The following is a 72089-nucleotide window of genomic DNA, read 5'->3' on the forward strand; positions in this document are numbered from 1 at the left end:
TACTTTCAATATGTTGGATACTAAACCTTTGTTGGTAAACATTTCTCTCTTGATTGCAGTTTATCTTTTTACAATCTTTTAACAATATTTCTTAATTTTAGTGTGCTCTAATTCATGATTCTTTTTCTTTTTGGTATGTGTTTCTATGTTTCAATATCTGTCTTGACCTCAATAAAAGAAAATCTTTCATTTTTTTCTAAATGTTTTGATTTTTTGACTTTCAATTTTATGTCCCTACTTAATTCAGAATAGTTTTTTTGGGTATGTGTGTGTGTACTGTGAGGAAAAGAGTCTTCTTTTCAAAGTGATTATATATTGTCCTCAATTTGTTAACAAGTAATGCATTCCTTTTCACTGATATACAAGTATATCTATCATATACTTTTCCATTATGTATGAGTAAATTTTGGAGCTTGGCTTTTTTGCTTCTTGCTTTTGTTTTATGGTATGTTTTTAGTGCAGTTTTTTTGTCAATCCCTGTAAAAAAATGATGACATGGATATATAATAAAAGGCAATTTTGTTAACCATATTCTTTAGAAATATTTTTATGTGGCTCTTTCCCCTTTCACAGAAATTTTATTATCAGTTAATCAGGTTGCATGAAAACTCTACTTGGAATTTTTTGTAACTACATTGGATTTATATTAATATTGGGGCAAAATTGATATAATTACATCTTAGTTCTCCCTATCTAAGAACATTGTATATTTTTCTGTTGGAGAATGAGTCATGTCCCAACTCCTAGTCCTGTGAGTGTCAATTCATTTGTAAGAGGAACTTTGAAAAAGTTAATAGTTAAAGTGTATCCAAAGCGAATGAAGGTGGGCCTTATCCAATAAGGTTGAAGTCCTTATAAGTAAAGGAAATTGGACACAGAAAGAGAAACCACAGGAAGCAGTCAGAAGCTGGAAAGAAAAGAAGACAGAGCCATGTGCATTTCTATCATTCAAAAAGGGCAATGAATCCTAAGGGTTGCTGACCAGCCAGAAGTTACCAACTCTGGAAAGAACAAAGCTTTCTAACCTCTGAAAGCACGAGCCAGTAAATTTCTGCTTTTTAAGCCAAACCATTGCATGGTGTTTGTTTTAGCAACTGGAAAATTAAAACTTTCTTCATCTGTTTATTTTTTTATTAATGAATTTTAAGGTGCTTTAGAAAGACTTATGATGGCTAAAAGGAGGGTTCAGATAAAACTTCATAAAATAATACAAGTGGGATGGAAGGATTTCTATATGATAAAAGAGAAATGTAAGAATTGTCATTATAGATCATGCTTTTGTTAGGCAGAGGAGCTCCCAATTTTCAGTTTGTGGTCTACAATTAAAATATTACATAAGAATCCTATGTAGAACTGTGCCTTTGTTTCCTAGCTGCTTTGACAAATACCATACAAGGGATGGATTAACTAAAGGAATGTATTGGCTCTTCAGAGGCAAGAAGGCTTGCTTTCTTCAGATCTGGTTGGCCAGCAATGTTTGGGGTTCCTTGGGTTTTCCATTGTGTGACAGTGTACATAGCAGTATCATCTGTTACCTCTGGGTTCTGTTGCCTTACAGATTTTGGTTCTTCCTTGTGACTAACATTTTATCTTTGATTCACTCTCCTTGTAAAAGATTACAGAAATCCAGATTAAAGCCCAGTCTGACAGTGGGCATCTTTGTCTTGTTCCAGATCTTAGAAGAAAAGCTTTTGGGACTTCACAATTGAGTATGATTTTAGCTGTATGTTATTAATATATACCTTTTATTATTTTGAGGAAGTTTCCTTCGATTCCTATCTTTTCAAGTGTTTTTATCAGGAAAGAGTTCTGTGTTTTGTCAAAGACTTTTTCTGCATCTATAGAGATGAACTTGTGGTTTTTTTTTTCTTTCACTCTGTTAATGTGCTATATTACATTGATTTTCTTATGTTGAACGATGCTTGTATACCAGGTATGAAGCCCACTTGGTCATGATGTGTAATTCATTTGATGTATTGTTGAATATGATTATAAAGTATTTTGTTGAAGATTTTAGCATCAAGATTCATTAGAGACATTGGTCTATAGTTTTTCTTTCTCATGGCATGTTGCTTGACTTTGGTATTAGGGTATGTTAATACATAGAATGACTAGGGAATGTTCCATCCCCTTTTATTTTTCAGAAGACTTTAAACAGTGTTAGTTTTTTCCAGGATGTTTGGTAGAATTCACCTGTGAAGCCATCTGGTTCTGGGCTCTTCTTGGTTGGAAGGTTTTTGAAGACTAATTCAATTTCATTACTTATGATTGGTCTGTTGAGTTCACCAATTTCTTCTTTTGTCAATGTTGGCTGCTCGTTTGTCGCTCGTTGTTAGTGCTGGAATACAATTTTTCAAAGTATCATCTTATGATAATCTTTATTTCTGTGGGTTCAGTGGTGATATCCCCTTCTTCATTTCTTATTTTATGTATGTGCATCTTCCCTCTTTTTTTCTTTGTTAGTCTAGCTAAGGGTTTGTCAATTTTATTAATCTTCTCAAAGAATGAGCTTTTGATTTTATTTTTCTAGTGCTTTCTTATTTACAATTTTTTAAATTCTTTTTTTATTGAAGTATATCATTAACACATGAACACACATAAACAATAAGTGTATAGTAAAGATTGTGAACTTACAAAATAAACATACATAACATCACACAGGGACATACATCACCTCTCCACCAACTATTTGCATTGGTGTGAAACATTGGTTACAAACTATGCAAGAGTATCATCAAAATATTACTACCAACTATATTCCTTATCTTACATTTGGTGTATTTGTCCTTCAACCTATACTATTTTTTAATGTATTTTTGTTACAGATATTGTGCACTTGCAAAACAATCATACAGATGTGTAGATTTCCCATACAACTCCACACACTGGTGGAACATTTGTTACAGATTATGAGATAATATCATCAGACTATTACCACCAATCATGGTCCATGGCATACATTTGGCACACTTTTTCCATACACCACCATTATCAACACAGCGTAGATTTGCATTAATGCAAGAATGTTGTATTGCTGTTAACCACAGTCTATTGGTCACACCAGTTGTAGTTTTCCCATGTTCTCCATATTACCATCACCCTGCAATAGTGATGTACATCTGCTCTAGCTCCCAGAAGGACTCTCTTGCATTTGTACCCTTAACCACAATTCTCAACAGCCTCTGGGTTCTTATTTACAATTTTATTTAGCTCTGCTCTAGTCTTTGTTATTCTCTTCTTTCTTCTACCTTTGGGTTTAATTGGTTGTTCTTTTTCTAAGTCCTCAGGGTGTGCAGTTAGGTCTTTTTAATATATGCATTTATGGCTATGAATTCCCCTCCTGTTACAGCTTTTGCTTCATCCCATAGGTTTTGACACATTGTATTGCATTTTCATTTATTTCAAGGTTGATCATATTTTCTTTTGAAATGGCCTCCTTGACCCAGTATTTGTCTAATAGTGTGTTGTTTGACTTCCATCTTTGTGCCTAATCTGCTTCTCTGCCCCTTATAGATTTCAAGCTTTATTCCATTGTAGTCAAATAAACTACTTTGTATAATTTCAATATTTCTGAATTCATTGAGAGTTGTTCTGTGGCCTAGTATGTTATCTAGTTTGCAGAATGATCCATGTGCACTTAAGAAGAATGTATATCCTGCTGTATTTGGGTACTGTATATATTTATTAGTTCTAATCCCCTAATGTATTATTAAAGTCTTTGTTTCTTTATTGATTCTCTGTTGAGATGTTCTATCTAGTGGTGATAAAGGTATATTAAATGGCAGTTCCTCAGGAAGCTAACTATAGAACTGCTATATGATTCAGCATTCCCACTACTATGTATATATCCAAAGAATTGAAAGCAGAGACATGAACATATATATGCACACCAATGTTCATAACATCATTATTCACTATTGCCAAAAGCTGGAAACAACCTAAATGTCCATGAACAGATGAATGGATAAACACACTCTGGTATCTTACCACGTTATATTACTCAACCATAAGAAGGAATGTAGTGCTAATATCAACACATGGGATAACATGGATGAACCTTGAAGACCTTATGTCAAGTGATGCGAGCCTCGCACTGAAGGACAAATATTACCTGGCTTCAAAGATATGAATTAAACAAATTGAGTAGACTCACAGAATTCAAGTCAGGAAGATAAGTTTACTAGAGACAGAAAGGGAGAAAGAGGTTGTGAGCCAAAGCCCATATGGGCAAAATCTATGATAAGGATGAAGGGTTTTTTCGTGTCATGGAAGGACATGACAGTGATGCATTGTTACTATTGGGTTGGCCATGCTAGTCTGTCAGGGTGGAGGGTGCAGTGGTCGGTTGCACTGTCCATGGAATTGGGGAGAGGTTCGAGACAGAGAATAAATTTACTCTGGGGATTTGTGGGTATGTGATTGAAACTACAATTTTGGGAAGGTTCTTTGGGCAAATACTGCAGGGGAGGGTTACTGGTTTAAGGTTTTGGATGTGGGGGCCTGTGGGACAGGCCAACCTGAGGCAGGCTTCTAGGGAGTATGCGAGTGTTCATTCTGTTTTAGTGTGATATATCAGTGTGTGGAGACCAAAACAATGAACAGGAATGTGTTGGACTACCATCCTGGAGTATTTGTTATGCTCCCAAAGAAAAGAGAGATTCTACAAGTGCAAGCAAGATAGTCTCATTCATCTTCCCCATGGGCTCTAAGTCCGCTCTCAGTTAGAGGTGGAGTTGGAATCACCAGCCCAAAATCCTCTGGATTGGGGAATGAATGAGGGACTAGAGTAGACTTAGTGATACTCAACTATAGATTTACTGTTATTCTAGCAATGGAAGAACTTTTATCATTGATGTGGAGCCAGTGGTCACCAGAGGTTTGAAGGACAGAGAGGAAATGTAGGTGTAATATGGGGCATTTTCAGGACATTGGAATTGCCGTGAATGACATTTCAATGACAGATACAGGCCAGTATATAGTTTGTCATAACATACAAAATTGTGCAGAAGAGAGTTTAAACTGTAATGTAAACTATAATCCACACTTAATGGAAATGCTCCAATACATATTCATCAATTATAAAAATTCAGCATAGGAATGAAGGATGCTATTAATGTGGGAAAGTGTTTATGCTATGCCCTGTTTAGGTCAAATTAGATGCATATAGTGAACACTTCTTGAATTTTGGTGAAATTTGGTGAACACACACATACACATGCACATATATAATCAAGAGTTGTCAAGTGTATTTAAAAGACATTTATTTCATAATTAGTTACCCAGTGAATTACGTTAAATGAATGATGTTGATAGCAATAAAAACTAGAAAAAACTTTTAGACTTAGGGAAAAATAAAAAAACTTTCTTAATGCAGTGAATGAGGTGACTGAATGTGATGAAGAAAAGTGACTTTTATCATCACATTTAAAAATACCTACCCATTAGAAAATTCTAGTTGCTCAGAATAAATGTGAATGAGTTGAGGTAATGTGAAAAAAATCAATGACTGAATAATATTTAGGAGAGCAGTTTGATAATGTGGAAAGATAGAGAGTGAGTGCCATATAGAACACAACTACTATAAATTGATCCATGATACTCCATCAAGGTACATAGAGAAGAAAGGCCAAAAATCAGTTTAGGAGAAGAAAATTTCTTCTAGCTATTCTCTTACTGGAATGTGGTCAGTCAGCAGATCTTTGATAAATAAGGGATATTTACATAAAGGTAAATAAGATACAAGTGGAACTTTCAGCCAGAACCTCCATCGTGCAGTAATTCGCCAAAATGACAAACACAAGGAGAAAGAGGAGAGGAACCCACTGTATGTTTCTAGGACTTTTACAAAACATGGAGTTTTCCTTTGGCCACATATATGTGAATCTTCAAGATTATAGACATAAAGGGAATGGGCACTGTTCAAAAATGAATACACCACAAATACTTCCATGGCAAAACTGGAAGTCTACAGTGTTACCCAGAATGCTTTTGGTAAAGTGGAAAATAAACAGGTTAAGGGGAAGATTCTTGCCAAGGGAATTAATGGATGTATGGAGCATATTAAGCACTCTAAGAGCCAATATAGCTTCCTAAAACGTGTGAAGGAAAATTATCAGAAAAAGAAGGAAACCAACTGAAGTGCCAGCCTACTCCATCCAGAGAAGCACACTTTGTGAGAACCAACAGAAAAGAGCCTTGGCCACTGGAAACTGTTCCCTATGAATTCATGGCATTAGAAGCATAAAAATAAATAAATAAATAAGTAAATAAACTTGCAGATTGTAAAAATGTTAGGTCTTTGATTTCCTCTTGAGTAGAAGTGTTGTGCCCCCTCCCTAAAGCAAACTATGTCTTAACATTGAGTAATAAATATCGTTACTACTAAAAAAAAAAATACAAATGGAAGAAATTCTCTTACTTAGTGATTTTAGAAAGACTTCTCTCAATCCCTGTTGAGGCTATGGGTAAATTTAAACCATCAAATGTTTATAGAGGAGTTTATAGACAGTTTAAAGAGGAAAAACTTTGTTATATGAAGACACTACTTTAGCACAATACCAGTGGTCTCTACTTCTGAAGTTAACAGAGTTGAAACAAAATCTGTGGAGGGAATTTAAGAGGAGAAAAATGCAAGAAACAATTAGTGACATTTAAAATAGAAAAGTGCAAATTATGTTCTTAATCAGTACTTTTAATAAATATTCATTAACTAATTGTTAAAATTTGCAAGGTTTAATATTTTCCTGAAAAATGTATTTCATTTATTCGGGAAAATTCTATTTCAGTTGCAATATTTTCTTAACTAGATTACTAAGTATTTATTGTTCTGAAAATATTTATTATTAAATTTAAAGACATACTAATTTTATTCTTTAGGAAGGATATCATTTGCTTTGTATTTATTATGTTTAATACAGTAAATATTTATGAAAAAATTCTTGTCCATCAGTAACCTTTTTATAATGCTTTAAAAAAAAGTCTGGATAATGTAGGACATACTCATTAAATGGCTACCTTAGATCTAATATCAATATATCTAATATTAACTAACTGCTTGCTATTTCATAATAGTTTTGAAAAGGAAATACTTTATATCATGTTTTTATATTAAATTATCTAAATTTAATTTTAAATGACCTTTTAGCTCTGTAATGCCTCAGTCAATAAATATTTATTGAGTGTGGGCTTAGGGAAGGCATACACTAATTTCTGGGGCTCTAATGGCAAACAAGGAGATATAGTCCATACTGCATTAATGAAAATTTAATCAATAAACCTACCTTTCTGTAACTTCTTGTTGAGAATGCTAATAAAATTAATGAACTTATATAAAAATAGGTTATATCTAAATAGATTGTGCTGACGTCAATTAACACTCTCTGATCCATATTTAAGGATCTTGTAGGCTATGTCACTTTCTGTTAAGGAGCACCATTTAAAAACATTGGATATTCCATCATATGTCCACAAATAAGTAATGATGAATTGTCACAGCAGACTCAGGTCATCTTTTCCAGCACTACATTTTAACAATTCAAAAGATACCACAAGTCTCTGGAATAGAAAAAACTTTTCCTGAATGAGATGGAGTAATATCCTATACCACTCCCAAAAATTATCTCTACTCTTCCACATTTAACTGCTTTGGTTTTGGAATAGCAAATTAAATGTTGCATAATGGACACAGAAACATTGATCAACAAAGATAGCCATGTAAGCTTTCTTTTTTGTTTTTTTTAAGGTGGATTGAAAGCATTTTGAAAAACTAGAACTTACATTTATTTGCATTTATTTGTTGACATTTACACATGCTAATAGAATACATGTTAAGTTTCATGGCTCCATGGTCTTTTATTAATTCTAGATTAGGCATATTGTTCTATAAATTTTTGTGCTGTGTTTTTATTTCTTTAATTATTTAGAAAGAAAAAAATATGTTTACATGCTTAAACCCATTCTCTAGCCAATCATGCACAAATTCTATGAATTTCAGATAAATAAACAGACACATTCTTATAAAAGTATGTTATAGATAAAAATTTTGCTATTTACCAGGCAGTAAATCTACAGGAATGTCTGGGGAGGTAATCAATATATTGTGAAGGGTGACTTGGTTATACAAGTGAGGAAGTAATGGATACAAGCTTATCCATTCATTTGAATAGCTTGCAAAAATACTGCTAGAAATAATAGAAACATTTAAAGATAATCTTGTTCCTTAAAGAAACTGAGAAATTTGATATGTAATTAACAGAGTAGATATTTATAATCTTGTAAAAGGCACTAATTTTGCCATATAATTCATGAGTGGTCATAATATTCTGAGTTAAAAATATTATGTATAAAGTATTATAGCCTTTTTCCTGGGATAAAAATATCTGTCAACCTTAGGGTTACTTTTGAGGTTGACAGCGATTCTACTCTAGGCAAGTTATATCTCTTTCAGGGAACTGAATGCAAGGGGAATCAAAAGAAACTCAAAACACATAGATCAAGCTCGTAGGCACCATTATAAAATGTTCATAAATAAGTGGAAAAGTTATGGTCATTTTATTAACAGTATGATATACATAATCTTCTTTATTCATAGTTTTATTCAATATATTTTTCTCTCTTTTTCTGTAGGTCAGGCTTAAAAAATCATATTCCACTAGATTCCAGAAAGGAATGCTGAGTAAGAAAGGAAAAAACTAGGTGGTATGGTAGGCAATTTCATAAAGGCAATCACAATTAATTCTTCTGCCTTCTGAGAATTTTGTAAAGTCACAGTTATTTGAAGCAGAAAAGGAACTGAAAAATTCACCAAACCTGTACAGGGTTCCAAAACGTATTCATCAAATGCAATGAATGTGCCACACTGATGAAAGAAGTTGTTGATGTGGGAGGAGTAGGGGTGGGGTGGGGAGTGGGGATATTGGAGCCTATTATATTTTTTAATGTAACATTTTGTGTGATCTATGTATCTTAAAAAAAAAAAGACAACAAAAAAAATCCACCAAACCATTTCAAAGGTGATCTGAGATCTTCTGACTACTGCACTAATTCCACCCAGTGTATGTGATTTGAGAAGAGGAGCAATGAGTATCTCTCTCCCTATTGTTCTGCCATTCAGAATGGACTTATGTCTGCATAAAAACTCAGCAGAGAATTGAAATTCACATAGTTTTATTCTTTTCTAAGCTATGCACTTGTATTTCCCACAGAATTAAGTCTTCATGTTAATGAACAGTATTACACAGAATTTGGGAGCTTTATGGGTAATTAGTGCAATGCTATAGTCATTTTAATTCAAATAATATTGAAGTACACAAAGTAACTCTTTATCCTTAACTTAAAACTGATATTTAATATGTAAAAATAACAAACAATAAGAATAAATGTGTAAATGATATATCACTAATTGTTCAAAATTTCAGTATTTTGGCAAAGGCTTTTCCTCTGAATGCTAAGCTACATAATGTATGTGATGACATAACTGAAGCAAGCCAACAATAACAAAGGAAACTGATTTAGTAATTTTAATGTAGAATCATATCAATCTGTGTCAATTCCTTTTTCAATGAGTAATAATGTGGAGAGAAAAATCTTGCACTCTGAGTTATAACAGATGTGTTCTTTTACCTACATACAACCTTAGTGATAAGTAAAATGGACATGGCATATTCTGATGGGTTGTTAAACATACTACCTGAGGAATCCGACTGTTTTTTTCAGTTAAGAATAGTCTTATGTAAGAAATGCTGGAAGAACAAAAAAGGAACAACAAACTAATTACAAAGCAATTAGAAAAAAGGAAATAACAAAGATTAGAGCAGAGTGAAGTGAAATTAAGAATTAAAAAATGCTAGAAAATTTTTACAAAAGAAAAGATGGTTCTTTGAGAAGATTAATAATATTGACAAACTCTTAGCTAGGCTAATAAAGATAAAAAGAGAGAAGATTCAAATACATAAAATAAAAAATGAGGGAGGGAATATTACCACTAATAATACCACAGAAATAAAGACCATCATAAGACAATACTTTGAAAAGATTTTATTTTAACAAGATGGATAACTTAAATGAAATGGACAAATTTCTAGAAACATACAAGCAGCCTACATTGATGAAAGAGCAAATTGATTCTCAACACACCAATCACAAGTAACAAGATTGAATTAGTCACCAAAAACATCCCAACTAAGAAAAGGCCAGGACCAGATGGCTTCACAGGTGAATTCTACTAATCATTCTGGGATGACCTAACACCATTTCAGCTTAAACTCTTCCAAAAAATAGAAGTTGAGGGAACATTTTCTAACTCATTCTATGATACCAACATCACCCTAATACCAAAGCCAAATAAAGATGCCACAAGAAATGAAAACTACAGACCAATTTCTCTAATGAACCTGGATGTCAAAATCCCATACAAAATACTTACTAATTGTATTCCACAACATATCAAATATTATACACCATGATCAAGTGGCTTTCATTCCTGGTATGCAAGGATAGTTCAACATAAGAAAATCAATCAATGTAATATACCTCATTAATAGCTTGAAAGAAAAAATCATGATTGTCTCTATTGGTGCACAAAAGAGCACTGGACAAAATACAATGTCCTTTCCTGAATAAGAAAAAAAACTTCAAAATATAGGAACAGAAGGAAAGGTCCTAAATGAGATAAAGGGTATATATGAAAAACCCACAGCAAGCATCATATTCGTCTATGAAATGTTAAAGGCTTTCCCTCAAAAATCTGGAATAAGACAAGGATGCCCATTGTCACCAATCTTATGCCCACTTAAACTGGACTTTGAACATTTTTTCTGACTCTGTCATCATATTGTAATCTCTTTACATCTTTGATTATTCAACAATATCCTGCATCTAGGAAATGGATTGGTGCAATTTAATATGCATTAAAAGTAAGTAATTAAATGATAAAAATGTTGATAAATCTTCATCCTCCTACTTACTTGGATTTAGGCATTCCCCAAATACTAAGTGTGATTCTTTTATCCTCACTTTTTTTTTTCCCTTTGAATAGCACTTATAAACATGAGTTCAATTATCAAAATGATTCATTAGTACAATCCTGACATTTCCCCCAAAATTCTAATCATGAATTCCAACTGACTGCTGGACATGACTTTCTGGAGGAAATGTCTGGAAACTCAAGTCAAAGATTAAGAGACTTTTAGAACAGAAATCATAACTTCATTATTTACTAATTCTAAAATGTTGTGTGGCTAGATACCCCCAAACTGAAGAGTAAATAACCAAATTGATTCTATCTTCCTATAAAGCTACTTTTGTCCTTGTCATCTTTTACCTTAATTACCACCATCTTCCCAGAAATCAGTCTAGGAACATCAAAATCATCATCTATCTACTCATTCTCATCACATGAAATCATGTTTCTCATGCTACCAGGGTTTGTGATATCCAAGTCATAAAACCTACTCCTATCAGTCCGTGTTTGCTGCTCTTTCATTATTAATATTATTTAAGTCCAAACTCTGATTACTGCATTATTACCAAGCGTAGTCCAGTCAAAACATTGAAATACAAACTATTGTATAATAATTTATTTCTGTTTCCTTTATGTGATAAAAATATATACTTTGTTTTAAATTGTAGACATATAGATTATTTCATTTATGAATTTTATATGGATATTAATGAAAACTTCATAAACTATTTGCTATAAAAGGGGAATAATGAATCTGATGTAGTAACAGGCCATTCTTTTTAGAGTCAGAAGTAATCTAAGTAATTAAGTCATAAGTATTTTTTCTGTCATTAACCTACATTGCATCTATAGCCACAAGATGATAAGTTACTCCTTAACTGTCATTATCTGAACACATTTCATTTTTCCATAAGCCTTTTCTATCCAAAGTATTTTTAAAATACCTTGCTCATATTGCCCTATAAGCTATCATACTGTATTTTCCTGCAGTTCTTTGACATGATCTTATTTGTGTCATAGAACTTTATATATTTTACAATTTTACAATTTATTTTATTTCTGTTACTTCATGTATACATATACTTGGTTGAAGCATAATTTTCAGAAAAGGAAAATCGTGACTTTTAGGCAATATAAAATTGTCACATGTCAGAGATGTTATTTAATTCATTTTATGATTGGCTAAATTAGTATTTTATTTTATTTTTATTTTTTTAAAGATTTATTTATTTCTCTTCCCTTCTCCCCCACCCTGGTCTCTGTTCTCTGTGTCTATTTGCTGTGTCGTCTTTGTCCGCTTCTGTTGTTGTCAGTGGCATGGGAATCTGTGTTTCTTTTTGTTGCATCATCTTGTTGTGTCAGTTCTCTGTGTATGCGGCGCCATTCCTGGGCAGGCTGCACTTTCTGTTGCACTGGGTGGCTCTCCTTATGGAGTACACTCCTTGCGTGTGGGGCTCCCCTCCATGGGGACACCTCTGCGTGGCAGGGCACTCCCTGCGCGCATCAGCACCATGTGTGAGCCAGCTCCACATGGGTCAAGGAGGCCCGAGGTTTGAACCGTGGACCTCCCATGTGGTAGATGGACGCCCTAACCACTGGGCCAAGTCCGCCACCCTAAATAATTATTTTAAAAGATAGGATTTCTGGTTAGGTATAAATGATTCCTATCTAACAGGACCATGAAATTTAGGGATTATTAGTTCCGCTGAGCAAAGTTTATTTGCACCTCTTTCTGCATAAAAAAATATACAAGTCATCATGTGTTATTAATCGGTGTAGGAATTTTGATCTGTTGGAAACAGTGAGTTAAGTATTTCCCCCAGATAAATCTTGGATGGATGTCATTCCCATATGATATTGAAGGGATGTGTTGCTTATTGTTTTCCATGATTTCTAAATTTCAAGTAATTTTTCTGATACCTTTTAACTCTAAATTTTTAAGAGTCTTCTCCAACACCCTGGTTCCTGAAAGTGGCTTTCCTTTTCCTAGAAGATGTGCATTGCATTTTAGTTACCTTTAAACACATTAATTTAATACACAGAATATTATATTGATGTATTGCTGGGAACTTATGTTACTGGTTTCTTGTATAAACAATCTTCTCTCCTGGAACTCACATCTTTTATTCTATTAAGTAAATGAATTGAAAATGTAAGTAACGATAAAAGTATAACATTCAAGTTGACTTCATAATTCTCTGATGCAGTAAATGTCATAAAATAGTATAACTTTATAGACTAGTTGAAAAGCATTTTTTTCTAAATTGGTAGTATTTGGCTATTTTCCAAAGATTATGGAGAAATTTAGGGTTTTCAAAGATAATTCCTGATATTCTGTAGTCATTTTGAAGGCATATATTGAATATCTTCATAAGAGATTAATGTAGCATTTTCATATATCTTGGTTTAACATAATTCTGGTCCAATATACTTCTGGATTACACAAAATGTATCTTGATTATTATTGTTTGTAGTAGCATCATTATAATTTGGTTCCGGTTGCCTACCGAAATTAGATCAAGGTAATGCAAGAAAGAATTGAATTTTCATCTCATATAGCCCTTCAAGGGAATCCCATGAACTGTCTAAGTATTTTGCCAAATTAAGTAAACAATGAAGTCACACCAAATTGCAAAACAAACTTCCTTCCTTATATTTTTATTTTTAAATTATTTATTTTTATTTTTAAAGTCATTTTGGCTACATAAATATGACATCAAAAATATAGAGTATTCCCATATACCCTACCTACTCCCCCTCCCATAAGTTCCCACATTAACAACATCCTTTATTAGTGCAGTACATTTGTTACAATTGATGAAGACATATTGAAGCACTGCTGCTAACCACGAACTCTAGTTTATATTATAGTTTACACTTTGCACCACACAATTTTATAGGTTTGACAAAATGTATAATGGTCTATATCCATCATTGTAATATCATGCAGGACAATTCCAATGTTCAAAAACTGCCCTCATGTTACTCTTATTCTTCCCTTTCCCTTCCTTCAGAACCTCTGGAGGCCCCTGCCTTTAGATCAATGAAAGAAGTTCTTCCATTGCTAGAATAATTATAAGTCTACTTTAGTCTGCAGTTGCATTCCCCCCTTATGTTAGTTCATTCCTCAATCTTGAGGATTTGAGGGTGGTGATGCCCATTCCACCTCTGAGAGGGAGCTTACATCTCATGGGGCAGTCAATTGGAACTGTCTTGCTTGCAGCTGTAGATACTCCCTGTTTCTTGGGATGGGTGTTATTCATCAACATCCTTTTGTTAGTTGCCCTGAGTGATTCCAGGGAACAGGAGAGTAGGTGTTGCAGCTCTGTTGAGATTTAGGGCTCAAATGGCATATGAACAGACTGAAGATTTAAGTATCCAGGATATGTATTTAATGAATATAATGAAGAGTCATGTGCATGTATATTATAAATGAGTTTAATTCTGTTATATTGGAGACCATATATTCCAAAGGAATTCAGGGTGCTGAATTCCTGAGATGTCTGCCCTGTTAATAGTGTTTAGATGTCTCTACTGCCCTCAGGAGCCCCACTGTTTAAAGCACTGTTTACTGTGGCATTCAGTGAGATCTTTCTGAGGTGGGAATAAGCCCAACCTCTGGAATGACCTCCCAACTCACTTTGAAATCTTTTAGCCATAAAAAGTCATTCATAATGAATATTTCCCCCATTTGGTCAAGATCTTTTTCCAAATGAAAAAGGGGCTTGGTAATAATCCTTTAGTGCTAGCAAGTCTCATCCCCAGGAGTCATGTCCCATCCTCAGTGGAAGATAGTAAATATACATGCTGAATTTGGCTTAGAGAGAGGCCACATTTGAGCAACAAGGAGGCTTTCAGGAGGTAACTCTTAGGCACTACATAATACTAGGCTAGGTTTCAATTTCACTAGAAAAGTTTCATAAGTACATGCATCAATATCAAGGGCCTAGTGTAATGGTCTGTTCTCCATCACTAGGCACTGCCCATGTAATCAGGGTGTTCTGTTAGAGAATATAGCAGGACTCTCCAGAATGGGAATTCAATATTCTTTCAATTATTGTGTGGGTCTCCACCTACTGAGACAATATTCCCTGACCATTTGAACATATTCATATGCCATAGAGTCGTGCCCCAGTTGCATGCATCCCCATACATCCTCTCATCACTGACGTCCCACGCCAGTGATTCTTCCCTACCACAGTTGTGACCCTTCTGAGAGCCCAAATCTTCTGAAAAACAAAGCCTATATATATATATATATATATAAATAACAAATACAAAAATAAAAGTACATATTAAAAAAATAAAGTAAAATTTAAAAAATTATTTTCAATGTTTCATCACTGTAAGATCTTTTATGTACAGTGACAATTTCTTCTATATGTTGCCCCAACATAAGTCTTTTTTTTTTTTTTCACTTTTTCTTCAAAGAAGCTTAGGCTACAGGGAAGTCACTTAGAAAATATAGAGGATTCCCATATACCCAACCCATTCACCATCTCCCACTCTCCCCTATTAATAACACTTTACATGTATATGGTTACTTTGTTACAACTGAGGTACAAATATTGAAGCACTACTATTATCCATGATCAATAGTTTATATTATGATTTGCATTTTGCACGGTACATTTTTATGGGTTTTGACAAAATTTAAAATCGGCTGTATCCGTCATTGCAAGATCATGCAGACAAATCCCAATGCCCTAAAAAATGCCATCTGTTCCATCTATTCTATTCTTCCCTCCCCCTTCCCTCAGAACTTATGGCAACCACTAATTTTCCATTTTTTGAGAATAAGGTTCATAGTTACATGCAATAATATTGAGGGCTTGACATAATATTGGCCTAAGTTCTTGAGAGATTCTTGCCCCTCTAATTGAGACATAGTAGGACTCCCCAGGATGGGAGTTGACTATTTTCTTATTTATTGTTCCCACCATTGTCGTTATTACCACAGGCTTACAAATCCCGAGTTCACCTGTTTCATCCTCCAGTCCCCCACCCTCAGTTCCATGGATGGTTCAACCCAACCCCCACCCTACTTCCCCTCATATTTTTGTACCCTCAAACCCAATCACATCCCTGTATCACTCACACTCCCATCTACTGCCCAACCACCCTCTTCCACTTTATCATAGATTTTGCCCATATTGGGCTCACCACCCTCTACTTCCTTTCTGTCCCCTAATAATCTATCTTCCAGACTCTAGCTCTGTGAGTCTGCTCAAATTGCTTAAGTCATATCAGTAAGGTCATGCAATATTTGTCCTTCACTGACTGGACTTCACCCAACCGAAGGTCTTCAAGATTTATTCATATCATACCGTGTGTTAATAATATTCTTTCTTACAGCTGAGTAATATTCCATTGCATGTAAATACCACAATTTATTTATCCTTTCATCTGTTTATGGACACTTGGATTGCTTACAACTTTTGGCAATAGTGAATAATGTTATGAACATCAGTGTGCATGTATCTGTTTCCGTCCCTGCTTTCAATTCTTCTGTATATATACCAGCAGCGGGATTGATGGAGCATATGGCAGTTCTATATTTAGCTTCCTGAAGAACTGCCAGCTTCTTCTCCACAATGGTTGCACCATTCTACATTCCCACCAGCAGTTTATAAATGTTGTCTTTCCTCCACATCCTCTCCAACCCTTGCGGTTCTCTGTCTTTCTAATAACTGTCAGTCTAATAGGTATAAGATATCGTCATTGTAGATTTTTGTTTGTTTTTGTTTTTGAGGACACATGTGTTGTTTAATTGTTCCCCTGTGCCCACAGCCAGGGCTCTCAGCCCCAGGGCAGCCCTCAATGGCAACTGCCCAGGTAAGTAGAGGCCTCGCAGGTGGGCAGAGAACAGGCCCCATCAGAAGGAACCTGAGCTCCTTCCCCAGGGCAGCAAATGGCCAAAGTGCACTTTACCAGGGAAAGCACATGCAAAAACAGTTCTCCTGAGGAAGAAACGTTACAAAAGGGTTAAGTAGTGTCGCTAAAATAAAGTGCTGTATTCACACTTAGCATCAAGTAAAAATACTGCATTTTAAAAAGCCTCAGAAAAAAAAAATAGTGGTGGGGGTAAACTTTACCAAGCTCTCACGTGGTGTGGCCTGAAGTGCTCGGGGCCATATTGTAGCAGAAGAATGGGGGCGCCTCCTCTGGGCCCATCCACCCAGCCAGGATTGGCGGAGAGATTCCAATGGGGCCACCAACCCTACGCGCCCCACCATCCGCTCTGCCTGGGACACCCACAGGAACGGCCAGGGGCTAGGATACCTGATCTTTTCTGGGTCTTCCTGCCACTACGGGGCGTGACCAACCCCACAGGAGTATAAGGCCGTCCACCTGGGGCCTCTGGCCTGGAGCCCGTCAGCTCTCCAGGGTCCCGCCGCCCTCCGTGTCCCTGCAGACCTGCTCCGGGTAGGGCCGCGCCCGCCGGGCTCCCAGGACTAGAGCTGCAGCAGAACCTTGGTGGGCTGCTTGTCCAGCCGCTCCCGCGGACGCCGTGGCTCAGCGGCCAGCCCAGCAGGCCCTGGCTCGTGGGGGTGAGCCCCAGCGGGAGCTCAGCGGGCCCGGCCCTGGAGCCAGAGCAGACCCACGTCGGCGGCGGCCTGGAACTCCAGCACCGCCTCCAGCGCCGTCAGGCCCTTGACCAGCAGGCGGGGCCGCAGCTCAGCGGGACGGCCATCAGCTGGCGCCGCTGCAGGGCCTGGAAGAAGGGCGGCTGGCGGGGGATGCAGTCGAGCAGGCCCAGCTCGCGCATCAGCTGGACGCCCTCCTCCCCGGTGGCCCTGGGCAGGAAGAGCAGCTCCGAGGCCTCAGTGCAGGCAGCTCTGACAGCGCAGCGCCGGGCGGCCGGCAGCCAGGCCAGCAGGTTCCAAGCTCCTGCAGCCGCCCCGCGAAGGCCCTGCAGTGGTGGTTGAAGTGGCGTCGTGGCTAAGCCAGGTCTAAGCGCGCAGGTTCCAGGTGCTCGGGGTTCGCCGGCAGCGCCGCGAGATGGCCGGCAGCTCAGGGTAGGTGTAGCAGCGGTCCCCGCGGGCCATCGGGGCGGGCACCGGCAAGCGTTAGGCCCGGGCCTCGCAGGCTCCAGGCGGGGTGGAGATGGACAGCGGGGCAGCCCCAGTCCTGGAGACGTCACCGAGGTGGGAGTGGCTGGGCAGCTGCTGGGCTTTTCTCCCCAGGCCAAGTTCCCGCCCAGTCTTCACTGTGGATGTGATTTACATTTCCCTAATAGATTGTGATGCTGAGCATTTTTTCTTGTGCTTTTTATACGTTTGTATTTCTTCATAAAAAAAAAAAACTTTTAATGACTGTCTTTATGGATTAAAAATAGAATTGTTTATGACTATCCTAGACGTAAGCTCACAGAAATGACTTTCTGCTGTCTTAGAAAATATATCCAGGTTCAACTTTCCCTCAGTATATTCTCATTTAGACATATTGGATTTAAAATTAAAATTAAGCTTGAGGAGATTTATTCCTTGACAACGGTTATAAAACAACATACCATTCACCTCATGGCCAACTCTCAGATTCTAGCACTTGAATTATCTCAAGACCTTATGTAAATCAGGTAATCACTTATATTTTTAGATGTCTTCATATACAGAATAGTTAATTTTAAAAATAAGGAACTTTCATGAACTGACCTGTAAGTTTTGTGGACTAAGTCTTCCGCTTATATTTTTTAATAAGATAATCAAATTCAAAGATAATCCTTAAAAATCCGAAATTTTCAAAATCCCATAAAATTGACTCTTAAAATCAAGAAGGCAGTCTGAATATAAAGGTAGCAAATATGTTTATAATGCAGGTGCATTTTCCATTGAACTGGAAGGAAAGAAAAGACATGTGTGTCTTTGCAATAGATAATACCCATTTTACTCGCAGGTCCATTCATGTTGCAATTTTCCTTCCTCTTAAAATGTGTGTACAGTAACATCATCATGCTTTAACAACATCATGAGTCAAGGTGTTCTAAGCTAAATCTGGTAAAATGAAAAAGGGGGATTTAGTGATTTCAACAAGTTATTTGAGGTAAGAAATATTTGGGTTCAAATTTCAAACGTAACTCTAATAAGAAGTATGTTCTAATAATATAACTATTAAGTTATATGATCTTGAGAAAAGTAAATTACCTAGGTCTCATTTTGGTGATCTAAAAAATAAATTTAATAATATTTAGCTCATTAATACATACATTAAAAACATTATTTCCCTTAATATATTAACATTGCTAGTTTAGTAAATGGAATACACCAGTTGTTCTATTGTTCAATTGATGTTTTTATGTTTATTGTAGTACAGAACAGATTGTATTAAGCAATTACATTATCTTGATTTTGAAGGAAGGATATTCTAGAAGAGGAACTTGAGCTTCAAAAGGTTTTTTCTTTTAGCTTTTCTTTAATGTTACACCAGAAACCATGACTAATTTTGAGATAAAGTCAGGAATAGTCTCGTAAAATGAGAGCAGTCTTATGAAATAATCCAGTTACCATTCCTATTACCACCCCTCAACTTGCATTGCGTTGAAGCAAAAGTTAGAGATAATACCTAAGGAAGTTTTTTGTTTTGTTTTCTGCTATTACTGTCTTGCCCTTTATTGGCTGATATGTACCAAGGAATGAGGTTGCTTAATGGATATAACACAATGGATATTTTCAGGTTTGTGTGTGTGGTGCCGGATAAGCAGTCTTGAAACCAACCTCCACCCTTCCCCCCTTTTTTTTAGCTTAACAACAATAATTTATTCGCTTATGGTTTCAGGGGCTAGAATTCTTCCTTCCTTTCAGGGTTGGTATTTTCTAACTGCCTGACAATCTTTGGGGTTCCTTGACTTTTCCGCCACATAGTAATGTCTTCTCTTTTCTGAATTCCGTTGACTTCCTTCTTCTGGCTGCTCCCTATGGATTCTCTCTCCATCTCACTTACACTCTACTTACAAAGGACTCAGGCAATCCAAATGAAAATCCAACCTGATTCTGTTTGGCTACACCTTAACTGAAGTAACTTCTTGAAAAATCTTATTTATGAGTCCACACCCACCAGAATGCAGACAAGTCCTAGAACACATCCAAACTTGGGTCCACAATTCAATCTGCCACACTGGATGTCACGAATTTATAATGGCTTAAAAACTAAATACATTTTAGAGTGGCCTTTTCTAATATTGGTTCAAATGATGAAGACAGTTTCCACAGTTTAGCGTGTAATAACATGTTTTTAAAGTAGGATTTTCTTGAATGTTGTCAAGTAAATACATCAATAGAGAAAATGGAATTGTTAACTCCATGAGTTTACACAATTCATTGAGTTCATAATGGTACAATCATACAGTATTTGTCCTTTTGTATCTGGCTTGCTTCACTCAGTATAATGTCCTCCAAGACATACATGTTGTCCTATGCATCACTTCATTTCTTATTGCTGCATAATTTTCCATCATGTGAATATACCACAATTTGTTTATCCACTCATCTGTTGATGGACACCTGGGTTGCTTCCAACTTTTGGCAATTGTGAATAATTCTGCTGTGAACATGTGGAGATATCTGTTTCACTGCTCTCAGTTCTTCTGGGTATATACCTAGTAACAATATTACTGGGTCACATGGCAGCTCTATATTCAACTTCCTAAGGGACTGCCAAACAATCTTCTACGGTGGTTGTACCATTCTACATTCCCACCAACATTGAATAAGCATTCCTATCTCTCCACATTCTTCTCCAAAATTCAGTTTTCATTGTACTTTCAATTTGCATTTCCATAATTGCCTTTGATGTTGAACATTCTCTCATGTGTTTCTTCGTTATTTGTATTTCTTCTTTGGACATGGTACTGGCCAGAAGACAGTGGGCATTCTTGTCTTGTTCCTGATCTCAGCAGGAAAGATTTCAGGCTTTCACCATTGAGTGTAATGCTAGTTGTAGTTTTTTCATATATGTACTTTACCAAAATGGGAAAGCTTCTTTCTATTCCTTCTTTTGGAGTGTTTTGTCAAGAAAGGGTGCTATATTTTGTCAAAGGCCTTTTTTCATCAATTGAGAGGACCATGTAATTTTTCTTTTTCAATTTATCAATATGGTTTATTACACTAATTGATTTTCTTGTATTGAACCACCCTTACATATCTGGGATAAAACCCCCTTGATCATGGTTTATAATTCTTTTAATGTGTGTTTGGATTCTGTTTGCAAGTATTTTTTTTTAAGATTTTTGCATTATACTTATTAGAGATATTGGTCCATAATTTTCTTTTTTGTAATATCTTTATCTGGTTTTGGCATTAGGGTGATTTTAGCTTCATAGAATGAGTTTGGTAGCATTCTTTCATGGTCAATTTTTTGGAAGAACTTTGAGTAAGACTGATATTAGGTCATCTTTGAATGGTTGACAGAATTCACCTGTGAAGCCATCTGGTCTCCAGCTTTTCATTTTTTGGAGGTTTTTGATGACTATTTCAATCTCTTCACTTGCGATTAGTCTTCTGTTTCTTCTAGAGTCACTGTAGGTGGTCTGTGTGTTTCTAGAAATTTGTCCATCTCCTCTACATTGTCTGTTTTTTTAGCATACAGTTGTTGATTGTATCTTCTTAGGATCTCTCTTATTTCTGGGGGATCAGTGGTAATGACTTCCCTCTCATTTCTGTTTCATTTATTTGCATCTTCTCTCTTTTTTTCTTTGTCAGTCTAGCTAAGGGTCATCAATTTTCTTGATCTCAAAGAACCAGCTTTTGGTTTTGTTGATTTTCTCTATTGCTTTTTTGTTCACAATTTCATTTATTTCTGCTGTGATCTTTACTATCTTTTTTTCAGCTCAGTTAAGGATTATGTTTCTGTTCTTTTTCTTGTTCCTCCAGGTGCACAGTTCAATCTTCAATTTTTGCTCTCTCTTCTTTTTAATGTAAGCATTGAGGGCTATAAATTTCCTTCTCAGCATCACCCTTGCAGTGTTCCGTAGTTTTTGATATTTTGTGTTCTCATTTTTATTCATTGCAAGATATGTGCAATTTCTTCTTTGACCTAATTTTTTTAAGAGTGTATTATTTAATCTCCATGTATTTATGAATTTCCCTTTTCCATCTATTATTGATGTCCAGCTTCATTCTGTTATAATCAAAGAAAGTACTGTGTACAATTTCAATCTTATTAAAATTTATTGAGGCTTGTCTTGTGACCCAACATATGCCCTATCTTGGAGAAGGCCCCAGTCCTTGAAAAGAAAGTATATCCTGTTGTTTTGCAGTGCAGTGTGCTCTATAGAATTTGTTAGATCAAGTTCATTTATCATATTATTCAAGTTCTCTGTTTCTTTATTTGTTCTCTGTTCAGATGTTCTAGCCAATACTAAGAGTGTTCTGTTGAAGTCTCCAAATATTATAGCAGAAACATTTATTTCTCCCTTCAGTTTTGCCAGTGTACACCTCATGTGTCTTGGGTCACTCAGATTAAGTGCATAAATAATTTGTATACTTTATTTTTCTTGCTGAATTGCCCCTTTTTTAATATGTAATGACCTTCTTCATCTCTTATAACAATTTTGCTTTTGAAATTTTGTCTGATGATAGTGTCACTACTCCAGCTATTTTCTGGTTACTATTTGCATAGAACACAAATTTTCACCTTTAACCTGGTTGTGTCCTTAGGTTGGAGGTGAGTCTCTTGTAGACAACATATAGATGGCTCATAATTTTTTATCCATTCAATCAGTCTGTGTCTTTTGATTGGGGAGTGCAATCCATTAACATTCAATGATTTACTGTAAAAGCATTACTTACTTCATCCATTTTGTCCTTTAGCTCTCTGTTATCATATTGTTCTGTTTCCTGTCTTTGTACCCTTTAGTTTACCCTTCCTCATAATCTTCATTTCTATACTCTTATTCAAATCTCTTGTTCTTAATTTTTCCTTGCAGGCTGCAGCACTTCCTTTAGTATCTCTTGTAATTCTGGTCATTTGGTAACATATTCTATCAGTTTTTGTTTGTCTGTGAAGACTGTGAACTCACCCTTACTTTTGAAGGGCAGTGTTGCTAGATACATAATCTCAGCTGGCAGTTTTTTTTCTTTCATTATCTTAAATACATCATACCTCTTTCTTCTCACCTCCATGGTATCTGATGATAGGTTGCTGTATATATGTGGTGCTTTGCTTTTCCTCTTGCTCCTTTCAGAATTCTCTGTTTACCTCTGATATTTGTCATTCTGGATACTCAGTATCTCAGGTAGGTCTATTCAGGTTTATTTTGTTTGGGGTGTGTTGTCCTTCTTAGATACTGATATTTATGCCTTTTTTAAGGGTTGGGAAGTTTTCATTCATTATTTCATCAAATATTCTTTCTGCCCCTTCTGGGACACTGATAACATGAATGTTTGTGTTTGCACTGTCATTCAATTCCCTGATACTGTCTTACATGTTTGTATGTTTGTCATTCTCTTCTGTGTCTGTTCTTTTTTTTTTTTTTTCCAGTTCTGATGTTCTGTCTTTGTAATCACTAATTCTGTCTTTGAGCAATTCAGACTTTCTCTTACATGCCTTTAAAGTATTTTTAATCTCTTTCATCATGTCTTTCATTCTTATAAGCTCTGTTACTTTTCTTTGCAAGCTCTCAAATTGTTCTTTATGCTCACCCAGTGTCTTTCTAATATCCTTTATTTCTTCAGTCATATTTTCTTTAAATTCTTTGATGTGATTTATGAGAGTTTTGTAATTATCACTGATTGTCTTAATCCCTGTGTTTTTTAGGATATTTGGTTAGTTCTTTTTGTCTGGGCCATCTCTTCCTGTTTCCTAGTATGGCTTATAATTTTTTGCTGATGTCTTGGCAATTGGTGAATTTACTTGATGGCCAATTTATCTCTTTTCCCTTTTTTTTTTCATATTCTTCTTTGATATTTGGTTCAACCTATTCTAAGTCTTTAAAATTACCAGTCTTAAGTTATCGAAATTGGGCCAGGTGCTCACTTGTGGGATACAGATTTTCTCCCAGAGATAAGGATATGGAGAACTGAGAACAGTTTTTGTCCACACAATTTCCAGACCAGTCAGCAGATGGCACTCGTCAGTGCACCTTCCACTTCCCTGTGTTCCTGTGTTGAATCTTCAGAGTGGAGATTCAAAGCAGGCTCTTTTGACTGAATTCACTGAAGAAAAACCCCTGACTCCCATTCCCTTTTCCCTTGAATCAGCTGACAGGGAGGAAGATAACTTTGCCCCACTAAGTCATCTTCAGTGAGCCAGGAGTTCTACCCCAGCTTAATATCTTGGGGGTGAGGGCAGAGAGTCCTTCCCTGCTGCCGTGGGGGCCTGGTAACTCATATATGTCATTTCAGATTCTTCATCTCTCTGATCTTCACCCTCCTAGGAGTTGTGTAACACTGCCCTAGTCTGCTGACCCCAAAGTAAGTCCCTCATACAACTTTTAGCTCTTTCTCCATTGTTTTAATGAGAGCATTGAGCTCTGCATATTAGTCCATAACCATCTTCCCACAAATAGTATTCTTTTTAAATAAGTTTTTAGGAGAATAAAAGGTGTTAAGGCCAAATGAGCTAAATAATGAAGGGAGAAATGCATATTATTTATATCATAAAGAATACACTGGGAAGAAAAATGATAAAAAGGCAAATGTCTCCCTGGATGGGTATGAAACTGAGTCCTTGGGCCTCATGACAGGGAAACATGACCAGGAGAGACTATATGAAAAAGAGAAATAGCACCATGGAGTGACTGCCCACTGTCTGGGTAAGCTCCTAATTCACCAGCCGCATGAAATCATGTAGGAGCCAATTTAAGTATGATATTGCCTGTGCCTCAGAACATTGCCTTGTCTTCTCATTGCCATCTCATGTGAGCCTCCAAATGACAACCATTTATTCATGCCCTAAGACATTGCTCAGCTTAGTTTGCACCATTCTCCATGCACATTTTCAGTAATCAGCCCACTCATAAACCTAACCCCTCCATTACAAATAAAGAGAGTATGGCATCCTTGATTCTAGGCAGTATGGGAAAGGTGGAAAAGAAAGAATCAGGAGAATCAACAATTGTGTGTCACTGAATTGAACACCAACCTGAATTTTTCTCATTCAGGAAAGTAGAAGTCTACACTTTGTGCATAAATCTTACCTTCTGAAATGTAAACTTAGTTTATCAAAAATCTTACCTCTGAAATGTAAACTTAGTACATCAAAAATTAAGGAAATGTTTGAACAAACACAGAGGAATTAGGAATTAATTTGCTTTCTTTGTTTTCCTAACATAATCTATTCTAGAAATTTAGTCTAGTGATTTTTGTGTGGTAAAACATTAATTTTTAAATATCCTTGTCATTTTTCTATGAAAATAATATGCCCATGTGAAACCCAGATCACCCTAATCATATGGTTATACAATAGAACAAAGTAAGTTGCAGCCACATCTCTCACTGGTATGAACAACTGATAATTATTTCTAGAAATTCCTAATTATTTCTGTAGCCTATATGAGTGTGACATTTACAGTCAACAAGCAACACCTGCCCTGTTCTTTCCTCAATTGTGCTCCTCTTTGTGCACAATTGAGGACTGTGAATGAAACAATTAAGTCTGAATACAGCCACAGTGCTATATGACCACACAAAAATATGACATAAAATGCACAAGGCTTTTAATATTTAGAATCTAAGATCACTGTTGTGGTCTAAGCCAAGTACTGAGCCAGGAGAGGGAATTATAATAAATAAAATATAAAGGATAACTAGAGAAGGTGCTTACGCAGTTTTCTGAGAGCAGAATTCTGCAAAGAGGGTGGAACATCCTAGAGGCAAAAATGATATTTTCTTAGAATAGCAAGGTAGCAAGGTAATTGTGCTAAGGGTGGGTGTTTGGAATTTTCCATCACTTTTTTTTTTTTGTCAGAGGATTTTGTGATAAATAAGGAACAGAAATGTGCAAAATCATTGTTTGTTTTCACTTTCTAGATGACAAAACACTTACTTTGCCGTGGGTTGACTTATTCAATGGGAATTTTTTGGCTCATGGTTTTGAGGCTAAGAGAAGTCCAAAATCAAGGTGCCATCAAGACACCTTTCTTTTAGGGGACTGTAGCCTTCTGGGGCTGATTGCTGGCAATCCACAATCCTTGGCTTTTTTTGGTCACATTTGCAATGCCCATGGTGTCCTTTCCTGGCTTCTCCCTTCTCTTCCAGCTTCCATTGATTTTCAGCTTCTGGCTGCTTTCTCTGTTTTTTTCTCTCTCTCTGATCTTTGTTATAAGGCCTTCAGTAATGGGATCCAGACCCATTCTGATTCAACAGGGCTACAACTTAACTGAAGTAACCTCATCAAAAGGTCCTATTTACAAAAATTCACACTCACAGGCATAGATTAAGCCAAAGACATATTTTCTTCTATCACAATCCTCTTTTGTGTTTGTGCTGCAGGGCCAAAGGGATTCTTTGATTGTTAATATAATCCTAAGCAAAAGAGAAGGGTTTATTAGAAGCCAGTGAGACTCATCATTTTCCCTCAAATAGGTGACTGACTCAGCAGGAATTCACACTGTTTAAAATTGAGCAAAGAATCTAAATAAGTAACAATAACAACAGCAACAATAAAATTCCTGTGTGACAACAGAAAAAAAAATAATAACTTTGCCAATGAAAAACACTTAATGTGACCAAAAATATGAAAATTATGACCTAATATTTTACCACTACCTCAAAAACTTAAATAAGTGCCTCAATTTTAATCCTAAAATATATTTTTCAATGAACAAAAAACCTAAAAAAACAGTATATCAGAGAGTATAATATAAAACCAATTATGTTAAAAAACAAAAATTAATTAAAAGTGTTATCTCTAAAAAGATTATCCCAAATACCAGAGAGTTAATAGTGGTTATGCTGTGAAATGAAAAGTAGGAGACTGGTAGAAAAGATACACGTGTTACTCTCTATCCTACTTTGAATACATTTTTAAATTGTATGTTATATAACATTTTGAATAATGTAACATCTTTATGTCATGCAGCCAATAAGTAACTAAATAAGTAAAACAAGCAAAACTTAAGGGCAAGGAAAGTTTGTATCAAGCACAAGTGTTGATTAGTTATAGGGATAAACAACCAACATCCAGCTAACTACTGATTCTGCCATTCCATGAATTACTATGCAACCTTAGCAGTCTACTTAACCACTCAGAACATCATTTTCCTTATCTGTACCTTGAGGACAATAGTACATAAATGAAAAATTTTAGAAAGTTTTAATATAAAGTTAATCTTTGTGAAATGTCTGGTATAAAGTCTAATGAAGACAGATGCTCAGTAAGAATTAGCTTTTGTTACTCTCTTTGTACACAAACATATTTATAATTAACAAAGCTGCCTCTTTAAATAAGCAAGCAAAATAACCAACAAAGAAAAAACACAAATTTAATTGTTCAGTCTGAGGAATTTCAAATTTTGCTGTTTCTGACATTTAGGACAAGATCTATTTGCAGATATTTATTATCATGGGAAAGATTTCAGAGATGGAGTATATTTTGGTAAACTTTTCTTAACCATTTAATATGTAGAAGTCATGGCAGCAAGTACATTTACAATTTTGTGCAACAATCACCACTACCTAATCCAAAACATTTAATCAACCCAGAAGGAAATCCATACAGATTAAGCAGTCACTCCCAATTCTTCCCAGCCCCTAGTCCCTGACAAGCTCTAATTTACTTTGTCTCTATGGATTTGCCTATTCTGGATTCCTCTTATGAATGGAATTATACAACATGTGACCATTTGCCTCTGGATTCTTTCATTAACATTAAGTTTTCAAGACTCATCCATGTTGTGGCATATGCCAGTACTTCATTCATTTGTTATGGTTGAATATTATCACATTATATGGATATGGCACATTTTGTTTATCCAATCATCCATTTACTAGCAGTTGTGTTGTTTCCACCTTTTGGATAATGTGAAGAGTGCTGCTATGAATATTTGCATAGAAATGATAAATTTTGTTAGATAATAAAATGCTATTTAAAATGAGGACATTTGTAAACTCTGATTAAAATTATGGTAATATATCATTTACTTTAAACATTTATTTCATGGCACTAAAACTCAGAAGACAACACATTATGTTGCCAAGACTTAGATACTTTGCTAAGTTTTAGGCATTTTTCCCTTTATTTTGATCTGGCAAATCATCTCTTAGCATGCCATTCCTCCTTAAATTAATACTGATAATAAAGCAAAGCCTGTACTACTTACATGTGAGAGGAAAAAATAGATAATGTATATGAGAATGATATGTAAACTACCTAACTAGTAGATAGTTTAACCACTTTGATGTATCAGAGAAATAATGATAGGATGGTAGAAAAAGGATATATTTTTTTAATGTTTTCATTTGAAGGAATAAGATAAATGTTAATTGCTTTGTTTTCTGCAATTTTTTCTGAATCTACATATGTTTATATGTTTTTAATTTAATCCATATTTTAATTGAGTTAATTCTGGTTTGAAAAAAATTACAAGTGAGACACTTTAAGGATTATAGTAAATTTCATTTCAAACAAAGAACTTGTTATGGTATTTTACCTAACTGGAACTTGAAAGTTCAGTATTTGAAATATTGAAGTGTATTTTTTCTTTTTGTTAGAAAAATAAACAGGTTAGTTTTTTTTTTTGTTTTTTTTTTTTAAGTATTTTATGGGCCTTGTATTTTGAAGTAAAGTAGAATTGAAATTTAATTTAAACAGAACTATGATGGCATTATTAACTCCAATGGTTTATTGTATTTAATGGATTAATAACTGTTGAGAGGACTTATGTTTTGAGAGATTAATTTTAATTTTACCAAATTTGATATATTCTAAGTTTTATGCATAAGTCACTTATACAAACTAGGTGCATGATGTTAGACAAAATTTTTAATTTAAATACATGATTGGTGAAAGATAATATTCTCTGTTCTCATTATTTCTCAATAGTTTCTAAACATATTGAAATAATTTCCTTCAAAAATTAGTTCAAAAATCAATAGGCTTTGATTTATATTTTTGCAATATATTATTTAAAGTTTGATAATTTATATGGAATATATTAGTTCTTCCCTTAGAAAATAAATTTGTCTTTAGATTACTGAAAATCAAAATAGTTATATTCTAATTTTTATTATTTTGACTAGTACTGCCATTTGAGATTATATATGAATCCCCCAAAGTGAAAGATTATGCTTGTAAACTAATGTATTCTGGGTGTGATACCCTTTGATTATATTGGACTCAGTTGAGGGGACCCTGGTTAAATGACCTGTTAAGGTTAGAGCTTGGATTTGACAACATCAATAAGTCATGTCTCAGGATGAGTCCTGCCCCCTTGGTGGACCTATGTAAATGGGCACTCACTCTAGAAGACACAGGAGATGAGAGAGAGCTCTGTCGTGTTCGATCCTGAGGCCCCAGGGAGAGATGGACCTTTTGCCTGATATCTTATAGCTGACCTTGGGAAGACAGCCAAGCCTGATACAGGAAGCCCTGAGAGATGAACCCTAACCAGGAGGATAGAGAGGACTGGAAGCCTGAAGACCAGAGGGAAAGGAGAGACCAGGCAGAGATCAGTATCCATCTTGCTTAAATATGTGGCAACTGACTTTGGTGAGAAACCAACCTTGAGTTGGACTCTTTAGGGCCTTGTAACTGTAAGTTTTTATCCCAAATAAATACCTTTATAAAAGCCAAAAATTTCTGGTACTTTGCATCAACACAATAGTAAAAATATATGGAAAAAATAGTAATTTTTATTTATTTATAGAAAGATATTTAAGAATACTTCCTATGGGCTATTCACCAATTTTGAATCTGTATAGATTAGAATAATAAATAATGAACTAATTTTATATTCACTAGTATTTATTAAATCCCTAACATTCCTGATGTTATTGTTATATCCATAAATATAGCAGTTATTAAATTGACTTCTTTTTACTAAGTGGATTCAAGGAGATCTAAAGCAGGAAGACTAATTCAGGAATTTGCAATACTCCTAATGAAAGAAAAATATGGATTGTGCCAAGAGGTGATGAGAAGTACTGAGTTAGAGTAGCAGTATTTACTGGTGCAGGGAAAAGAAAAGAAGTAGGAGAACTGGTCTGGTTAATTGGAAGAATAGAAAAAATATTGACTAAACTGAGGAAGACTCAACATTCCACTTGGATAACTAAAAGATATATGAACCTAGTAAAAAAACAAACTACTGATATCTTTCTCCAGAAGAAACAGCCAAACAAAACAATTTCTGCCATCCACTATCTTCCATAAATGGGAGTTCACTGAAAGAATGAAGATCTTCATTATATGCCACAGACACTAGAAAGCATCCTATGCAGAAGAAAGTATATTATCCTACCCTATCCTAGTCACCCTAGGTTATTCACAATGGTTCCATAAAAAGAGTCAGCCATGATGGCAGTGCTGGAAGCTATACTTAGGCCCAAGAGCTAACTGGCCACTCACAAGGCTAACCTAGCTACTGCTGCAGTTAAGGAGACCAATGTAACCAGGTGGTAGTTATAAGGTTAAATTCTGGCAATAGCTGAGACTGAAACTGAGCCTCAAGAAGTTATCAGCTATTGGGTAGTAACTTGATTACATTGGACCCCTTCCACTCTGGAGGGGAGCAGCAATTCATTCCTTTTTTTTTTTTTTTTTAATTTACTGAAGTATACCACTCATACATAAACACACATAAACAATAAGTATATAATAATAGTTGTGAACTTACATAACATCATACAGGGCTGTCATACCTCACCCTACCACCAATGCCTTGCACTGGTGTGAAACATATTTAACTAATGACTTAGGATCATCCTCAAAATATTACTCCTAACCAAAGTATCTTACATTTGGTGTATTTTCCAACCAAGCCACCCTATTATTATTATTTTTATATCATTTATTCATGAATATATATAAACAATAAGTGTATAGTAAAAGCTGTAAACTTACAAACAAACATGCGTAACATCATAGAGTATTCCCATACATCAACATACCACCAACACCTTGCATTGTTGTGAGATATTTGTTACAAATTATGAAAGAACATCATCACTATCTTACTACCAGCTATAGTCCATATCTTATATTTGGTGTATTTTTCCACCAACCCACCCTATTATTATTATTTTTAATGCATTTTTATTGAAGAAATTGTGAACTTACAAAAAATCATGCACATATGGAATTCTCATATAACACCCCTCTACCAGCATACCACATCATGGTGCAACATGTGTTACAGATTGAGATAGTATCATCAGATTATTACCACTAACCATGTCCATAGGCACACTTTTTCCATACATCCCTATTATCAACACAGTACATCTTTGGCATGGATGCATGAATATTACAGTATTGTTAACCACAGTCCATAGGTCACTCCAGTTGTAATTTTCCAATGCTTCTCCACATTGCCAGCACCCTGCAATAGTGATGTACATCAGCTCTGTCTCACAAAGGACACTCACATCTGTACCATCAACTCCGGTTCTCATCCACCTGTAGTTTACTGTGTTACTCAGTCCCTAGATTATTCTCCAGCTCTCTTTCAATGACATTTACATCCCTAGACTACACTTTCCAGCCACATTCCCATTTATAGGCCATTTATAGGCTTTTACTCACTAAATGTGTTACCATCAACTCTATACATTTCCACACTTTCACAGTCAAGTTAATGAAAACTTCTACATACATTAAGCATCAGTAGTCCATCTCAGTCCTCCTCTTATCTCCTTTAATTTTTTTATTCATTTTTAAAAAAATATTACATTCAAAAAATATGAAGTCCCATTCAACCCCACCGCCCCCACCCCCCACCCCCCCACAGCAACACTCTCTCCCATCATCATGACACATCCATTGCATTTGGTAAGTACATCTCTGGGCATCGCTGCACCTCATGGTCAATGGTCCACATCATAGCCCATACTCTCCCACGTTCCATCCAGTGGGCCCTGGGAGGATCTACAATGTCCAGTAATTGTCCCTGAAGCACCACCCAGGACAACTCCAAGTCCCGAAAACGCCTCCACATCTCATCTCTTCCTCCCATTCCCCGCACCCAGCAGCCACCATGGCCACTTTTTCCACACCAATGCCACATTTTTTTTTGTGGACATTCGATTGGTTGTGTCCATTGCACTTCTATGTCAAGAGGGGGCTTAGATTCCACATGGATACTGGATGTAATCCTCCTGCTTTCAGTTATAAGCACTCTAGGCTCCATGGGGTGGTGGTTGACATTCTTCAACTCCATGTTAGCTGTGTGGGGTAAGTCCAATAAATCAGAGTGTAGGAGTGAAGTCTGTTGAGGTTCAGGCTGTGGCTATCATATTGTCAGTCCAGATATTCAAATCCCCTAGATATATCTTAAACCCCAGCACCAACTACAGTTCCAGTAACGTAGCATGAAAGTCTTGTGAAAAGAGATCCCATCTGAGTCCAGTTCCATCACACAGAAACACCAGCTCCAAAGACGGGCCAACTGACATGGCTGTGAACCCCATCTGCCATGACCATAGAACCCGTGGGTCTCTTTAGCCCTCAAAAGAACCAATACCTGGGGTTGTATCTACTTTATCTGTCTCTGAGACTCTGCTCAGGTGTGCATAAGGGCAATCCTTCTGACAACCTCCAGACTCTTTTTTAGAGACTCATAGCCATATAAACTCATTTCTCCTTTCCATTTCCCCCTTACATTAGGTCAAACAGCATTTTAAGCTCCTGTTATTATATGTAGACAGGGATATTCTGCTGGTCTGCGTTGAACCGTTAATTCAAGGTCATTTTCTAGTTGCATCATCAGCTAGTATTTGGTAGTGATCCCTCGGTGCCAGGGAGGCTCATCCCTAGGTGTCATGTCCCACGCTGAGGGGAACGCACTGCATCTACATGCTGAGTTTGGCTTCAAGACTGGCCACATTTGAGTAACATGAAGGCTGTCAGGAGGAAACTCCCAGGCACAGTGCTGCTCTAGGCCTTGTTCTTATTTCAGGTGTATAGGCACACAAGCATAGTCATTAGTATCAGGGGCTCACTGTTGGACCCTCATTCCTTCCTGGTTCTTACCATTGCACCTGGGGCACTGCCACTGCTCCCCTAGGGACCACAACAGAGCACCCCCAGCCAGAAACCCAGTACCCCCCAGCTGTTGTTTTTAATTGTTTCCACTATGAGTATATCCAAGCATTACCATGCACCCTGGACATATGCCCTGTATAACACCCTGTCAACCATATATCGCCTGTCAATAACATCCCATACCAGTATTCCTCTGCCGCCATTGTTGAACCACTGTGTGATCCAAAACTTCCTGAAAAGCAAAGCTCAATATAATGTCAGGTCCCCTTACTAGTAAAATGGAATATAGCGATGAGTTTAAAGGTTAGATATAGAATACGTATTGATTTGGAAAAATTCTACATCCTATCTTTTTCTTTTCTCTTTTCCTAATTATTGAGCTTCTCTTCACAAGAGCCTTAGATCACAGTAATTCATATTTACAATATACAGTACTCCCACACACCCACCATAAAACCTTTTCCCTTCCACAGCGATAATCTTATAACTTATTCATATCATATTTCCTTAAACTGATGTACAGACTCTGAGACAATAGCTTTCAAACAAGGTGACATCTGTGCTTACATTGTGGTCCATACTTTAGGATATACAGTTTTCTAAATTTTTAGTTATCCTATGTTTTACATTATGGTTTACATTATTAGTTTGTTGTACCCTGTATGTTTTTGGTGTAATATTACATGTTTTATATCCATCCTTGTGTACTCTCGCGAAACTCCTCTCTTACCCCCACATTTACCTTGGTTCCATCAATTCAACATCCATTTTCCCCTCCCCTTGGGGCCCACAGTGACAGCCAATCTCCATTTCCTGAGGAGCCACGTCCAGAGATACTTGCAGCAGTGAGGTGAGGAGCCCCTGCTTCTCTAGACAGGGGGCTCAGGGTGGGGAGGCGCAGGCGTGAGAGGACGCACAGTGACTCGGACAACTGCGGAGACGAGGCAGATGGCGCAGGTCTACTTTATTGAGGAAGTACAAGCAGTTTTATAGAGTATGAAGAGAGGGGATTGGTGGAGGGTGATTGGGTTCTGATAGGCTAGATTAGCTGTTGTTACCTTATAAGGGCATAGAAGCAGAACTCGTCTACTAGGCTGGTCAGTAGTTACTAGGGAGAGCTTAAATTTGAGAGGGCTGAGCTGGATAGCTCGCTGATAGGTGGAAGAGAGCAGGCGTGTCTTTACGAGGTAGGAGGCCCTGAGATTGGCCCAGATGGAGGTGGTGCGAGGGGGCTTGCATGAGTTTCCCCTGTGGGGAGGCGTATGTGCATACCTCGTCCTGAGGGGCCAACGAAGGGAGGCATATTTCATGCCTCAGACCTCGGAGGCGGCCAGTTCTGAGAGCCAAACTTTTGCATGCTTGCCCTCACAGCAGTGTTCAGGGCCTGACTGCTCAACTGCCCTAATGCCCTAGGAGCCACCCTTTCTCTTGAGAGATACAGTTCCCTCTATTTGATGGCATTAGTCCTCCCCAGGATGTGGGTCCACCCCAACTGTCACTACTTGGGTCTCTACCCAATGGTACAACCCACCCTGACAAAATGAGCATTCAGACATTCCCCAGGAGTCCGTCCCACATCAGACCATCCCCTCTGAGCATTCTAAACAGGTAACCCTCCTAATTATATTTTGATACAATTTTCTTAGCATTTTACTTTCAACCAACACCTGACACTCTCCTATGTTCATATGTTGCCCCTCCCTCCCCCTGATTTTTGGGCAATATTACCCATCCGCCCATCCCCAGCCCCCCTCAAACCCACAATACCCCACCCAAAGGCAACCCCTTGCCCCCATTTTATCTCTTCTTTGTGCTCATACTTACCACCAGCTCATCATAGATTCCACCCCTGCAGACGTCGGCTCACATCCTTCCTCCACCCCCCGATTTCCTGTAAGCCTATTTTCCAGTCTCTAGCTCTCTGAGGCAGCTTGCTTATTTCATATTATTGAGGTCATGTAGTATTTGTCCTTCAATGCCTGGGTTGCTTCACTCAACATAAGGTTTTCAAGATTCATCCATGTTATCACGTGTGTTTGTAGTGTATTTGTTCTTACAGCCAAGCAGTATTCCATTGTATGTATATACCACATTTTATTGATCCACTCATCTGTTGATGGGCATTTGGGTTGATTCCAACTTTTGGCGATAGTGAACAATGCTGCTATGAACATTGATGCACATATATCGGTTTGTGTCCTTGTTGTAAGTTCTGCTTGGTATATACCCAGCAGTGGTATTGCTGGGTCATATGGCAAATCTATGGTTAGTTTTTTGAGAAACTGCCAAACTGTCCTCCAGAATGGTTGGATCCTTCTGCATTCCCACCAGCAGTGGATGAGTGTTCCCCTTTCTTCACATCCTCTCCAGCATTTGTATTCTTCTGTTTTTTTCATAGCTGCCAATCTTATGGGAGTAAGATGGTGTCTCATTGTAGTTTTGATTTGCATTTCCCTGATAGCTAGAGATTTGGAGCATTTTTTCATGTGCTTTTTAGCCATTTGTATTTCTTCTTTGGATAAGTGTCTGTTTAAATCTTTTCCCCATTTTTTAAATGGGTTGTTTATCTTTTTATTTTCAAGATATATGAGTTCTTTATATATGCAAGTTATAAGTCTCTTATCAGATATATGGTGGCCAAATATTTTCTCCCATTGTGTGGGTTCCCTTTCTACTTTCTTGACAAACTCCTTTGAGGTGCAGAAGGCTTTAATTTTGAGGAAGTCCCATTTATCTATTTGTTCTTTTGCTGCTCGTGCTTTTGGTGTGATATTCATGAAGCCATTTCCTATTACAAGGTCTTGTAGATGTTTCCCTACACTGCTTTCCAAGGTCTTTATGGTCTTGGCTCTTATATTTAGGTCTTTGATCCATCTTGAGTTGACCTTTGTATAAGTTGTGAGATGGTAATCCTCTTTCATTCTTCTACATATGGATATCCAGTTCTCCAGGCACCATTTGTTGAATAGGCCATTCTCTCCCAGTTGAGAGGGTTTGGTGGCTTTATCGAATATTATATGGCTATATATATGAGGTTCTATATCAGAACTTTCATTTCGATTCCATTGGTCTGTGTGTCTCTCCTTATGCCAATACCATGCTGTTTTCACTACTGTAGCTTTGTAGTATGTTTTGAAGTCAGGTAGTGTGATTCCTCCAATTTTGTTTTTCTTTTTCAATATGTCTTTGGCTATTCGGGGCATCTTTCCTTTCCAAATAAATTTCATAGTTAGTTTTTCTAGTTCCTTAAAGAAGGCTGTGTTGATTTTTATTGGGATTGCATTGAATGTGTAGATCAGTTTTGGTAGGATAGACATCTTAATAATATTTAGTCTTCCTATCCATGAACAAGGAATATTCTTCCATTTATTTAAGTCTTCTTTGATTTCCTTGAACAGTCTTGTGTAGTTCTCAGTGTATAAGTTTTTTACATCTTTAGTTAAATTTATTCCTAAATATTTGGTTTTTTTATTTACTATTGTGAACAGTATTTGTTTCTTGATTTCCTCCTGATCTTGCTCATTATTGGTGTACAGAAATGCTACTGATTTTTGTGCATTGATCTTATAACCTGCAACTTTACTAAACTCATTTATGAGTTCTAGAAGCTTTGTTGTAGACCTCTCAGTGTTTTCTATGTATAGGATCATGTCATCTGCAAATAATGAAATTTTGACTTCTTCCTTTCCAATTTGAATGCCCTTTATATCTGGTTCTTGCCTCAGTGCTCGAGCAAGTACTTCTAAGACAATGTTAACTAGAAGGGGAAACAATGGGCATCCTTGTCTTGTTCCTGAGTTTAGAGGGAAGGATTTTAGGATTTCTCCATTGTAAACAATGTTGGCTGTAGGTTTTTCATATATACTCTTTATCATGTTCAAAAAATTTCCTTGTATTCTGATCTTTTGGAGTGTTTTTATCAAGAAAGGGTGCTGTATTTTGTCAAATGCTTTTTCTGCATCTATAGATATAATCATGTGGTTTATTTCCTTCAATCTGTTTATATGGTGTATTACATTGATTGATTTTCTTATGTTGAACCATCCTTGCATACCTGGAATGAATCCCACTTGGTCGTGGTGTATAATTCGTTTAATGTGTTGTTGAATACGATTAGCAAGTATTTTGTTTAGTATTTTTGCATTTAGGTTCGTTAGAGAAATTGGTCTGTAATTTTCCTTTCTTGTGGTATCTTTGTTTGGCTTTGGTACTAAGGTAATGTTGGCATCATAGAAGGAGCTAGGCAATGTTCCTTCTGTTTTGATTTTTTGGAAGAGTTTCTGCAGGATTGGTGTTTGTTCTTTCCAGAATGTTTTGTAGAATTCACCTGTGAAGCTATCTGGCCCTGGGCTCTTCTTAGTTGAGAGGTTTTTAATGACTGATTCTATCTCTTTACTTGTGATTGGTGTTAAGATCATCAATTTCTTCTTTCGTCAATATGGGCTGCTTATTTGTTTCTAGGAATTTGTCCATTTTCTCTGAAAAAGTATCCTCTTATGATAGTGTTTATTTCTGTGGGGTCAGTGGTGATATCACCTTTCTCATTTCTTATTTTGTGTATTTGCATCTTCTCTCTTTTTTTCTTTGTTAGTCTCACTAAAGGTTTGTCAATTTTATTGATCTCAAAAAACCAGCTCTTGGTCTTGTTTATCTTTTCAAGTGTTCTTATTTTCTATTTCATTTAGTTCTGCTCTTTGTTATTTCCTTCCTTCTTCTTCCTGTTGGATTACTTTGCTGTTGTTTTTCTAATTCCTTCAAGTGTGCAGTTCTTTAATTTTTGCTCTTTCTTCTTTTTTGATATATGAATTTATGGCTATAAATTTCACTCTCAGTACTGCTTTTGCTAAATCCCAGAAATTTTGGTATGTTGTGTTATCATTATCAGTTGTTTCAAGGTAGTCATTGATTTCTTTTGAGATTTCCTCTTTGACCCACTGTTTTTCTAAGAGTATGCTGTTTAATTTCCAAATTGTGGTGTGAAATCTGGGCCTCTGTCCTTTGCAAATTTCCAGCTTCACTCCACTGTGGTCAGAGATATTGTTTTGTATGATTTCGATCTTCTTGAATTCATTAAGCCTTTCTTTGTAGCCTAGCATATGGTCTATCTTGGAGAATGATTCATGTGCACTTGAGAAAAATGTATATCGTGCTGTGTTTGGGTGTAATGATCTATATATGTGTATTAGATCCAGCTCCTCTAATATACTGTTCAAATGTTTTGTTTCTTTATTGATTCTCTTTTGAGATGTTCTGTCCAGAGTTGATAATGGTGTATTAAAATCCCCCACTATAATTGTAGATGCATCTATTCTTTCACTTAGTTTGTCCAGCGTTTGCCTCACGTATTTAGAGGCGCCCTTCTTAGGAGTATAAATGTTTATGATTGTTCGATCTTCTTGACAGATTGTCCCTTTCACTAAAATGTATTATCCTTCTTTGTCTCTCGCAATTGTTTTGCATTTAAAGTCTGTTTTGTCTGATATTAATATAGGTACTCCTGCCTTTTTTTTTTGCTTATTGTTTGCTTGTATGATTGTTTTCCAGCCATTCACTTTCAACCTCCATGAGTCTCTGGGTCTAAGATGTGTCTTGTAGACAGCATATAGATGGGTCATATTTCCTTATCCAATGTCCCAGTCTGAATCTTTTGATAGGTGAGTTTAATCTGTTCACATTCAGTGTTATTACTTTCAAGGAATTATTTGTGTTAGCCATATTTTGATTGGACTTGTGTTTGTCATATTTTGTTTGCTTTTTTTTCCTTCTCTTTTTGTCTTTTTTGTTGCTCTTACATTTTCCTCCAACTCTGCCTGTCCTGTTTTTTCCTTTCTTCCTGCAGAACTCCCTTTAGAATTTCTTGAAGGGGAGGTTTCTTGTTGGCATACTCTTTCAGTTTATGTTTATCTGTGAATATTTTGAACTGTCCATCATTTTTGAATCCTAGTTTAGCTGGATAGAGTATTCTTGGTTGGAAAATTTTTTCCTTTCGTACCTTGACTATATCATACCACTGCCTTCTTGCCCTCATGGTTTCAGATGAGAAATCAGCACTTAATCTTATGGAGCTTCCCTTGTATGTGATGGTTTTCTTTTCTCTTGCTGCTTTTAGAATTTTCTCTTTGTCTTGAGCATTGGATAATTTGACAAGTAAATGTCTTGGGGTGGGCCTGTTGGGGTTTATGACGATTGGGGAGCTCTGTGCTTCTTGGATATGTACATCTGTCTCTTTCAGTAGATTTGGGAAGTTTTCAGCCATTATTTCCTGCAACACTCCTTCTGACCCCTTTCCCCCTTTCCCTTCTCTTCTCCTTCTGGAATGCCTATGATACATATGCTTGAGCATTTTGCATTATCATTCAGGTCCCTAAGTCCTAGCTGGATTTTTTTCTATCTTCTTATCAACCAATTCTACTATCTGTTTGATTTCCGATGTACTGTCTTCCACATCACTAATTCTCTGCTCTGCCTCTTCAAGTCTGCTGATATTTGCTGCAAGTGTATTTTTGATTTCTTGAACTGTGGAGTTCATTCCCATCATATCTGTTATCTTTTTGTGTATGTCTGCAATTTCCCCTCCAAGTGTTGTTTTCATGTTGTTAACTTCTTCCTTTACTTCATTAAATTTGTCGGTGATAAATGTTCTGAGATCTTTCATTACTTGTGCGATGTTCTGCTCCCCTTCCTGATTTTTAGTTTGTTCATTGGATTCAGCCATGTTTTCCTGATTACTGGTTTGGTTTGTAGATTTTTGTTGCTGTCTGGTCATCATTTTATCTTGACAGGTTTAAACAGTTCCTTAGCTTCTTTGTCTAGTCTTGGGGATTAATTAGCTGTTGTTTTTGCATAAGTGTTATATCTTCTCTTTGTCACTTTGTTCTTCTTATTCTAATTTCTTATTGCTGGTTGAGTTCACTTTAAAGGAAAGTATTAGGGCTGGGGAAAGGCAATTGTGTAAGCAAGGACAAAGTGTAAAGTAGTATTAGTGATATATATTAACAGAGCAACAATATGAGATCTGGGGGGATGGATGTTAGATTCATGTAAGTTGTGTAGAGTTATAGCAGTAGGTAGAGTACCTATAATGAGGTAGTCGACTGAATATTGGAGGAATATGGTATGAATTAAAAAGCTGTTGTTTTCATGAGAGAGGAAAAGAGAAAAGAAAGGCATTCATTTCAAGAGTGGATAACAGAGAGAAAACAAAACAAAGGTATTAGAAATTAAGAGTTAGACACTTTGTGGTTCAAAGAAAGGGCAGTGGAATATAGGAGAGACAGTAGATGATAGAGGATATCAAGATGTAGGGGAAAGGGGATAGTGTAGGTAGCCAAAATCTATTCACACAGAAATGAGGCAGTGGAGGATGAGGAAACCCAGCAAATGTGAGGTGTTCCCCGCAGCACCTATTGTATAGTTAAGATAAAATAAAATAAGAAGAAAATGAGGGACAAGAGAGAGAGAGAGAGAAAAAAAGATGGGGAGAAAAAAGGAAGAAAAAAAAGGGGGTGGGTAAAGGGCGGGGAACAGGTAGGGCAAAGAAAAAAAGATATATACCAACCACAATAGCCACAATAACAATAATTTTTAAAAAAACCCTAAATAACTGAAAAAAAAAGACTTTGGGGGATACGCTGGTAGAAAATACTAGGGGATAATGCAATGTTAGCAATCAGGACATTAAAAAAAAATAAAAAATAAAATAGAATAAAAATAAAAACAAAACAAAACAGAAAAGAAAAAAATGCAAACGTTGAGGGCTAGGACATTCAAGGACCTCAGATGGACCTCAGAGCGTGATGGATTCAGGGATGGAAAGTCTGAGATATTGAATACTCAAGAGATGTGAGTCTCTGGGGTGTGGGCCACCAGAGTTTAGGGGTCTCAGACCTGGCAACCTCAAGTCTGGTTAACAGGGAGCCTGGGAGCACAGCAGTGCATCACAGGCTTCAGGGATCACTGCAGCTGGGTGCCAGCCCTATGGGTGAGGTCACATCCACAAGCTCTATCCTGTGTGTCTGTACCCCACAATTCACTCACTCACTGGAGTCTATTCTGTGGATGTATCACCAATTCAACTTCAGGACCCCTCCTACCCTGTGATCCCCCAGAACAGCCACCTAGGGGCACCTCTATACTGCAGCCAAATTAATGATGCAGATAAGAGCCAGGCTTGGGGGTGGGGCTCCAGCCGGAAACGCTAATAACAGAGTCCAAACCCGAAATTCCCATGCTTCGCAAAATATTCCCCTAATCGGCTTCCAAACGTCTCCCACCCTGCCAGACCCTGGTGGCGTCTCTTTATTGCTATCAATTTAAGTCCACTGTAGATTGGCAGCCAGGCTTGGGGGTGGGTGGGGCAGGGCTCTAGGCGGAAGTGCTATTGTTTGTGGCCGCAATCAAAAATTCCCCCGCTTCGCAATAAAACTCCCGTTTGTCTCCCCAAATCGGTCTGCAAGCGCCTCCTGTCCTATTAACCCCCCAATAGGCCGCTCAGGGCTTTTGAATTCCCCAGTACTGCAGAGCCTCCAAAAAAAAACCCAAAACAACAACAACAAAAAAAAAACACCACGGCAGCTCCCGGTGCCACAGCTCCGCCCAACCTAGGAGGGAGCATTCTGCGTGCAGTCCGGACCTCCATGTAAAGAGTCTCAATTATATTTTATAGATGTATTTTCTCTGTTACCTTCCCACCAAATCAATGTCCAGACACCTCCTGTCCTGCAAATCCTGAAACAGCCTGGTCCCGAAGAAACTCCAATGCTGCCCAGCTGCTTTTTTGCAGGAGATATTATCAGGTAAGCTCACTCAGCCATCATCTTGCCCCGCCTCTCTTCTTATCTCCTTTAAGAATCCACCTCCTACCACAAGGTCTTGAAGATGTTTTCCAACATTTTTTCTAGAAGTTTTATGGTTCTTGCTTTTATATTTGGGTTTTAAATCCATTTTGAGTTACTTTTTGTATAAGATGTGAGATAGGGGTCCTCTTTCTTTTGGCTGTGGATATGCAGTTCTCTCAGCACCATTTGTTGAATGAACTGTACTGCCTGAGCTGGGTGGGTTTGACAGACTTGTCAAAAATCCCTTCACCATAGGTGTCAGGGTCTGTTTCTGAGCCATCAGTTCAGTTCCATTTGTCTGTATGTCTGTCTTTATCACAATAAACTGCTGTTTTTATGATGGTAGGTAGATTATATCATTTAAAGTGAGAGTCCTCCAACTTAACTTTTCCTTTTTAAGATATTTCTAGCTATTTGGGAACCCAATGATACCAATAGTTTGAAAGTGAAAAACTGGAAAAAGATATTCCACACATTCAGTAACCAAAAAAAAAAAAAAAAAAAAAAAGAAAAGCTGGAGTAGCTGTACTTATTTCAGATGAAAGAGACTTTAAAAGACACTAGTGCTGGGAAGTGAACTTGGCCCAATGGATAGGGCATCCGCCGACCACATGGGAGGTCTACAATTCAAACCCTGGGCCTCCTTGACCCATGTGGAGCTGGCCCACGTGCAGCGCTGATGCATGCAAGGAGTGCTGTGCCACGCAGGGTGTCCCCCATGTAGGGGAGCCCCAACGAGCAAGGAGTGCACCCTGTAAGGAGAGCCACCCAGCACAACCAGCACAAAAGAAAGTGCAGCCTGCCCAAGAATGGCACCACACACATGGAGAGCTGACACAACAAGATGACACAACAAAAAGAAAAAGAAACATAGATTCCCAGTGCCGCTAATAAGGATAGAAGTGGTCACAGAAGAACACACAGTGAATGGACACAGAGAGCAAGACAACTGGAGTGTGGGGGAGGTGGAGGAGAGAGAAATAAAAAAAAATACACTAGTGCTAGTAATATGCAATCTGAGGATGAAATCAGGAAAAAATCCATTTACAATAGCAACTAAAAGAATCAGATATTTAGGAATAAACTTAAACAATGTAAAGCACTTTTTTTCAGAAAACTACAATGCACTGTTAAAAGAGTGAATTCAGCATTTTAAAATGCTGGTGGAATTTTTATCAGGATTGCATTAAATGTGTATATCATTTTGGGTATAATTGACATCTTAATGAGATTTAGTCTTCCAACCTGTTAACATGGAATTTTCTTCCAATTATTTAGGTCTTTTTTGATTTCTTTTAATAGTGCAATCTATTGGTATCATTGGTTCTAGGGTGAGTCTCTTGCAGATAGTGTAAAGGTAGCTCATATTTTCTTATCCATTCTGCCAGTCTGTGTCTTGATTGTGGATTTTAATCCATTAACATTCAATGTTATTACAGTAAAGGCAGCTCTTATTTTACCCATTTTGACCTTTGGGTTTTATCTGCCACGTTTTATTTGCACCACTCGTTTGATGTTTTAGCTACTTTTTCTAATATAATCTTCATTTCTAGACTCTCTTCCAAGCCTCTCTCTCCTGTCTTTTCTTTTCAGACTAGCACTCCTGTAGTATTTCCTGTAAATTCAGTCTCTTGCTTACTAACTTTCTCAGTTTCTGTTTCTCTATGAATATTCTAAACTCACCCCCATTTTTTTTTTAAAGATTTATTTATTTATTTAATTTCCCCCCCTCCCTGGTTGTCTGTTCTTGGTGTCTATTTGCTGCGTCTTGTTTCTTTGTCCGCTTCTGCTGTCGTCAGCAGCACGGGAAGTGTGGGTGGCGCCATTCCTGGGCAGGCTGCTCTTTCTTTTCACGCTAGGCGGCTTTCCTCACGGGCGCACTCCCGTGGGGCTCCCCCACGCGGGGGACACCCTTGTGTGGCACAGCACTCCTTGCGTGCATCAGCACTGTGCATGGCCAGCTCCACACGGGTCAAGGAGGCCCGGGGTTTGAACCGCGGACCTCCCATATGGTAGATGGATGCCCTAACCACTGGGCCAAAGTCCGTTTCCCACTCACCCCCATTTTTGAAAGACAGTCTTGCCAGATATAAGATTCTTGGCTGGAAGTTTTCTGTTGCAGTATCTTAAATATATCATAACACTGTCTTCTTGTCTCCCTGGTTTCTTATGAGAGAAAGCTCTCAATCTTATTGGTTTTCCTTTAAATGTTATTCATTGCTTTTCTTGCACTGTTCTCACAACTCTATCTTTGTCTTTGCCATTTGACATTCTGATTAGTGTGTGTCTCAGAGTTGGTCTGTTCAGATTTATTTCAATTGAAGTATGTTGTGCTTCTTGGACACAGCGATCTATGTCCTTCCATATGGTTGGGAAATTTTCTGCCATTATTTCTTCAAATATTCCTTCTCCTTTTCCCTTTTCTTCTCCTTCTGCCACACCCATGAAATGTATGTTTGCATGCCTCTTATTGTCTTTTAGTTCCCTGAGACCTTGTTCAGTTTTTTTTTCAATTTTTTATTCTGGCTTTGTCTCCCTCCCCAGGGTTTCTGTCATGTCTAAGGAATCATCTCGAATATTTCTTGGTGATCTTCTCCTTGGTGTTCACTTCCCAGGCTCCAGTTCAAAAACTCCCAACTCTGTCTTTTACCATGTCTTTTATCTGTGAGTCTCCACCTACCAAGAGGAAGGAACTCAGTGCCCTACTATGTGGCCCAATCAAAGCCCTAATCATAATTTAATCAAGTAAAAGTGACAGACCAGTTTACATACATAATCCAATATCTATTTTTGGAATTCATAAGCAGTATCAGATTCCTACAATTATTGTTCCCAATTATCTCTTGCAGAATTTGCATTTCCCATTCATACTCTTTAGGGTCTTCTGAACTAGAGGTCTTGTTAGAGAGGCAGAGAGTACTTCTTCTAGGAAAGGGACCCAATGAACCTAAAATTCACTGGGTAATCTCTTTCCACTTTTATGTTCATCAATAACATTGAATAATCAATTGTTGCAACTATGTCCTGAAAGAGGCAAGGCAAACAAGGTTCAGAGCCCTCAAGGATGAAGGTGGATCATCTTGCCAGAACTACAGCTTAATTAGAAGGCAGAAGGGCTGGCCAAGGAGAGAGAAAGATACAATGCATGGAAGGGTAGGCAGAAGATAAATAATAGGACCAGATTTAAAAACAGGTCAGACAATGTAGGACACATGCATGTGAGTATTGTATAGGGTAGACTGTTGATGTCTTCTTCTAACCTACAGAAGAAACCTTGATTTATATTGATCCTCATGACATTCTAAAGATGGTCTAAATGTTCTAATTACAATACTCCTTTCCAGAGGACATTTATTTTTTATGATTTCTTTTTCTTTTCCTTTTTTTTTTTTTTTTTACAACATAAGATTTAGGGAAGTATGTGGTACAAGTGATTGAGCTCCTGGATACCACGTGGGAGATCTGAGTTTGGTTCCTAGTGCCTCCTGAAGAAGATGAGCAAGAAAGCAAGGTGACATGATGGTCTGGAGTGGCAAGCTGACCCAGCAATAGACACATGGAGGGAAACATAATGAGAGACACAACAAAGTAGGAAGTGGAAGTGGCTCAAGCAATTAGGTGCTTCCTTCCCACGTGGGAGGTCCCAAGTTTGGTTCCAGTGCCTCCTAAAAACAGCAGACCAGCACACAACAATGAAGGGTGGGGAAAATAAAGAAAGAAAAATAAATGTTAAAAAAAACAAAAATATTTACAAGGCATGTGATTTTTCTAATTCTAACTGTTCAATAGCATATGTTGGCAATCTGTTTACATTAAGAAGGCCTAGATCAGGCAAGTTCATTGAAAAAAAATATGTTGGGGCAGAGAGTGATACTCACAAGGTCAACCAATCTTCTCATATGGCAATGTGGCCTTCTAGGTGGTCAAATGTGGTACTATAATCTTTAATTTCTCTCTTCTGTTATCAAGATCTAGTAGAAGAAGATGAACTGCCAATGATGGTTGACTGCTACACCTGTAGTCTTTGTCCAGGCTCCATTCACCTTCTGATCTGTTGGAGCCCTTTGTCCCTTGAGGTCAGGACTGGGTGACTGGGTAGCATCTTGTCCAATTAGGGCACAGCAGTCACCCTGGTCCTTGGATCTGTATGCTTCATAGCCTGAGGCTGAGGTTGCTAAGTTCCATTCACACTGACCTGGCTTTTCAAGCCCTCCAGTTCCTCATGGCCTCCAAGATGTTCGTTTGGCAAATGCAATTCTTCTCACCCAACACTCATTTGGTCCTCCTGGGACTTTGCTGGGTAAAGGCCAGGACTCAAAGTGTCTGAGCCCGGATACAAGCTCTGGCCAGGCAGCAGGGTCCCAGGGTCTAAGCCCAGCCCAGCTTCTCACAACACTCCCTCCATGTACTGGAGAAGCTGCCACTTTCTGCCACATCTCCTTGGTCTCCTCATGTCAGTGCTATAGCCAGTTACTTAGATGCTGACAATGCCCTACACAAGAACTCATCATGACCCAATGCTTCATTTTCTCCTAAGCTCCTTCAGCTCACTTAGCCCCTGCCAAGGGCAGTGAGGAAATGAGAAGGGATAGTAGCAACTTTCAACAAAGAGAAAAGGGCAGTGGAAATGTCATACAATTCTAGGGCATGTTTTATACAGTGCCTCAATGGTCCCCTGGACGGAGTAAGCCCCAGCTAAACACAGCAATTGTGCAGCCAATACTCCCTCTTTATTTGCTTTTTCCCTTCCCTAGTTTACCATTCCTGCTTCCTCTCTCATGTTTCCTAAGTTTACCTCCATTTATAGTACTTGCAACAAGGATCTTTTTCTGTCTCTACTTTCTGAGGAACCTATTAGACAATGTCCAAGGACTTAAATTGTAATGTAATTCTTTCACCTTAAATATACAGTGGCAAAAAGAATCAACCTTGAAAACAGTTCATGAAGAGTTAAAAAATATGATACACCATTATTAAATATTATGTAGTCATTAAAATGTTTTAAGAAAATATAATAAAATGTCCATAAAGGTTAAAACTAAGGGTTTGTATATAGGTGGGTTTTATGTATTAATTCCTTCCTCTTGTTACAAAACAGTTTCTTAAGTAATTTATATCATCTATATCAACATGAAAATACAATAAATGTTAATTATGAATATAAATGCCATCAGCAAAGCATAAATATAAGGAGAAAATCTGCATATCTTTCTTCTTGCTTGCAGGAAAATTACACAAATGATCAAGTTTTAACTAGTTCAACAGCTGGGATGAGAAGAATAAATATATTTTAAGGTACTGGAATACATATGCAATAGAACTCTGAAGTAATAGTTATTTTTCTTTCAAATTTCTACTCAGTTGTATTTGTGTAATTATACTAGCAGTGTGTACAAATGTTTTTGCAATTTTGTCAATTTGTAATATGTAAAATATATTATTTTTGAAAGAAAATACTACACATTTACAGAAGTAAATAGGTTATCCTCTTCTTAATTTGACATACATACTTCCTATCTTCATGCTGTAGTTCATTGAACAGATATCCACATTTATTTAATTGCACTAATGTCTTTATCCTTTTTCCCCCTAGTTGCTGACTAATTTAGAAGCCATCCATAGATCTAAATCATTCACACTAGTTATTCCCATGTTTACTATCCAGCCTACTGCCATACATCAAAATTAACATTTTATGAGGATTTCAGTCCATTACTGGAATCATGATGTGTTACTAAAAATTATAGCGTTTAATTTTATTATATAAATGGGTACTCTTATTACCAACAGGTTGCCAGAAAAATCTTTACAGTCTATTATATTGATGTCTCATGGTTATAAAATCCACAACTGAAAATAATGAACCATAACTCAGACTAAATAATAGATCATAGAGAAATAGTTAACCATCGTATTTCAATCATCAGTTAAGGTGATTTTAAAAAACAAAAAGATATTCTTGTGTATATCTTCAGTAAGGTCTTTGTATTTGGCTGTTCCTTTCATATTTAGTAGATAATGTTAGGTATTTAAGACCACAACAGCCCTTCATAAAATTCTTAATGATTCCATGAGTTGTAGAACTCTTATGATGTAACTATGAACTTTAGATCTGCTCACACAGGCTATATAAAATATACGTACATGGCCAATTAAGCAAAATAATGCAGGGAAAATTAAAATATGGTACTATAGAATTTCATTTATCTAATAAGTTTATTCATTGTGGGATTTTTGTTGTTATTCTTTTATTCTGTAAGTCTTTACTGAGCATACTATTGTGCTAGGCACTGTTCCAGGCATTAGGAGACAGCAGAGAACAAGACAGGACAAGATACTGTCTCCCATTTAGTGAGAAGAGACTGTCAATAAGCCAGAAATAGAAAAAATAAAAATAAAACATGTTAGATGGAGAGTAGTGCTATGGAGAAAAGTAAGATAAGATATGGATATGGTGGGATGTCTAAGGGAGGAAGATACAGAGTAGTGCTACAATTTTTTTAAAAGTGTGGGAAAGGAAGATTTCGCTAAGAGTGACATTTGAGCAAGGTCCCGAGAAACATAAGAAAACCAGCAAGAGGGAAGAATGTGCCCAACACAGGGAATGGCTCATGCGTAAATCCTGAGGTTAGAGCTTATTTGCTGTGTTTGAGGGCAAGCAATGAGGCTAGTGTTTTTGAAGCAGAGTTAGTGAGGGAGAGAAAAGGGGATCTTGTAAACAAGTGAAAGGAGTGGCCTCAACTGTACCCTCTGTTACTATATTATGAGCAGTGCTCAAAATCGTGTGATACAATATTTGCAATTTTTAAATATTACAATACTTACAACAATAATAGCTATGTATTGGATATGTTATTTGTAATGCATTGTGCAAATCATTTTACAAATGTGACCTTAATTTCAAATCTTAATAGTGGATATATTTTTAAATAAACTTTTTAATATTAAAAAAGTTTTAGGTTTATGGAAAAATGATGAAGATAGTAAAGAGAGTTCCCATATATTCATACCTAACATCCAGTGTCTCCTATTTTTAACATCTGATATTAATATGGAATATGTTTTACAAGTTAAGGGGAAAATACTGACATATTGTTATTAACTAAAATCCATACTTTATTCGATTTTTTAGTTATCTAATGTCCTTTTCTGTTCTGGGATCCTATCCAGGTGCCATATTGTATTTATACATTATTTCTCCTTAGACTCCTCTTGGCGATAACAGTTTCTAAAACTTTCTTTGTTTTTGATGACCTGGAGAGATTTAAGGAGTTCTGGTAAGAATTTTGTAAAGTGTCCCTCTATTAGAATTTGTCTGATGTTCTTCTGGTGACGTATCTGGACTATGGGTTTTGGGAAGGAAGATTACAGAGATTAAGTGACAGTTTCGTCGTATATTATCAAAGGGACATACTATCAGACTTTCCTTTGTTTATTTTCACTTTGATCACTTGACTCAGGTAGTGTTTGTTAGGTTTTGCCACTGAAACCTTTCTATTTTTTCCTTTCTTTTCATACTGTACTCTTTGGAAGGAAATCACATTGTGCAATCCACAATTAGAGAATGAGTAGTAAAGCTTCATCTCCTTGAGGATGGAGTATCTACAAAAATCATTTAGTATTATTCTGCACAGTAGCTTTGTTAACCCCATTTATTTATTCATTCCTTCATTTTTATATCACTACTGACATGAAAATGTATTTTTATACTTCAGGTGGGTTACAATCCAATAATACTTTACTTAGTTGGTTGCTCAAATTGTTTAAGGTCTGACCATTAAGAGCTCTTTCAGCTGGTATGAATATATATATTTTTAAATAATGTTATATAGGTTTTAAGCATTATTGTAACTCCAAATCACTTGTTATTCATTCTATTTTTTTTTCTTTGCCAAGTTCTGTCATCCTTCAATAAGTACCTCTGATATTTATACTTTACCTCCATGCTTACTACCACAAGTTACTAAGTATCTACTTGAGAACAATTTGTCTCTTGCAGGGACATAATTCCCTAACTAACTTCTTATATCCTATTGCTATCCTCCATACCCACCATTATCAGACAAATCTTCCCAAAGCACAGCAATGATCGTAAGAGGCCTCATGGAAACATATTTAGTGCTCATCCATCATCAACCAAATAAAATTCCAAGCATTTTTTAATCCCATTCAAAGATTCCATGGTCTCAGTGCATACAGAATTTCTATTATTAGCTCCCTATATTTTCTTTCTCAAGCCTCAAATGTGAGAACACATAATTTTCACAGTGCTACATCTAAACATTTTCCCAATTATGTATCCTTATTCATATTGTTCCTTCTATGAGGAATGTTAGTCACATGTCTAAATTATCCTCATTCTTCCCTGATAAGAACAAATGCATCTTGCTTGATAAAATCTCTCCTCATATTTGCAGTTATAAGTAATACCTTCTCTGAAAATCTTAACACTTGAGCCTTTCCTCTTTTGTTTATCACTCTTGTTCTTACATTATAGCTATTCATAATGTAAGATTATTAAGAGACATATCTTAGCACTTTTTAAAATTCTCCACAGCACCTAACACTACATCTCCCATATTTAATTTAATTTTTATCAAGGATTCATGTAGCATAAGTCAAGAAGAATAGAGTTTTATTTTTAATTTTCTGCTAAATTGGCAAAATTTAGAAATTTCATTTCAGTTTTGCATAATAATATATTGAGTTTCTTCTCTGTATCCAGCTCTTCATCTTTGACAAACCATTTAATGGAACTTTTCTAACTTGGGCTAATTTATTAAATCAGGTATTATTTTAGCCCTGTCTCTTTCTTACTATTTTCACATTTTATTCTCTCTCTGCTGTACTTGTATTTTTGTGTATATATACTTATACATTTGTATTAGTCAGGGTTTTCTAGGGAAACAGAATCAACAAGAGATATCTGTAAACAGTATGAGATTTTATGAGTCCTTCATGTGACCATGCAGATGCATAAGTCCAGTTTCTGTATGAAAGCCCAGTTCCCAGGAGAAGCTGACTATTCATAGCCAAGCTGGGAAATTCTCTCTGAATGCTGAAATAACTTCCACTTTTAAGGCATTCAACAGATTGGTAAACATCACTCATTGCTGACAGCAGTCTCCCAGGTTGATGCAGATGTAATCAGCCATCTATGCAGTAAACTCACCAATGACTAAAGTCCATAAATATCCTTGTATTACAATTAGCCAGTGCTTCCTTGACCAAACAACTGGGCACAATTACCTGGCCAAATTGACAAATTAGCCTAACCACCACAATATTTGATTTGTATGTGTAAGTTGCACTTATTACCCTTAAAACCACTCTTTTATGAAATGAGGAAAAGGGAGGACTATTTCTGGGAAGACAGGTTTAAAGAAGTCTTTATTTTTTTTTAAGATTTATTTATTTCTCTCCCCCCCACCCCAACTGTCTGCTCTCTGTGTCCATTCACTGTGTGTTCTTCTGTGTCCGCTTTCATTATTGTCAGGCAGCACTGGGAAACAGTTGCTTTTTTTGTCGCATCATCTTGCTATGTCAGCTCTGTGTGTGTGTGGCATTACTTCTGGGCAGGGTGCACTTTTTTCACATGGGGCAGCTTTCCTTGCAGGGAGCAGTCCTTGCATGTGGGGCACCCCTATGTGGGGAACACCTCTGCATGGCACAGCACTCCTTGCATGCAGCAGCACTGCACATGGGCCAGCTCACCACATGGGTCAGGAGGCCCTGGGTACCAAATCCTAGACCTCCTATATGGTAGGTGAGCCACACAGCTTCCCTAAATAAGTCTTTAAATCTAGGTAAATCCTGATGAATTAAAGTGATAGCTTTTTATCTCCAAATTAGCCAGTGACATTTTTAAGCACCAGGAAATTTTTTAGTTTCTTCTTAAGAAATATAAAAACTGATACCTAATTTAAAGCATTAATGGGGTGAAGAAGCAACTAGAATGCAGCAATAGCACTAAAATGGAAAAATTTAGTGTTAAAATGCCTTCTCAAAACATAAAATACCACAGCAAAGATTAGTATTATCATTAATAGCAATTTTATGGCTGTTTATGATTCTTTCCAATAATGATAAACACTTCCCAATATTTACTTGTGCAAATAGATATATTTCTAGGAGCATATTTCTTGGCAATGACTCTAACTCTAAAGATTATAATCACTATTATCTACAGGGAAGTTCTTGACGGGATACCCTGAAGATTCACAAATACAACAATATTTGCATTGAATATCAAATGTATGGCTTATGCTGTTCTAGAAACTTTGGATTCAATGCTGAATAAGTGACGGCTATAACCTCACTTTGTGAAACTCCCAATGGGTGTACAGAAAATAAACACATTAGCAGTTTTTAAATAATGTCAACTAATAATAATTCTTATGAAGAAAAATTTTAAAATAATAAGCAAAGGTGTGGCGAGGACTGTGTGTATGTGTGTAGGTGTGTGTGTGGGGGAAGTTAAGACCATCAAAAAAGGCTTCTTTGATAAATTCCATTTGAGCAGGAATCTTGAGTAAAGTGAAAGTGTGGTTCAATCCTTCTCCATTTGGGACTTTCCATCCTGAAAACAGTGCAGTTATTTAAAGAATTTGAAGAAGCTGAAGGATTTGAGATACTTCAGCTCTATTTTGCTTCTCACAATTGGTTTAATAGCTGAATCCAGAACTTTTCTGTGTATTTCTCTACACCACCATGCACACTGGATTGCTTAAGAGATGTAGAATATTTTTAAGTTTTTGATAAACTAAAAAATATAGTGGCAACACTATATTTTTTAACCCATACTTGTAAATTTAAATCTAAGAAATTGAGTATTCCTGTACAATTCCTCATATCCTATTTTTTAATTGCTATTTGGTTAAATGCATAATATAATTTTTCTAAATGAAACTCCAAATCCAAGATATTTGATGATTTATTTGCCTACTGTTATATAAATTCAAGTGTGACTATTTAATCTTTGCCTATTCTTATGTGACTTTAAATAATCTATAATTAGATATTTTTAAAATTATCAACATATATTATTTTAGAAGGCATTTTAATATTTTTGTTATCAAGAATTAGAGCTAAACATTTAAATTAAATTTCAATCTGTAGTGCCACCAATACAAATAAATAAAGTGTAATGAAAATCAGTAAAAGAGACCATTCTTACACTGCTAATTTCACACTGGTACAATGAGTACACTGACATAACTCATTCCTCTTACATATATAAACTCATTAAATTCTGAACACCCATTAGTAACATCGCTTCATTTTTTTCCATTTATAACTGGATATATTTAACAACTTACTCATAAAAAGTCCAGGATAACCTGCTTGGGAATCTGTGTAAATTTTCTTACAACCAGGACTCATGTCATTCAAAAAGGGCCCAATTCAGCTTTCACATGTCAAGTGCATACTGGAGTCAGGCTAGTTCACTTCTATTACTTCTATTACACTTCATTACTTCTTTTTTTTTTGTCTTTATTTTTTTAATAATACATTAAAAAAATATGAGGGCCCCATATACCCCCAACCCCACTCCCCCCACTTCTTCCCCCATAACAACAATCTCCTCCACCTTCATGCGATATTCATCGCATTTGGTGAATAAATCTCTGAGCACCGTTGCACCATCTATTACTTCTTAATGCCACATATTGTTCTGCTGAAAATTAGACAAACACTGCTACTTTGGTTTCATTGATTTAAAGATGTCTTGTTGGCTGTATCCTAGTCACACCTCATTGTTAAGGAAAAACAAAGCCAACCTCTCAGGACAGAAGTTTGACTTAGATGTCAATAGCACAACCATCATTTTCTGTCTTTAGACTTACATACCTTCCTCCTTCCTGGCTGCTTGCCATTAATATTAGTTCCAGTAATTTCTACCTAAGAGACTCATAAGCATTCTTTCCTCTTTTATTCTCACAAATAGTCAAGCTGCTTGTACATTTTAATACATTGACTGGTAAGTGTAAAATTTCAACCCCTTTCTTCAAATCCCCATCCTCTGGAGGGGAAATATGCAATGATTTCTGTGGAGCTAAATTTTCCCTCCTGAGGGGAGACTTCATTCAGTAATATGAATGGAACTTGAGTCACATTTTCGTCTAATAGTGATTATTCTTGGGGCTTCCAAGATGACTTTCAGTTTAATGTATACATTCTTATTAACTGCTCTCATTAAAGAAAAGGAAATGCAAACACATATAGGTTTAATCTCTGCCAGAATATCCCCTCTGGTTGTTTCCTTGCAGCATTCCTCTGCCAAGTTCCTGGCAAATTTATTTTGGCATCAATTACAAGATCTCTTGATTTCAGAAAAATAAAATGTGAGAAATGTACTACTTAGACTTATGGCAACATATTATGTAGAGTTGCAAGTTTTCATATTATGTCCTCAAGCTGAATTCACTGTTGTATTATGCCATGAATAAAATTGCATGGAAAAATTGAGACAAATTGTAATCTTGATTAAAACGTTCAACTCTTCCCACTCTGAAGAAAAGTGATGCTGCTACCCATTCATTTAAACCAGGAAATTGTGTAGCATCAGACTTCTTCCACTTTTCACTTTTTTTGACTCTTACATCTAATCCATAGCCAGTTTGTGTCAAGTCTCTCTTCTTAATAATATTCACATTGGTCCATTTCTTTTCCATTTCCACTGATATACTTTAGGCTTTGCCATCAGTATCTCTGGCTTGAAAAGCCATAATAGTGTCCATATAGTATCTCTGCCTCCAGTCGTGTCTGCAAAACAAAACCCATTTCCACATTGCAGCCAAAGTGTTCTTTTTAAAGTACAAATCTGACAATGTCACATTTCTGGTAAACTGTATCATTGATTTCCCAATGTTCCCAGAATAAAATTCATCTATATGGTTTACTAGGCTCTTCATGATGTGAGTCTTACTTACCTTTCTAGTTTCAAATCTTAGCACTTCTCTTCCATACTCAGTAATACAGCAAATTGAACTGGTGACCAGGTAATTTTGCATGCTATTGTCCTTTATAAATGGAATGCCATCTCTCTTTATCAAGACCCAACTGCTTTTTTCAATTCTGCATTTAGATGCCCCTCCTTTGAGAAAGCCTTCTTGATTCTCCCAACTTCGTCCCTATTCATGCCCTTAACATAACATTTACCACTTTGCATTAAGACTGGTAACTTTACTAACCATTTCAACCTATAGACTCCCTCATGTCTCAGGTAGAAGGAATTTTAAAGACTTAAATTGTAGGGTACCTAAATTTTTTTTCTTGAAAATTCTACATTTCAATGCCATTAGATACAGCATATATATATATCCCATTTCCTACAGTCTTTAATATTGCCTTTCTTCTATACCTGGTTGTGGTGCACAGCTGAGACAACAGAGTTTTCATCAAGTCACCACTTCATTACTTACACAGCACAAGGGGTCCAAAAGAGCAGGGGAAGAGGTCCCATCATAGCCATTCTTATGAGGATACCAACTGCTGTGATCAGGGTCAGTGGAGGCTTTGCTTCACATTGGAAATGAAAGACACCTGTGCTGCCTGAGTTTTGGTTTTTTATATACCTCTGGGGGTGGACCCTACCATTAGCAAAAAGTATGCATCAAGAAAACTTTGTGTAAAGCTTCTGTCCTGGCAAGCCACTGCCACTGCTTATTCCTGGTTTCATGTTCAAGTTACTGTTAGGCCATTCCATTTATGGTAGGTAGGTTTTTTGTTTTTTATTTTTCATGGTTAAGATCTATTGTCTCCCCCAGACTGCTGGCAGTTTGTTGTGAAATAGAAACATATTATACATCTGCATGCAGTCAAAAGGGATGATAGATAAGGGCCAGGAGACAGTTGTTGAGCATGTCCATGACTTCCCCGACACTGCCATTTCATGCACATTATAATAACCTTCCTTTCTGTTGGAGGGATTTAATTTTGTGACACTTATATAAGAGTGTTAAGTGTTTGGTGTCTTCCTGTTCAATGTTGTATCTCCTCAGATTTGCCCTATATATGAATGTGGTTTAATCAATATTCATCGAGTGAACAAATTATATCATCAGTGTAAGTTACATATAACTTATTTATATTATCTGTAGCTTATTACCAGATAAATCAACAAATCTCAAATTTTGAGACATATGTGCTTATTTAAATTTTTCACTTTGGGTATAAAGTGAACTCTTTAACCGCTAATTATAAATAACATCATTGTCCATGACAGTCTTTATATTACTTTGTGAGAAAAAAGAAAGGGAAACTCAAAATTTATAAATTTGGAGAATATACATGATAATAGACTTCCCTCCTAAAATTTGTTTACTAGTATCTATATTTTTCAGGTTAAAAATAAAACAAAATTATGCCTTAAAATTTAAGCTCTATGTTGATGGCAGACTATTATAATGGTAATATAAATGAGCTGCAATAACATTGGATTAAAATAGATTAAATCAATAAAGATGTTTACTTTTCAGAAAAGTATTCTTTATAAAGGCTGGAATTTTAATGAACTGCATGAATTAAATTAGAATAGTATAAACAATTTTTTATAATACTTGAACAATTTCTTGTTTAAAGAGATATAGGAAGTATGCACTTTTAAAATCCAATAATACAGCTTTTTCCCCACTATCTATATGATCCTCTACTTTATCTACATTCTATTTTGTATAATTATGAAGTATTTTGTTGAAAAACAGTCTATGCTTTCAAAGGTTTCATAATTCAAATAATGATGTATATTTGCAATACAATAGTGGTAGAATGAATTATGTAACATAATTTAGAGATGTTCCTATTCTTAATCCTTATTCTTGTGTTGTGAATCCATTGTAAATAGCACCTCCTTAAGATATTATTTTTGGTTAAGGTGTGACCCAATGAATGAAAGCAGATCTTAATCCAGATTACTGGAGGCCTTATGAAGAGGACCTGGAAGTCACAGAATCCAGAGTGTTGAAGATTTGGGGGAGAAAGTAGAGGATATAGATAGATAATGGAAGGCTAAAATACTAGCCAAGGAGCCCTAAGGCTTTCCAGCAGCCAGCACCAAAATATTAGAAATAAGGAGAAAGCAAGCCTTGCCAATATATTGATTTTGGACTACTACTTTTGAAAGAATGAGCCAATAAGTTCCTGTTGTTCAAGCTAAAAACAGTTTGTGGTAACAGTGAAGGTAAATTAAGACATCAGTGATCAACCATATTTTTTATTTTTATTTTTTTAACTTTTAAAGAAGCTTTAGATTCCTTAAATGTTACAGAAAAATACAGGTAAATCCCATATGCACCTCTCTCACCCTCTCCAACCATTACCCACATTAAGAACATCCTTCATTAGTGAGGTACATTTGTTACAATTGATGAACATACATTGAAGCACTGCTACTAACCATAGACTATAGTTTACATGATAGTTTGCACTCTGAACTGCATAATTTTGTAAGTTATGAAAAAATGTATAATGACCTGTATCTGTCATTGAAATGTCATGCATGACAATTCCAATGTCCCCAAAATGGCCCCATGTTACACCTATTCTTCCATCTCCCTCCCTTAGAACCTCTTGTGGCCAGGGCCTTTATAATGATGGTAAAAGTTCTTGAATTCCTAGAATAATAAGTCTATAATAGAATAATAATGTCTACTTTAGTCCATTGTTCATTCCCCAGTCTTGAAGATTTGAGGATGATCATGCCTACTCTGTTTCTAATTGAGGCGGGTCTTAAACCCCAAGGGGCAGATGGATGGAACTATCTTGCTTACAGTTTCAGATACTCTGTCCCTCAAGATGGTCATCGCCCATCATCATCTCATTGTTAGTTGTCCTGGGTAAGTCCAATGAACAGGAGAGTAGATGTTGCAACTCTGCTGAGATTCAGGGCTCATCCAGCACATGATGAGACCAAAAATTTAAGTCTCTGGGACATATATTTTAGTATTAAAGTATTAATTATAGGTTCAAATAAAAGGGAAGAAGAGCCAGGTATAGGATAACTATAAATGAGTCTAATTAACTCTCTTACACTAAGGAGCGTAAATTCCAAAGTAAGGCCCACTGACAGGGTACCAAATTCTGAGCTTATCTGCCCTATTTATAGGGTTTAGATGTCTCTAGAACCCTCAGAATGACAAGAATCTCCCAAGAAAATGGGCAGTGCCTAGTGAAGGAAGACATTACCATTACACCATGACCTTGTTATTGATGATTGTACTTATGAACCTTTTCTTGTGAATTGGAAACTTAGCCTAGTATTATACATTGCCTAAGATTTACTTCCTGATAGTCTCTTGTTGCTCAAACGTGGCCTCTCTCTAAACCAATCTCAGCATATAAATGCACTACCTTTCCCCTGGGGTGGGACATGACTCCTGGAGAAGAGAGCCCCTGGCACGGAAGGATTATTAGCAAGCCTCAATGAGGATGCCTTAGAAAAAGACCTTGACCAACAGGAAGAAATAGTAAATACAAATGAGTGGTTTTTTTTTCCCTTTTTTTGTCTTTATTTTTTTATTGTTACATTCAAAAATATGAGGTCCCCATATACCCCCACCTCCCTCATCCCACTCCTCCCCCCACAACAAACCCCTCCATCATCATGAGACATTCATTGCAACAAATGAGTTTTTATGGCTAAGAGATTTCAAAGTGAATTGGGAGGTCATCCCAGAGATTATGCTTATGCATGTCTCGGGAGGATCTCATTGGCTGCCACAGTGCCTCAACTACATTTTCAAAATAATGAACATAACTGTATCTTCATCTTCATTAATTAAATACTTCTGAGGAAAAATGGATGCAGATTTTAAACAAACTTGCAAAATTTCTATATCTTGAATATTAGAAAAATTTCAGATACAACTAAATATTTGACTGACTGAGATGGGGTGCAAATTGGTTTTATTTCTTTAATCACTTCATGTTTCTGTTATGATCTCTTCAAATGCAAATATCATTCTAAAGGGTCACAGATTCTCCTTTGATATTCTATAAGGAAAATTTACTGAAGACTTACATTAAGGATAGTATTTGAGTTTCATAATTGGGGATCACCATAGTATTGAATTTCATATAAGATTACATACTATAATGATTTGAATCTTTTCAAGCACCATTTATCAACAAGAAATGTGTTGTAAGAAATAGAAAAGATCAAAATATAATATAGTGCTGTTTTGAAGAGAATGGATTACAGCAGTGGTTATCAAGTATTAGCATGCCTTGGAATCACAGGAAGGACTTGTTAAAACGCAGATAGCTGAACCCCATTACCAGAATTTCTGATTTAGTAGGATTTGTTTGTTTGGGGTCCAACAATTAACATGACCAGTTCACAGATGATGCTGATGTTGTTTGTCTGAGGATCACATATTCAGAACCAAAGTGCTGTGACATAAAATTGTCTAAGTCTGAATTCTAAAATATGGCTCTCCCCCTAATAACTCCTCAATCTGAAGTAAATTTTATCAATTCCCTTGTATAGAGAAATACGAATGGGAAGTTATCATCTAATTTTGTTGTGTTAAATGGAATAATATTCATAAAGCTCATAGAAAAAGAATGACATACAATGTGTTCAATAAAATATTCGTATTACTCCAATCATCTACTTACTGCTTTCAAACTGACCAAGAATGTAACTCTGGAATACTAACTGTAGTGCCAATTACCTCATAGTTAATTTTACTGTGTGTGTGTCTTTGAAAGGGGGGGGGCGGGGCGGAGAGGGGAAGAGAGGGAGAGAGAAAGAGAGATTTCTGTGCAAATTTATCCAGATAGAGTTTCAAACATTTTTCCATTCTTATTTCAAGTAAGATTATCATTATTTTAAACTTTAATCTCAGCTTAATTAATTAATGAAGTCTGGAGCCACCATAAATATGGATAGTATAAATCATGCTTCAGAATCAAGATTATTAGAGCAATCAGCTCACATTATCCAATTTTTCCTATCAGATTTAATATCACAAAATATAAATATCCCATCATTTTTAAAATTTCTGTCTCCCTCTAAGCAACTATTACAAAAATATGGAAATAGCAAGTGTTTAGTAAATTCCTGTTAAAATGTTTATTAAGTGTCTGTTAATTCTGTCAGAATTCTTTTCTTCTTTATTTTCCATTAAATGTTACATTCTAAAAATATGAGGTCCCCATATACTCCCCACCCCCCCACACCCCACTGTTCTGTTTAATCCTATTCTCAAGACAATATAAAATTTGGTTAACAAGCAAATAATACATGCATAGAAAATTTTTTTGTTGTTGTTTTTGTACTATTTTGGTAATAATTGCATTAGTCTATCAAATAAGAATTTAGCTAAGATTATTTATTTTTCCTTTTTATTATGTCTGTCTTAGATCTAGAAGCAGGAAAGTACAACAAATATCTTCCTGGTCCCAAAAAATACTTTTAAAACACATTCCATTGGTTTCATGACAAGTTGGTGTTAAGTACAGCATTAGTATTTAATAACCTTTGGATGGTAGAAACAGTACCTGTTAAAGAAATATAACTAGATGTTTACATAATCTTCCTAACTCTGAAAAGAATATAATAGCAAAGTGTTACATTATTCTGTCTTAAGGGACAAAGTTTCTAGTAAAACTAATATCAGCACTGCAAGTCATACTTCAACATAACATTAATATTTTATATTGAAAAATTAAACAACAAAACTGAAAAAAAATAAGAAAACAAGAACACGATTCTTTTCAATTTGAGACTATAACCTCAGAAGCCAGACTGGACTCTATTTAGTGTGGATCAATATATATATTTTTTCCTATATCATTCAAATCTCCCTCATCTCCATCTCCAAAGTCTTCTTTTAAATCTTTTAAAAAATTTCATTTGTTTCCATTTTAGATACCCCCTTTATTTTCTTAATAAATGAATTACAACATATTAACTCAATCAACAAATACTTAATGATAACAATATGACAAAATATGTATTCTTTTAGCCATATTGAATTAATATTGAGTTATTGAGCAATAGAATGATGAAAATATTTTAAGTATGCACATGCACAATTTAAACATTTACTTAGTGATTGAAATATGTGATAAACCTGAAATATTTATTTTAAAATACTCTGTGAAAGGAAGAAATATTTATTAATGATCAAGTTGGATTCATTTGTTTTTTCAATAATGAATTAGAACTTAGAATGAATTGGAAGAAATTCTTTTTTGTGCATTATGAATTTCCTTTAAATTCATGGACTTTCAATCTGAAACATGGACAAAATAGAGTTTTGGAACTTATGAAGGTATATTTGTCTATAAATAAACAACATAAAATTTTCAGTAAGATATTTTTGACCTGATTTTGGAAAATAAATATCAAATTATTGTTAGTTAGAAAGAAAAAATGGATAAATTATGATATAGAAAATACTTAGCTAACTCAGTTGAGCTGACTCTGAAAACAAATATGTTACAAAGGTACATTTCAAGGAACATAACAAAAAGATCACTACAAAACAGCTTATTATTCTACAAGAGATTATATATTGTGAAACCACTCTTTTGATCAAATCACAGCCACTTACATTATTTAAGGGACAGTTCTTTCCCATACAAATTCAACATTCAAATTTGAAATGTCAATCCAGTGGCCTCTAACCTAATGTGATTTTAATTAACCAAGATTAAATAAAAGTAAAGATTTAGTTCCTCTGCCACACTAGCCATATTTCAAGTGTTCAATAAATGTGGCTTATGACTACCAAAAAGGAAGTTCAAATAGAACATTTTTATCATTAAAGAAATTTTTTTGGTCAATACTACTATATTTTCCTATTTATCTGCATAGTTTCATTTAATCAACCTTTCATATTTGAAAGCTTTTTGCCTAAAACTCTGTGAAACTTAAATGAATTTACATGCTAGCTATTCATTTTATTCCTAGAAAATATACATTTTTATTTCATGAGTGAATTTTTTTTCATCAACTTCACTTTGTTTTTACAGGTTAGAAATATTTCAGACAAGATTTCTTATACTCAGAAAAATAAATACCTGCTAAGCATACAATATTTGATAAAATCAACATGGCCTAAATAGTATAGTAACTGATGTGAAAAGATTTGTGGAATCAGCCGGGAGCAGTTAAAAGAAATTTAAGCCAAGTGAAGCAACTTGATAATTTATGTCCAGCAGTTGATCAGGGAATACTTGCAGGAGTTGAACACTCCTTCCCTATTGGCACTGCTCTCTTGACACCACTATTATCTGTGGTCAGCCTCTCTTTCTTTTGTTTATTGAAAGTAGATCTTCAACTATCAAGTTAACTTGGTGCTGTCAACTTTGTTAATTCCTCACTTTTTATTCTTTCTCAATCTCAATAACATAATAAAGCTAATATCATTTGAAAGCTTGCTATGGCACCAGGAAGTGATTCAAGAATTTAGGGTGCATTTATTATCCCACAAAACCCATAAACATACTATAAGGTGTTAAGGTCTTCATTGATTTACATTTGAGTAAACTGATATTTAGAGAAGTAGAGTCGTTCTTTAAAGCTACACAGTTTCTGTGAGCTGGAATGTAAAATCGAATATTCTGCTCTTAACTCTGCTGTGTCCTCTGCCTCTCCTTGGGCTAAACTAGCCTTATTTACACTTTATTGACTATCTAAAAGCAAGTTTTTCTTTTTCTTTTTCAATCTACGTAAGAAAGAAAGGCAAGAAAGAGAGAGAAAAGAGAACAGAGAATATCAAAACAAATAATGATAATTGAAAGGGAAGGAAGGGAAATGAAAGGAGGAATGGATAAGTGACAAAATAGAAGAAAGAAAACCCGAGAAAATATGAAACCAGAGTAAGTAGCTAATGTCAACAAAACAACCAAAGCATTGCTTTAAAATCAAGAATTCTTCTCATTGCTTTAAAGTCAAGATGACACTATGTAGCAAAGACCACTCCTTCAACAAATATTGTGTGCATCTGCTAGTTTCCAGGAACCCTCCTAGAGGCTTGGAATAAAACAGTGAACCAAAATAGACTAAAATAAGATGGCATTTCATTCTAATAGAAGGACAAATTTATTAAAAATAATGGATCCCTACTGTTTTATGTATAGAAAGTCATTCTGATAGGTTGACATTTGGGTAGAGGTCAAAAAGTTTGAGGGAGAAACTAATGAAGATACTGGGAGCAAAACATTCTGGGCATCATATCAAACTGGCTCTAGTGGTGCAATCTCCCTGAGGTTTGCCGATTAAATTTTTATTAAATCTTGCCCTGCCTGATCTTGACTCTGATCTTCTTTCAAGTTAGTGTGTAGTTTCAAAAAGATATTCAGAGTGATTACAATAACATGCACATTGTCATCATTCTCTACTTGCTATACATGCTTACCAATACTTGATATTGTCAGTCTTTTCATTTTATCCATCACGGTGAGCATGGCAGTGGCATCCTGCTGTGGTTTAGTTTGCATTTTCCAGATTTCTAGTGATCTTGAATCCATATTACATAATAATTTGTCATTTGGAAATGCGGTTTTGTGAAGTGCCTGGTCAAGCTAATTTTCTGCTTTTCTATTAGGTGGTCTGTTGGTTTGGGTATTTGTTATCAATTTGTAAACATTCATGATGTATTTTGGATATAATCCCTTTGTTGGTCATTTGTGTTGCATTGCAAAAAATATTTAACTCTGTGGCTAGTCTTTTATGGCTTTTAATACTATTATATGATGATCAAAATTTCTTAGTGTTCTAATTTAAATATTAATTCCTTGTGTTCCTGTTTAAGAATACTTTCATTATACTATGGCCATAGAGATTTTCCTTTTTTATATCTCCTAGAAGACTTACTATTTTGCCTTTGACTTAAGATCTAAAATTGACATGAATGATTTTTTTTTTTTTATTGTATGAGGCCTAAGTTAAATTTCATATTGGAAGTCTGGATATTGAATTGACCCAACAAAGTTGATTGAAATTACTTTTCTTATCCTCTTGATTACAGTGCCACTTGTAATAAATCATGTGTCCACATAAAATTATGCATCATTTCCCTGCCTCTCTAATCTGTCCTATTTTCCATTTGTTTATATTTGCATCAAAACAACCATGTCTTAGTTACTAGAACATTATAAGTTTTGATAACCAGTTGAACAATTTTCCCAAACTTATTCTCTCTTAAGATTCTTTTGTGTGTTTTCTGTTCCTTTGAGTTTCTAAATAAGTTTTAGAATCAGCCAGTCATTTCCAAAAGAAAAAAAAACCCTCTGGAGTTATATTTTAGGCTAAAGTATAACTATAGACCAATTTGGAGAGATTTGACATCTTGAAAATACTGAATTATTTAATTCATCAAAATATTATATTTATTTATTTACACATTGGTTCTCGCAAACATGTTTATAATAATTAAGGACTTATTAGACCAATTTTATGGTTTTTCTTTGATATTTTATATTGTGATATTGTTCATGTTGCATAAATTTAATAAAACTTCATTTTGGTTTGCTTGCAGCAACTGCTAAATTGGCCTATTAAATAATTTATTTGAAAATGTTCTGCACATTTTTGTACACAATTGTAAAAATATATATGCAGATGACAACAGTTTTATTTCTTCCTCTATAATTCTTACATATTTTAAAAATATTTTTTTACCTCACTCCCTAGGATATCCAGTACAGTTTTGAAAGTAAGTGAGTTATTTTTCTTTTTGTTGATGAGATGTAGGAATTCTTTACATGTGTCAGATAATATGATAAACCTTTATCTGCATATTGTGTAGATTGTATTTTTACTTTCACGATGGAGTCTTTTGAGGCATAAAAGTTTTAATTTTTATGAATTCCCTTTTTTTTTTCTTTTCTTGCTTGTACTTTGGGTGTAAAGCCAAAGAAATCATTGTCTAACACCATATCCTGAAGATGGTTCCCTAGGCATTTTTTTTAGGTGCATAGTCGTGGTTCCTATATTTAAGAATTTAATACATTTTGAGTAGATCTTTGAATATGGTGTGAGGTTTTGTTTGCTAATATTATATTTTTCTTAAGATTTTTGAAATTATGTTAGCATACAAGATGGTTTCCTTGACTGGTATCAAAGTTATTCTATTCTCATCACATGACTTGAAATGTTCTCCCTCTTTCCATATTCCAACAGTTTGTGAAAAATTGGTATAATTTCTTCAGATTACTTGTGAATACACATAGTAATGGAATATTGTTTGTTTTGCTTCCTACTGGAAAGGTTTTAAAATACTCTATTTTTGCAAAGATAAAGGATTATTCTAGTATACGAGTTCCTTGTATATCAATTTTGGTAAGTTGCCCTTTCCAGGAATTTTCCATTTCATCTAAAATATCTAATTATTTGGCAAAATTATTCATGATATCCTTTTATAATAGTTTACAATAACCTTTTATTGTTAAATATAGCACAAATAGAACAAATGGATAAACAAATACAGAGTTTATGTAACATTAGACAAATGTCTTTATAATTTATCAATTTATAATGTTTTCCAATAACTACAGTTGAAGAATAAGGATCTTAAAATCAAGTCATCAGAATTTTTGCAGGAGAGTACAGAGTTTATTTGGAGAAAATACTATAGAAAATTACGATCATGGAAATAAGCACAACTACAACTGGTGTATGCTTTCATGAAGGAGATTATGGAGAATATATAGAGACTTCATTAACTGCCATGAGAAGTTTTTTCTGAGAATAATTTAAGAAAATTTGGCTATGAATATTGGAGAGAAAGTTTTGGAAGTGATAAAGCCAAGAAATATTTTAGGGTCATTGTTTGATTTTCAATTATATGATAATTGATATATTTACTCTTTCAGCTATTTAATCAAAGACAACTTTATGAAGATAAGCCTTTCTTACATAACTGTTAGTTGGAAAAACAATGGAAAATGAATGAAGTTAATACACTGTTCATAGCATATCAGTATTTCTATTCTGGGTCTGCTTTCTTATTTGTAAGTTTTTAAGATAAAGAATTTACTTTGGTCTAAAAAATTCATGCTATGTAAATTATATACATCATTACTAAACAATGACATTAACTCAATGAAGCAGATGTTTACTACCTGTAGCAGATGGATTTTGGTCACTAATCCCTCTTGTTTTGGAGGAGCCATCTGGTTAATGTTTTTACAATATTTTATAGTGATTTTGACTTCAGTCTGTGAGAAGGAAAAGGTATAGGTGCAGATTTTCTTTCTGCCATTTGCTACTGGTGGTACCTTGGATATATCATCTGTTTCAGTTTCTCCATAAGGTAAATTCAGATAATATTATGTCACAGGTTCATGGTGATATGAATATCAAATTTGTGATTTATTTATTTCTTACTATGGGGGCAAAGCTCTGCATTAGTCCTCATAAAGTATACTGTGAGTTAGGCTACAACTCTAGAAAGAAATGAAGGAAATAGAATTAAGATGCCACATTTTTTAGTCTGATTCTTCTTTTTCTCATTGGTGAAATTGATCAGTGGCTAGAAAGAAATTACAAACAGGAGAAGCTCTTCCAACCTACTTAAGCTGGGAGACAAAAGCTTAGTATATGCAGAAAGTTACTTTTAATTCATCAGATAGAAGAAAAAGAGCTGAAATTGGAAATCAATAGCATCAGTAGCTTTAATTAAAAAAAAAATCAGTAGTTCCTAGTCTTTTTATTTAAGATTTATTTTATTATTATTTTATTTCTCTCTCCTCCCTCTCCCCCCCAAGTTGTCTGCTTTCTGTGTCCATTTGCTGTGTGTTCTTCTGTGACCCCTTCTATCCTTATCAACGGCACCGGGAATTTGTGTTTCTTTTTGTTGCAGCATCTTTGCTGTGTCAGCAAAAAGATGTTTGCTGTGTGTGGTGCCATTCTTGGGCAGGCTGCACTTTCTTTCATGCTGGGCGGCTCTCCTTACCGGGCGCACTCCTTGCGCATGGGGCTCCCCTATGCAGGGAACACCCCTGCGTGGCACGGCACTCCTTGTGCGCATCAGCACTGCACATAGGCCAGCTCCACACAGATCAAGGAGGCCTGGGGTTTGAACCGTGGACCTCCCATATGGTAGGTGGATGTCCTATCCATTGCGCCAAGTCCTCTTCCCACCAGTAGCTTTAAAGATAGAAATTCCTAGGGAACTGGGTTTTAATATTAAAACATTACTGTTATCTTAAATTAAAATATCCAACGTCTTTGTAATAAATGTTACTGTATTTTATCAAACTCATTTGTTATTCTGTGTATGAAAATGATGTCTAATGCATTGTTTGAAATGATAGAAATAAGAGGAAATAAACTACTTCCAATATCAGAGTTTAAATCATGTACAATAATATGTGTTAATTAAAATAAAATGGTTACCTGCATTGGGCACTATCAGAAGATGATCTCTTTCCCAGAAGACAAAAAAAGTTGATCTGCAGGTCTTTTCTGAGAAAATGGAACACACTCCACAGGGTTGTTGATAAGCAGCATCTGATGATAAAATTAGTTTCTATCCAATAAAGACAACTTATCAAATTGGCTAAGCATGTCATATTAATTAATTAATTTAATTTTTTAAATATTTATTTATATTTTATTTTATTCCCCCCCCCCCCCCCGCCTGCCAGCCTGCCCCAGTTGTCTGTTCTCTGTGTCTATTTGCTGCGTTTCTTCTTTGTCTGCTTCTGTTGTGGTCAGCGGCACGGGAATCTGTGTTTCTTTTTGTTGCATCATCTTGCTGTGTCAGCTCTCTGTGTGTGCGGCGCCATTTGGGCAGGCTGTACTTTCTTTTGTGCTGGGCAGCTCTCCTTACCAGGCGCACTCCTTGCATGTGGGGCTCCCCTACGCGGGGGACACCCCTGTGTGGCACAGCACTCCTTGCGCACATCAGCACTGTGCATGGGCCAGCTCCACATGGGTCAAGGAGGCCCGGGTTTGAACCACGGACCTCCCATGTGGTAGAAGGACGCCCTAACCATTAGGCCAAGTCTGCTTCCCTCATACTAATTTATCTATATCTGCTCACAACTTTGTAAGATCCTCCTATGTAAATTGGAAGATTAATTTCAGCCATTCAGAACATTTCTTACTTCTTTCTGCATTTACTGTCTGTAAGTTTCTCCTTTCCACTCCCTCAATGGAGCTCCCTTCTTTCTGAATGGAATGCTGTCCAATTCATGAATTGCTTAATAAAGCTATGAGATCCTAAATTGTATGAAAAGCTTAATTTTTTATCAGTTTTGACTATCAGGATGAGTCCTAAAATAACAGCTGAAGATTCTGGAGACAAAAAGGTATGTGAAAGCTCCTGTTTTAAACCCTTTGAATTATCTGTCTTCTTTCCCTCTCCAAGGGTTGTAGGTGAGTCTTTCTGGGATCCAAGCTCCACTCTCTTTGTATTCAAACTTTCCAATCCCCTAACTTTTAGTCCAGACATTAGCAGGTCAATCTTGTTGACAACAAGACTCAAATTTTGAGCCAGAGTCTCTAGCCTTTTGATGTAGTTCACAGTTGCCTTTTTACTACTGATGATTTATTTGTCCAATATATTAATAAAAGGTAAGAGGTCCTGTATTTTGTGCTCACTATAAGAAGTAAATTGATAAAAATAGGATACTCAAACACTAAAAACTTTGATTTTCCCCCCTATGGCACACTGGAATAATACATGTTAAAAAAATTATGGAGCCAGAAGCTGTGCTTATCTAACAAAATAACAAAATCTCTCCAAAGAAAACTTAGAGTTGTAATGGCCATTGTGGGGAGCATTCCAGTTAGAAACTCTTACACAGTTCAGAGGTACACTCAAGGAAAAGGACTCCTGAATTAAATAGGACAAATGGCTTACCCATTTTAAATTGGTAACCAGTCTACTAAGAAATTCCAAAACTCTAAAATAGTTTTTATTAACTAGTGAGTTTGGATTTCTATATTTTCTTTGTTTCTGTGTTTTGTGTCTGAGTCATGGCTAAAAATTTAAATTGAAGCTATAAGCTTTCTTTGTCTATCTGTGTATTTAATGTATGATATTTTCCTACCTTCAGATGGTTTTACCAAATTAACTTGTAGAAATCCTTAAATAAGCTCTATTCAAATAGACTTAACAACAAATAAATTAATATTCTTAGTGTCCCAGAAATTAACAAAAACAAACTTCTAATATTTCAAGTGGAAAAAGAGCATTTGTTGTACAAATCCCAAATGTTTTAAAAAAATAGGTTCACAGAATTCAGATAACACTTTGACAAATGGGACTAGGTTAATATTGCTATATAAATATAAATGGCTGTATTTTCTTAGTTATCAATGTTAAATACAGTACAAGCATATAACATACAATTTTATTTTATTTAGTTATGCTTTTCCTAAATTTATAAAAGTTTGTTGAACAAATAAGCTAATATTGTATTTACTACATCTTGAAGATGAAATGTGTAAGTTTATGTTTTACCAAATTGAATATTATTCTGATAAACAGAATGAGAAAAGGAATGGATAGTACAAAACCTGAATATATAGAAAGTTGCAGATGGTTTTTGGAAAAGGAATTTTATTTTTCATACTCAAGGTTGGCTGTGCCTTGATGGGTTTATGAATTTTTTAGGAATTTTCTTATCTGACCATACCTTCATGCAAAACTAGAATTTAGATTTATCTGTCAAAATGACAAATTCATGGATTATTGGTCTGCTCTGAGTACGAGGTTATAAAAGATATTTATTAACCTTTTAAGTAATTTAGAAGGCAAATATTCTGTATCTTACCAGAATTCTCTCCTTTATGTTGATCTTAGCATTCCTATTGTTTAATGGAACAAGTCATCTAATTTTTGAAAGAGCTAATTTTTTATGATATTGATAAATCCTATTTACTTTTAAAGTCTTTTATTGTCACTTTCGTTAAATAGGGAACCAAATATTGTTTCACAGGGACCTATGGATCTTATTAAGCAACATATTCAACCCTTGAACAAAGTCCCTTCCCCAAATCAAACCCTAAATACTATCTTATTGATGTCAAAAGGATTTTTTCTTTCACCTTGTAAAAAGATAGGTGCTAAAAATAGGTTTATTTGAAAAGCTAGGTGTTGCATGGCAATATTGTCAAATTAAAAAGGATTTTCTAATGTTCTGTTGTTTCAGTTTGTGTGGGTAAAATGTTATTGATATAAATATTTCAGAAATGGTATAAAGTTTGATTTGTCATTGTCCTCACTGTCCATGAGCTACCCTAGTACTGAACTGCCTAATATTAGACAGGATAATTTCATTTATTCTTAAAATGTTTAATGAACTTTCATCAGATTACTTACTTTTGTGAAAAGTCAATAAGTTAACCACAGCTATTTTAAATCTTTTAAAATTTACAATAGTTTGTAATTCTGATACTTTCCTGAAAATACTTGCAATCTGCTAAGGCCAGAAGGCTTTGTATTCAACAAACAGGACAGTCTCAGATATCCATGGAAAGAACTATTCCAGGTACTCTGGGCACAAATTTCTTTTCTTTTTTCTTTTTTTTTTTTTTAAGATTTATTTATTTATTTAATTCCCCCCCCCCCCCCACCCTGGTTGTCTGTTCTTTGTGTCTATTTGCTGCGTCTTGTTTCTTTGTCTGCTTCTGTTGTCGTCAGAGGCACGGGAAGTGTGGGCGGCGCCATTCCTGGGCAGGCTGCTCTTTCTTTTCACGCTGGGCGGCTCTCCTCACGGGCGCACTCCTTGCGCGTGGGGCTCCCCCACGCGGGGGACACCCTTGCGTGGCACAGCACTCCTTGCGCGCATCAGCACTGCGCATGGCCAGCTCCACACGGGTCAAGGAGGCCCGGGGTTTGAACCGCGGACCTCCCATATGGTAGACGGACGCCCTAACCACTGGGCCAAAGTCCATTTCCCATGGGCACAAATTTCTAATCACATTGCTTAAATAACTCTGAGACCATACCATCGCACTGAGTCAAGACTCCAGTATTCAAGTGAAGAAGCCGATGGGTTAATGAGATTATTAAAACAAGACTGAATGGAACAAGGACTAAATACCTAGGACTGAATTAACTGATAAATATTGATTATAGTTTTGATTGGATTATTGCTTATATTTTAGTGTTCTATTTTCTAAAAAGCAGAAGTCCCTTAATCTTTTCCCTTCAGCTATCTAAAATTCATAAAAGAATCATTCTTTTTTCACCCTGTCTCAACCCTCCAGAATTTGGAAACTCATTGAATATTCTTATTTTTATGGCAAGATATTATTTGCATAGGTTCAGTTAGAATTTCTCTTCCTTGTTAACAGGACATAACTGGAGACATAGGTCATATAATCAAACTTTGATTGGAATGTGAAGTTTGAGAATAATGCTCATTTAAACAGTCATGACCTGAGACTTTTAATGAACTAAAGTTGACTTTATAGAGCCAAGACTTAAAAAAAACCTTTTTGGAATAACCAGGCTGATAACTGGATCCATGTTTCCCAGCCTTATAAGTTAGTAAAGAAGGTTTCTTCTGGCAAGCACAGATACCATATAATACTTTAGGGACCTTGAAAAAATGGAATTTCCCTCAAATCAGTACTGCACATGAAATCTTATGTTGAATTCTTAACTTGGCTTCTAAGCCTTGACAGACTTAAAAGTTCAGAGTTTCCTTATGAAAACTATCAGCAAGGCAAACTTATAAAAGCCTATATGGTAAATCATCATTCCTGTAGCATCCATGTCAATAATCAGGTCAAGTCTAATGAAACCAACCTCATTTTATGAGCAAGAATAATATTTATTTGAGTTATCTTTGATCAAAAGGAGGGTGACTGAAGAGATAAATTTTATGTTTCACACAATGGTGGGTTATTAGATTCTACTCCTGTTCATTGGCTGAGCTATTTTGCATTCCCTTTGTAAACCGCAGATAACTACATGGGTTTCATTACTCAGATAACAACCCTCACATATGATCAACTAAATTTTGACAAGGGAACAAAGAACATTTATTTAATGAGGAAATAATCATCTCTTCAGCAAAGGATGCTGGGAAAACTGAATCTCCATTTGTAAAAGAATGAAAGTAGACCCCTACCTCACACCATATGGCGACTTAAATTGTATCTAAGACCCAAATAAAAGAGTGAGAACTTAAAACTCCTAGAAGAAAACATAAGGAAATAGCTTCAGGCTCTTGTGTTA

At 35.9% G+C, this 72089-nt stretch overlaps 1 long non-coding RNA gene across 1 annotated transcript; it reads left to right on the forward strand.

The window, feature by feature from the left end:
* The first annotated feature begins 17657 nt into the window (after positions 1-17657).
* LOC131274791 (uncharacterized) lies at positions 17658-45679 on the forward strand. The gene is made up of 3 exons (XR_009182119.2): positions 17658-17979; positions 41804-41892; positions 45342-45679. It is a non-coding gene; the product is annotated as an uncharacterized lncRNA (long non-coding RNA).
* Positions 45680-72089: the final 26410 nt, after the last annotated feature.

This window comes from Dasypus novemcinctus, chromosome 1 (genome assembly GCF_030445035.2).
Source record: "Dasypus novemcinctus isolate mDasNov1 chromosome 1, mDasNov1.1.hap2, whole genome shotgun sequence".
NCBI lineage: Eukaryota > Metazoa > Chordata > Mammalia > Cingulata > Dasypodidae > Dasypus > Dasypus novemcinctus.